Raw genomic sequence first — 72,089 nt, forward strand, 5'->3', positions numbered from 1 at the left:
CTCCCGAAATTTTCCGGTTATGCAATCAGGTGTTGGGGATACAGGGGAAGCATAATATCTCACCCAAAACTAGCAAATCCTACATCAAGTTGTATCCATCCTTCAACACATAACCAAGAAACCTTCGGAAATCATCTACCTCAACCTTCGAAAAGCATCCGTTATATGAGTTATGGCAATACTCCCGAACTCCCACCCCAGTACTGGGTGGCGTCGAGGTTATCTCACCAACAACTGCATAAAAGAGATTTTCGATGTCGGCGAAACTAAACTCAGGTATTCTAGAACTGCAACGATAAAATTGTGACGACAACACCTCGGAGCTCAACTCCCCGGGACACTGCCACGACCCCTAAATGTAAGGAGGCACCAAGAATAATGTTCTCATCACAAATCGATCGGAACGATTCCAAGATACCCGCATGATCCTAATTTTTTTAGTGAAATTGAGAAGAGAAGAGTCAAAACTCTATGTCATGATGCCTTACTAGAGCGATGAAGGGACTGAGGAGTAAAAAGAATTCCTAACTCTCCGATATATAATTCCTAAATGACTCAAAACATTTTTCTAGACTCAACAACGCCAGCTATTCGATCAAGCAGGGGGTTCCTAAAGTCGGGGAAGGCTCTGATTACCAATTTGTTACGCCCTCGATGCGGCTATATCTCCCACGTGTCGAAGCACGACTTAGAGGCATAACCACATTGAAAGCAATGTCGCAAGTGAGGTAATCTTCACACAACCCATGTAATGCAATAAGGGAAAGAGATACATAGTTGGCTTACAATCGCCACTTCGCACAATTATAGGAATAAAGCATTACATCATCCAGATACAATCAAGGTCCGACTACAGAACCAAAATAAAAGAAGACTACCCCAAATGCTACACAGATCCCCGATCGACACCAACTGGGCTCCACTACTGATCAACTAGTACGAAACAACATAAAGGACAAGATCTTCAATGAGCTCCTCCTTGAGCTTGGTTGCATCATCTGCACGGTATCATCGGCACCTGCAAACTGGTTTTGGAAGTATTTGTGATTCACGGGGACTCAGCAATCTCACACCCTCACGATCAAGACTATTTAAGCTTATAGGAAGGGTAAAAGGTATGAGGTGGAGCTGCAGCAAGCGACTAGCATATATGGTGGCTAAACATACGCAAATGAGAGCGAGAAGAGAAGGCAAAGCACGTTCGAGAAATATATGATCAAGAAGTGATCCTAGAACAACCTACGTCAAGCATAACTCCAACACCGTGTTCACTTCCCGGACTCCACCGAGAAGAGTCCATCACGGTTACACACGCGGTTGATGTATTTTAATTAAGGTCAACTTCAGGTTTTCTACAACCAGACATTAACAAATTCCCATCTGCCCATAACCGTGGGCACGTCTTCCGAAAGTTCAAATCCCTGCAGGGGTGTCCCAACTTAGCGCATCACAAGCTCTCACGGTCAACAAAGGATATTCCTTCTCCCAAGACAATCCGATCAGACTTGGCATCCAGGTTACAAGACATCCTCGACAATGCTAAAATAAGTCCAGCAACACCGCCCGAATGTGCCGACAAATCCTGATAGGAGCTGCACATATCTCGTTCTCAGGGCACAATCAGATGAGACATCCTATGAGTAAAACCAACCCTCAAGTTGCCCCGAGGTGGCCCCGCAGTCTACTCGGTTGGACCAACACTCAAAGGAGCACTGGCCCAGGGGGGTTTAAATATAAGATGACCCTTGAGTCTGCAGAACCCAAGGGAAAGAAAAGGCTAGGTGGTGAATGGTAAAACCAATGTTGGGCATTGCTGGAGGAGTTTTATTCAAGGCGAACTGTCAAGGGGTTCCCATTATAACCCAACCGCGTAAGGAACGCAAAATCCGGGAACATAACACCGATATGACGGAAACTAGGGTGACAAGAGTGGAACAAAACACCAGGCATAAGGCCGAGCCTTCCACCCTTTACCAAGTATATAGATGCATTAATTAAATAAGAGATATTGTGATATCCCAAAAAAATATCCATGTTCCAAACATGGAACAAGCTCCAATCTTCACCTGCAACTAACAACGCTATAAGAGGGGCTGAGCAAAGCGGTAACATAGCCAAACAATGGTTTGCTAGGACAAGGTGGGTTAGAGGCTTGGTTTAACAATATGGGGGCATGATAAGCAAGTGGTAGGTATCGCAGCATAGGCATAGCAAAAGAGCGAGCAACTAGCAAGCAAAGATAGAAGTGATTTCGAGGGTATGGTCATCTTTCCTGAAATCCCGCAAGGAAGAAGAACGGGTCCATGAAGAAGACAAACAGACGTAGTCGAAACGAATCCTCACAACACGACATTACCGGAATACCAGGAAGAAGTACACCAGAAAGAAAGCAAACAACATAGTAAACAACCATCACATAAAACATGGCATGATGCACAATCCAGTATGATGCTTGTCCGGTTTAACGAAGCGTGACATGGCAAAATGCAACAAAGAACACTACAAATTAAGTGGAGCTCAATATGCAACGGAGATGCATATTGAAGAAAATGCCACATGACTTATTTAGTTCTCTCCCATTTATATACCCAACAAGATTAAATGTTGTTAGCATGGCAAGAGGTGAAGCATAATGAAACTACCTATCTAGGCAAGTTTAAATGAGGCCGGAACAACAAAACAACAAGTCTAGAAATTCCACATGTGCATATTTTAGGTTTGGTACTGATCTGCCCTAAACACAATTTTAGAGTTGTTAAACATGTAAAGTGATGCCACCATGTTAAATTAGGCATTTTTCTACCCGATTTACATATAAAGTTTATTTAAAACCGAGCTACGGTTATTTAGTTATGAATTAAAGCATTTTAGTAAGTTATTTAAGCAAATTTAAACAAACATCATTTTAAGCATTTTAAACATGGATGAAAATGACATATTATGAAACTAGATGGAAAACTAAGCATATTTCATATATAAATTGTTTTAAACCGATGCACGAATTGTGAGTTATTATATGCATGTTGTTGAGGGACTTTTCTACAAAACATGGTTCTCTAGAATAAAAGACAAATTCGTTCAGGGGAAAAAAATATGTCCACGGGCTGAAACCACCTAGCCCAACAAATATAGGATAGGGGCTGGGCACTGCACACATGGGCCAAGGCCCGGCTGGTGGAGAGGGGGGCGGCAGGGGGCGCAGCTGGGCCTGCTAGCCCTCTCCTCAGTCGACGCTCGCGAGACGAGCTGCTGCTGTTCTCGTTCCTGAAGAAACAGAACAGGAGCAGAGCCATGGCAATGGAGAAGACAACGGCAAGGGTCTTGGCGACAGGGTCGACGGGAACCAGCCGGAACGGGCGGAACTGAGCGCGGGGAGGTGCCTGGGTTCAAATCCGGCAAGGGGGTCGCGGATTGGAGCTCGGGACTGTCGGCGCGCGATGAGCCCCTGCAGGACACGGGCACGAGAAAAGGGTCAGGGAGGAAGAGAGGGAAAGAGAAGAAGGAGCAGGGGCGCACGGCGACCTACGGAGCTCCGACGAGGCGTTCTTCCCAGGTTCGTCCGAAGAGGTGAGGCGCTGGGGTCGTGGGGCTCCGGCAGCATGGAGGCGGACCCGATGGAGCTCGTGCCTGGAGAAGACGGGCGGCGGCCATGCTTGAAGAAGGGATCAGGGACGGGGCTCCCAGGAAAGGATCCGGCCGGTGTAGCTATGTAGGCGTGCCGGCGTCAAGCTGTGGCGAGACGCGGGCATCCTCCTCTGCTCAAAGCAGAGGCCGGAACTCTCGTTGGCGGGGCGCTGGAAGTTTACAATGGCGAGGAGCAGTAGGGATGGGGGTCTGACGACGGGACGGTGACGGCTCAGATCATGTCCAGCAACACAACACGGTGGTAACTCCTGCGAGGCAGAGAGGCGGGCGTCGGGGCTCCAGGTTCAGTATTTGGGACGGGACGGAGGAAGCCGGCGGCGGCTGCTGCTTGCGACACGGCATCCACGGCTGCTCCTGCAGCAAGAAGAGAACGAGGGGGAGAAGCTGTGAGAGAGAGCTACAGAAGGAGAAAGGGAAACGAGAGGGAAGGGCGAAGGCACGCCTGATTCGGTGCTCCGGCGAGATGCTTGCGGAGCCGGAGGAGATAAGGAGGCCGGTGCCTCACGGGCTGTGCTGGGACGAGGAGGCGCGTCCTCGGGCGGTTGCGGAGAGAGCGCAGGCAGAGGAGCTAGGGAGCGACGACCAGGGTCTCGGGCGGAGGATGGTGGTAGGCTGTTGTGATAGGCGGCGTTGAAACCCAGGGAAGTGGTCGGGGGGACTGAATCGGGAGGAGATCCCAAGGGGAAGCGAGAGAGTGGCGGCGGCGGCTGCGGGAAAGGATGGATGGGACGGCTAGGTTTTAGGGTTAGGTAGGCTCAATATATAGCAAGGATTTTTGGTCAGGGGCTAAAAGGACCCTCCAATCGCAATCGGACGATCACGAATAAAATAGCTAGGGAGTCCAACTACGAAAATGGTGACGTTTTGTAGATGTTTGGGGATGTTCCGGATCCAACGGTGACGAAAGTCCGGTTCGGGTCCGGGACAGCTATCGGACGCGCGCGCGAGGAGGGCCGCGGGCTGACGAGAGAGGTTATGTTGGACCTGGCAGTAGGTAGTGGGCTGTGTAGATGGTCTCGAGCTGAGAGAAGAGAAGAGAGGGAGGCCCGGCGACTGTTTCCGGAGACCGAAAACGTCCGACGATAGACCGACTATATTGCCGCTATAATTAATCGTTGGGGCATAAACGAACTCCGAATGCGATGAAACTTGACAGGCGGTCTATCTACACTATAATAAGACCACACGCCAACTTTCATCCCATTCCGACCTTTTCCGACCACTTATAAAATACTATTTCTAACGTGCCGCGGGCGCGTGCAAGTGTGTCTGGGCTCAGAACGGACGACGGAAGGAACTGGGAGAACCCGGGTGAATGCAAGTTTTGAAAACATGATGATGCAATGCACATGATGACATGGCAAGATGCAACACGCAAGCAAAGACATGGCAAAGACAGCGAATAATTGGAAGACACCTTGCGGAATGGTCTCGGGGCGTCACAAAGGGCGAGTGCTAAAAGATATCCGCGGTGGTGAATTCCATGATCGGCGTCCAATCGTATTCGATTGGCAGAGGCGCGGATGGTTCGGAGTCCGGGAAAGAGTCTGGCACCTGGGAGTCACGGGCTGCGCAGAGGGTTAGGCAGGTGTTCGGCTCGATCATCGTTGAGACTGCAGCCCCTGAGGCGGTGTCTATCCACCCGTCCTTGATTGGCGCAGTTGGCTCCAAACTAAGGGTCGGAGCTGCTGCAGGCGCGGCCTCTGGGGTACTGTTCGGCGGCAGAGCTAGGTCATACCCATCGCGATAGTGCGGCGCGCCCGGCTATGGCTTGAATCCGTCGAAGATCAAATCTCCGTGGATGTCCGTTGTGTAGTTCAAACTTCCAAATTTGACCCAATGGCCAGGGGCGTAGCTTTCAATCTGCTCCAGATGGCCAAGCGAATTAGCCCGCAGTGCAAAGCCGCCGAATACGAAGATTTGTCTAGGGAGAAAAGGCTCACCCTGGACCGCATCGCTATTGATGATAGTAGGAGCCATCAAGCCTAACGGCGACGACACAGAGGAACTCTCAATGAAAGCACCAATGTCGGTGTCAAAACCGGCGGATCTCGGGTAGGGGGTCCTGAACTGTGCGTCTAGGCCGGATGGTAACAGGAGGCAGGGGACACGATGTTTTACCCAGGTTCAGGCCCTCTTGATGGAGGTAAAACCCTACGTCCTGCTTGATTAATATTAATGATATGGGTAGTACAAGAGTAGATCTACCATGAGATCAGAGAGGCTAAACCCTAGAAGCTAGCCTATGGTATGATTGTATGTTATAGTCGTTGTCCTACGGACTAAAACCCTTCGGTTTATATAGACACCGGAGAGGGTTAGGGTTACACAAGGTCGGTTACAAAGGAGGAGATATCCATATACGTATTGCCTAGCTTGCCTTCCACGCCAAGTAGAGTCCCATCTGGACACGAGACGAAGTCTTCAATCTTGTATCTTCATAGTCTAATAGTCCGGCCAATGGAGATAGTCCGGCTTTCCGGAGACCCCCTAATCCAGGACTCCCTCATCCTCCTTATCCCATACGCAACAACCCACCTACTCGGGTTTAAGCTTTTCTCACTCTCACAACCCACCATAAGTGAATCATGAACGTATTGCAACACCCTACAGTGAGGATCCCTCCATTTGCGCGAGACGGAGGGCACCGTAGGACAACACCATAAATAAAATATACAATCATACCAACCAAGATCGCGGTTAACCCACAAGACAAAACGGATCTACTCAAACATCATAGGATAGCCAAATATCATTGGGAAATAATATATGGAGTTGAACACCATGTTTAAGTAGAGATTACAGTGGGGAGAAGAGGTGTTACACCGCTTCATAGAGGGGGAGAGTTGGTATCGATGGTAGCAAGATTGTTGATGTAGATCACCGTCCCGATCCTTGCCCCGGCGGCACTCCAGCGCCACCGGGGGAGAGGGGGAGAGAGCCCCCCTCCTTCTTCTTCTGCGTTGGCCTCCCCCTAGATGGGAGGAGAGTTCCCCTCTGGTGCATGGCCTCCATGGTGGCGGAGGGGCGGGAGCCCCTCCAAGATTGGATCTCCCTCTCTATTCTCTTCTGTTTCGCGCTCCCTAGATATGGCCAAAAACCGTTTCTTATATTCCAGGAGATCCGTAACTCCGATTGCGCTGAGATTTTAACACGGTTTTTCCCGGATATAAGCTTCCTTGCGTCCGAAGTAGAGCTCCAACCGACGTACGAGGTGAGCACAACCCACCACCACGTGCCTGGCCCCTGGGGCACGCCCTGGTGTCTTGTGGGCACTATGGGCCCCCATTTGTGATGATTCCAGCTCCCAAAAATCACATATATTCCAAAATAATTCTCTGTAAAATTTTATTGCATTTGGACTTTGTTTGATATGTATTTTCTGCGAAACAAAAACATGCAACAAATGGGAACTGACATTGGGCATTGGATCAATAGGTTAGTCCAAATAAATCATATAAAATGTTGCCAAAAGTATGTGAAAGTTGTATAATATTGGCATGAAACAATCAAAAATTATAGATATGACGGAGACATATCATGCCCCCCCTTTCCATGTATGCATCAAGGGGACAGAAAGAGGGGGTGAGGGAAGGAAGTGGGAATCCTAATCCACACTTTCCTTTCCCTTCCCCCTTTCCTTCTCCTCCTCCTGTAGCCTTGTAGGGCGCACCAGCCCCTTGTGGACTGGTGTATTCCTTCACAAGGCATATATGGCCCATAGGATTGCTGGGGGTACCCGAAACACCTTCCGGTGACCCGATACCCTCCGGAACACTTCCGGTTTCCGAATACCATCGTCCTATATATCAATCTTTGCCTCTCAACCATTTCGAGACTCCTCGTAATGTCCCTATCTCATCCGGGACTCTGAACAACATTCGGTCACCAAATCACATAACTCATATAAAACTAAATTGTCATCGAATTTTAAGCGTGCGGACCCTACGGGTTCGAGAACTATGTAGACATGACCGAGACACCTCTCCGGTCAATAACCAATAGCGGAACCTGGATTCTCATTTTGGCTCCTACATATCCTATGAAGATCTTTATCGGTCGAAAAATAATGACAGCATACGTTATTCCCTTTGTCATCGGTATGTTACTTGCCCGAGATTCGATCGTCGGCATCTTCATACCTAGTTCAATATCATTACTGGCAAGTCTCTTTACTCGTTCCGTAATACATCATCTCGCAACTAACTCATTAGTCACTTTGCTTGCAAGGCTTCTTATGATGTGTATTACCGAAAGGGCCCAGAGATACCTCTCCAATACTCGGAGTGACAAATCCTAATATCAATCTATGCCAACCCAACAAACACCTTTGGAGATACCTCTAGAGCATATTTATAATCACACAGTTACGTTGTGATGTTTGATAGCACACAAGGTATCCCTCCGGTATCCGGGAGTTGCATAATCTCATAGTCAAAGGAATATGTATTTGACATGAAGAAAGCAATAGCAATAAAACTGAACGATCAATATGCTATGCTAACGGATGGGTCTTGTCCATCACATCATTCTCATAATGATGTGATCCCATTCATCAAATGATAACACATGTCTATGGTTAGGAAACTTAACCATCTTTGATTAATGAGCTAGTCTAGTAGAGGCTTACTAGGGACACAGTGTTTTGTCTATGCATCCACACATATATCAAGTTTCCGGTTAATACAATTCTAGCATGAATAATAAACATTTATCATGATATAAGGAAATATAAAATAACAACTTTAATATTGCCTCTAGGGCATATTTCCTTCAGTCTCCTACTGGATTGATACCTTGGTTCTCAAAACTGAGGGAAATACTTACTCTACTTTGCTGCATCACCCTTTCCTCTTCAAGGAAAAAACCAACACAAGCTCAATAAGTAGTAGTGGGTCATGAAGAGAAAATTTTATATGATAGCTATATTGTTGAATATGATTATTATACTACATTTAATTATTATGAGATAGGAAAATATGGTTGTAGAAATTTTTATGTCACTAAATTACCTCTCGGTATGTTGAGACTGCTATTGTTTCTTTCTTCTTCCTTGCATATGCTAGTTTCTGCTTGTGTTCATAATTTGTTTGCTTATAAAATGCCTATGCATAGGAAGTATGTTAGACTTATACTTGTTTTTCATATGATACATGATGCTCTCTTTGTGTTTCAATTATTATCTTTCATGTGAGCATCATCAAAATCTCAAAGCTTAGCTTAATGGCTATAAAGAAAAGCACTTGTTGGGAAACAACCCAATATTTTTATTTTCTGTTTTTATGAGTATATGCAATTATACTTATTTTATGATTGTGTTGTGGTGTTTTAATTAGTGTTTGTGACAAGTAAGACCTTTGGGATGATTTGGAAGATTGTTGATTTGATTCTGTGAAAAAACAGAAACTTTTGCGCTTAGTTCTGGAATTTTGTAAATTCACATAAACATGTTCTTGCTTTGAAGTTTTTATACAAGATTTATATACAAATTTCCCATGTTTTCCTAATTTTTTAGAATTTTTGGAGTTACAAAAGTAATGTCAAAATTCAGATTACTACACACTGTTCTGTTTTTGACAGATTCTATTTTCATTGTGTTGTTCACTTATTTTGATGAATCTATGGGTAGTATCGGTGGGTATGAACCATGGTGAAGTTATAATATAGTAGATATAATGCAAATATAGAATTGGAATGAGTTCACAACAGTACCTAAAGCTGGTGATTTGCTTTATTATACTAACGAATCTCATGAGTTTTCTGTTGAGTTTTGTGTTGTGAAGTTTTCAAGTTTTGGGTGAAGTTTCGATGGACCAGGAATAAGGAATGGCAAGAGCCTAATCTTTTGGATGCCCAAGGCACCCCAAGGTAATATTCAAGTACAACCAAGTATCTAAGCTTGGGGATGCCCCAGATGGCATCCCCTCTTTTTTCTACAATCTATCGGTAAATCACTTGAGGCTATATTGTTATTCATTACATGATATGTGTTTTGCTTGGAGCGTCTTTTATTATATGAGTCTTTGCTTCATTTGCTTTTTAGTTTGCCACAATCATCCTTGCTGGACACACCTTTTGAGATGGACACACATTAATCGTGAATTTGTTAGAATACTCTATGTGCTTCACTTATATTTTTTGAGCTAGGTAGTTGCTCTAGTGCTTCACTTGTATCTTTCTATAGAACGGCGGTGGTTATATTTTAAAGAAATTGATTAACTCTCATGCTTCACTTATATTATTTTGAGAGTCTTATAAATAGTATGGAAATTTGCTTGGGTTACGAATTTAGTCCTAATATGATGGGTATTCAAGAGGGATATAATAAAAACTTTCATGAAGATCATTGAATATATGGGATGTTACACTCCTTGCATTTTTTGAGATATAAAGATGGTGATATTAGCATGCTAGTGGGTAATTGTGGTTTAGTAAGAATATTTGTGTTAAGGTTTGTGATTCCCGAAGCATGCACGTATGGTCTCTCATTATTCGATGATATTGGAGCATGATTTGTTATTGATTGTCTTCCTTATGAGTGGCAGCCAGGGACGAGCGACAATCTTTTCCTACCAATCTACCCCCTAGGAGCATGCATGGTAGTACTTTGCTTCAAGGGATAATAAACTTTTGCAATAAGTATGTGAGTTCTTTATGACTAATGTGATTCCATGGATTATATGCACTCTCACCCTTTCGCATTTTACTAGCCTCCTCGGTATCGTGCATTGCCCTTTCTCACCTTGAGTTGTGGTGCAAACTTCGCCGGTGCATCCAAACCACGTGATATGATACACTCTTTCACACATAAGCCACCTTATATCTTCCTCAAAACAGCCACCATACCTACCCATTATGGCATTTCCATAGCCATTCCGAAATATATTGCCATGCAACTTCCACCATTCCGTTTTATCATGACACATACTATCATTGTCATATTGCTTTGCATGATCATATAGTTGGCATAGTATTTGTGGCTTGGACACCATTCATATTTTTTATACATGTCACGCTAGATCATTGCACATCCCGGTACACTGCCAAAGGCATTCATATAGACTCATATTTTTGTTCTGGTATCGAGTTGTAATTTTTGAGTTGTAAGTAAATAAAAGTGTGATGATCATCATTATTAGAGCATTGTCCCGTGTGAGGAAAGGATGATGGAGACTATGATTCCCCCAGAAGTCGGGATGTGACTCCGGATGAAAATAAAAAAAAAGAGGCCAAAGAACCCATAAAAAAGAGGCCAAAGAGACCAAAAATAAAAAGAAAAAAAATAAAAAAGAGAGAAAAAGAGAGAAGGGACAATGTTGCTATCATTTTCCACACTTGTGCTTCAAAGTAGCACCATGTTCTTCATGATAGAGAGTCTCCTATTTTGTCACTTTCATATATTACTAGTCACTAGTACAACGACATGTTATACAAATGGTTTTTAACCCCTTTCCGCGACGGCATTTGGAACCGTCGCCAAGTGAGTGTGGGCGATAGGGCGGTCCTTCCCATGGGACCCAGAAATTGTCGGGGATAGGCCCTCCTGGGACACAGGCTAGGGCCGTGTGCGATCGGGCGAGGCATCAAAACACAATCGTTTTCATAGGTATGTACATCCCACATGGTAATCTGAGAAAAAAATTTCCATAGGTATGTACATCCCACACGGTGAATCCCAGAAAATCATTTTCATAGGTATGTACATCCCACACGGTGAATCCCAGAAAATCATTTCCGTAGGTATGTACATCCCACATGGTGAATCCTAGAAAAACATTTCCGTAGGTATGTATATCACACACAGTTCTTTGTGTGGAAACGTTTGTGCAAGGTGGCCTAACGCAAACAGTTTGCTGCCGGAAGCCGTGTGTGATTGTTAGTTGATCGAACACATCTGCTTTCGAGAAACCGTGCGGGTTGTTTGAGTTCATCACCCACGGTGTTATCTCAGTAACCGTCTGCAATAGAAAACCCCAATAAGCAGGGTAATTAGCCTATTATTGATAATCCATGTACTAATCAAATTGATATTCCTTATAAAACACGCCAGATATTTCATATCCGTATAAAAGCAACCAGGATTTCATAATCGAATTACATCAGATAGCTTTGGCACTCAGTTACGCCATTACACAACAGCACCAAGTTTCACGTGCAGCATCAAAAACCTTTGGAAAGTAGCATCATACACAGTAAATAGATAGATGAATCTCATCTGGGAAACTGCAGAAGCGGAAGGAAAATATTGAGCCTTCAATGATGTTGAATGTCCTTGCAAATTTAGGCCAGTGGCTATGGATAATTGCCCGCCCAACCTTCGTCCTCTTTAGCAAGACTTAAATATTGTACCGTGGGTGTTGAATGAATACCTTCATCGCCTCTTGACCATGCAGGTGGTTTGAGAGGTAATCATCGGTGAACTGCTTTGAAAAGTACTGAAAATGAAGCTATGCATAAATCGCTGTTGTAAATTTTGAAATGGCGCAAGGGGTAAAAACAAGGTAAAAGAGTTGGTACCATCCTATAGTGGACTGATGTCTTCTTCATTGTGCAAAGAAAGATCTTGTTGTTATTCGTCACAAGTTTCTTCATCCTAACAATCTTTCTGAGTTTCTTGACTTGACTGATATTCATGGACATCTCATTTTGCAAAATGGGTCAAACAGTGGGTCTAAGCCTCTGACAGCAGGACCTACATGTGCAAGACCAAATTGTAAGAAACCTAAATATTAGAATGATTCCTGCAACTGCACAATAATGTGCTATTAGCCAAAGGACCCTGCTTGAACAAACCTCGATGGTAAACCGCAGTGTCTCCCATTGTTTCCCTGCAACACACATAAGGAAGATCTTGATCAGGTTAACTGAGAGTTGTCATATTGTCAGTAGAATATGTATTGAGTACAGCCAAATTCGATTGGTGTCACATGCATAACAATACAAAATTATACCCACAGCAAATGAAAATCAAATTGGAGAACCGAACCAAATAGTTAAATGGACAGCAGACCAAATGAACCGAAATAGTTAATTGAGCACGACATTGCAGAATAGAAACATGTACTAGAATATAAGACAGTTAACAAAACAAAGAATGCTTGAGAACAGTACTACAAAATGTAGCAATTGTTGGACCAAAGTGTTAACTGAACATTACATTTCAGAGGACCAAACTGTTAACTGAACATCAGATTGCGTATTAATATTACAGAGGACAAACCACTAGAAGGCACTGGCGGTGGCCTCGAGAAAACAACACGAACTGTATTTTAAAGTAGACAACCACGTGGCGGTGTCGATGGTGGCCTCAAAGACGAGGTGCTCCTCCAAGATCTGGCGGTCGACACGCATGGCAGCCATAGCGTCCTCATGCACGCGTGCGGCCGCATGCTACTGAGCTCCATGTTATACTGCGTGCAAAATGGTTGTGGGCGGCGCTTAATTGGAGGAGGGGGCAGTGATTTCGGTGGAAGGTGTCGCGCCATCGGTCGAGGCATGTGGGACGGGAAAGGAGGAGGATGGTGTGGGTGGAGTGTGGATTACCTGACCATATCGACAAGGCCGCACAGCAAGAAGAAGGGTCGGCGGCGAGGAGGCCACGCAGCAAGAAGAAGGGTCGCCGACGAGGAGGCGACGCTGCAGGAAGAAGGGTCGCCGGCGAGGAGGCGGCGCTGCAAAAAGAAGGTAGCCGGCGAGGAGGCGGCGCTGCAAGAAGAAGGGTCGCCGGCGAGGAGGCGGCGCTGCAAGAAGAAGGGTAGCCGGCGAGGAGGCAGCACTGCAAGAAGAAGGGTAGCCGGCGAGGAGGCAGCGCTGCAAGAAGAAGGGTCGCCGGCGAGGAGGCTGAGCTGCCCGTAAGCAGTAGTGAAGGTTTGAACTTGGAAAGCAAGGAGGAACAGTGGAAATGTGGCTTTTGGTAGGAGGGAGTGGGTGGGGAGATAGATATTTTCCACGGTGGCAAAAAAATTCGCTCGGTGCCGCGAGAAACTAGCGCGCAAGTGTGGTTCAAGCGGGGGCGATGGACTGTAGACGACGAATCTTCCTGCGTAAGCCAGACAAGACGGTGCGCCAAGATATTTTATATCGCATCCCACACGATTCTTTCTAGTAAATTGTTTGTGGTATACCTGGTTTTTTTCATTATGTTCTGAAAGACAAAATGGTGTTATGGAGGGAAAGGAGGGTGTTTGAGTTGCTAGGACATTTACGTACAGTGAACATGCAACTAGTACATGAGTGCCGTGTTTAAATTTGGAATTATTCCGGATTCGTTTGGCATTTTATGCATTAATTGAGTTTCTGGGCATTTAATGTGCATAATTCAAATTTGAACTACAAGCACATGCTCCAATGCACCAAAGTTTGTTGAAAAATCACATGTGTGTCTATGGCTAAATTTATAGGTCACATGGAAGAAATGAGAATGAAATTCAAACATCCGGGCATCATGGCTCGGCCGGAAAGATTGAGAACCTTGGTTTTTTAATTCCTGTAAATCCAAAATACGCCTGAAAATCATGAAATTTGGCATGGTGTCATGACATGGCACCAACATGTTGCGATAAATTTTTTGGCCAAATTGGGACAAGCTTTGGTGTAAGCTTCTTGCAAACTGGAGCTTCCCTCAAGGCTCGTGGTTCTGAGAGGGAACATGTCACCTCTGTGTGTGAAACGATATACGCACACTGCCTTCTCCCGCCTTAATTTTTCTACACGGGTAGATTAGACCAAATAGAAGCATCATGCTAAATTTTGGAATTATTCCGGGTTCGTTTGGCCTTTTTTATACATTAACTGAGTTTCTGCACATTTAATGTGCATAATTCAAATTTGAACTACAAGCACATGCACCAGTGCACCAAAGTTGGTTGAAAAATCACATGTGTGTCCTTGGATAAATTTCTAGGTCCCATGCAAGAAATGGGAATTAAATTCAAACATCTTGGCGTCGTGGCTCGGCGGGAAAGATTGAGAAACTTGATTTTTTTAATTCCTATAAATCCAAACCACGCCTGAAAATCATGAAACTTGGCATGGTGTCATGACATTGCACCAACATGTTGCGGTAATTTTTTTGGCCGGATTGGGACAAGATTTGGTGTAAGCTTCTTGCAAACCAGAGCTTCCTTCAAGAAGGCTCATGGTTCCGAGAGGGAACGTGTCACCTCCGTGTGCAAAACGACATACGTACACTGCCTTCCCCCACCTTAATTTTTTTACACAGACAGATTAGACCAAATAGAAGTATCGTGCTAAATTTTGGAATTATTCCGGGTTCGTTTGGCCTTTTTTATACGTTAATTGAGTTTCTACACATTTAATGTGCATAATTCAAATTTGAACTACAAGCACATGCTCTAGGGCACCAAAGTTGGTTGAAAAATCACATGTGTGTCCTTGGGTGAATTTCTAGGGCCCATGCAAGAAATGGGAATGAAATTCAAACATCTTGGCGTCGTGGCTCGGCCAAAACTTGGTTTTTTAATTCCTGTAAATCCAAAACATGCCTGAAAATCATGAAACTTGGCATGGTGTCATGAAATGGCACCAACATGCCGCGGTAAAAAATTTGGCCGAGTTGGGACAAGCTTTGGTGTAAGCTTCTTGCAAACCGGAGCTTCCCTCAAGAAGGCTCGTGGTTCCAAGAGGGAACGTGTCACCTCCGTGTGCAAAACGAGATAGGTACACTGCCTTCTCCCGCCTTAATTTTTTGACAGACAGATTAGACCAAATAGAAGTATCGCGCTAAATTTTGGAATTATTCCGGGTTCGTTTGGCCTTTTTTATACATTAACTAAGTTTCTGCACATTTAATGTGCATAATTCAAATTTGAACTACAAGCACATGCTCCAGTGCACCAAAGTTGGTTGAAAAATCACATGTGTGTCCTTGGGTAAATTTTTAGGTCCCATGCAAGAAATGGGAATGAAATTTAAACATCTGGGCGTCGTGGCTCGGGCGGAAAGATTGATAAACTTGGTTTTTTAATTCCTGTAAATCAAAAATACGCATGAAAATCATGAAACTTGGCATGGTGTCATGACATGGCACCAACATGCTACAGTAAAAATTTTGGCCGAATTGGGACAAGCTTTGGTGTAAGCTTCTTGCAAACCGGAGCTTCCCTCAAGAAGGCTCGTGGTTTTGAGAGGGATCATATCACCTCCGTGTGTGAAACGAGATACGTACACTACCTTCTCCCGCCTTAATTTTTTTACACAGGAATATTAGACCAAATAGAAGTATCGTGCTAAATTTTGGAATTATTCCGGGTTCGTTTGGCCTTTTTTATACATTAATTGAGTTTATGTGCATTTAATGTGCATAATTCAAATTTGAACTACAAGCACATGCTCCCGTGCACCAAAATTGGTTGAAAAATCACATGTGTGTCCTTGGGTGAATTTATAGGTCCCATGCAAGAAATGGGAATGAAATTCAAACATCTGGCCGTCGTGGCTCGGTCGGAAAGATTGAAAAACTTGGTTTTTTAATTCCTGTAGATCCAAAACACACCTGAAAATCATGAAACTTGGCATGGTGTCATGACATGGCACCAACATGCTGCGGTAATTTTTTGGCCGAATTGGGACAAGCTTTGGTGTAAGCTTCTTGCAAATCGAAGCTTTCCTCAAGAAGGCTCATGGTTCCGAGAGGGAACGTGTCACCTCCGTGTGCGAAACGACATACGTACACTGCCTTCTCCCGCCTTAATTATTTTAGACAGGCAGATTAGACCAAATAGAAGTATCGTGCTAAATTTTGGAATTATTCCGGATTCGTTTGGCCTTTTTTATACATTTATTGAGTTTCTGCACATTTAATGTGCATAATTCAAATTTGAACTACAATCACAGGCTCCAGTGCACCAAAGTTGTTTGAAAAATCGCATGTGTGTCCTTGGGTGAATTTCTAGGTCCCACACAAGAAATGAGAAGGAAATTCAAACATCTGGGCATCGTGGCTCGGCCGGAAAGATTGAGAAACTTGGTTTTTTAATTCCTGTAAATCCAAAACATGCCTGAAAATCATGAAACTTGGCATGTTGTCATGACATGGCACCAACATGTTGTGGTAATTTTTCTGTCCGATTTGCGAAGGCACACACATTAACAATCAACAAAGTCGTTTTGGAACAAGCACTGTCACGTTAGAAATCGGAAACACAAGCATTATTGAAAACGTGGGCGTTCTACTTACCAATTACGTGCCGCCACACGTCCCCTTTTTTATTGGCTAGGAGGTGATGTGCGGGGTAGCTATTTGAGTATGGGAGGCGTGCGATTAGACCCCTGCGCGTGCTCATCTGGAGGAGAGACCTTTGACCGCTACCTGCCACGCACCTCCCTCCCAACGTCTCCATTAATGGCTCCCGGGCCCCTGTTCTATGGTGTGGCTATATGTCTCACTGGACTTAGATTTAAGAGAGAGAAAAGAAAATTTGAAAAGAAAGTTTTCCACGGATCTTGATGTAAGATCTAATGGACCTATATAGCATTGACTGCGATTTTCAGCAAGCATGATGAATATAAGGACGATGACAGTGGATAATAATTGTCTTACATATTTAGGAACATAATTAAAAAAAGCCACATGCGGCAACACCCGAAATACACAAGGGCAAAAGAAGAAGGAAGACAACGATCTGGCACGCTGATCTCTACGTTGCTGCAGGCCGCGGGAACTAGTCTCGGCGGTGAGCAGCGATGAGCTCTTTCTTGTCCTCAAGATGCTGCTTGAGAGCATCCACGGATTCCTCCACTAGCCTTATGCACTCGATGATGCTACCTCTTGAGCATGCATTGGTTTTCCCTTGAAGAGGAAAGGGTGATGCAGCAAAATAGTGTAAGCATTTCCCTCAGTTTTTGAGAACCAAGGTATCAATCCAGTAGGAGACTACACGCAAGTCCCTCGTACCTGCACAAACAAACAAGAACCTCGCAACCAACGCGATCAAGGGGTTGTCAATCCCTTCACGGTCACTTACGAAAGTGAGATCTGATAGAGATAATAAGATAAATATTTTTGGTATTTTTTGTATAGATTGGAAAAAAAAGATTGAAAAATAAATGGCGATAGAAATAGCTTGTTGATGGGAGAATAAAATAATAGAGAATAGACCCGGGGGCCATAGGTTTCACTAGTGGCTTCTCTCAAGATAGCAAATTCTATGGTGGATGAACAAATTACTATCGAGCAATTGATACAAAAGAGCATAGTTATGAGAATATCTAGGCATAATCATGTATATAGGCATCACGTCCGCGACAAGTAGACCGAAACAATTCTGCATCTACTACTATTACTCCACACATCGACCGCTATCCAGCATGCATCTAGAGTATTAAGTTCATAAGAACAGAGTAACGCATTAGGCAAGATGACATGATGTAGAGGGATAAACTCAAGCAATATGATATAAATCCCATCTTTTTATCCTCGATGGCAACAATACAATACTTGCCTTGCTGCCCCTGCTGTCACTGGGAAAGGACACCGCAAGATTGAACCCAAAGCTAAGCACTTCTCCCATTGCAAAAAAGATCAATCTAGTAGGCCAAACCAAACTGATAATTCGAAGAGACTTGCAAAGATATTAAATCATGCATAAAAGATTTCAAAGAAGAATCAAATATTGTTCATAGATAATCTTGATCATAAACCCACAATTCATTGGATCTCGACAAACACACCGCAAAAAGAATTACATTGAATAGACCTCCAAGAGAATCGAGGAGAACTTTGTATTCAGATCCAAAGAGAGAGAAGAAGCCATCTAGCTAATAAGCATGGACCCGAAGGTCTGTGGTAAACTACTCACACATCATCAAAGAGGCTATGGTGTTGATGTAGAAGCCCTCCGTGATCGATTCCCCCTTCGGCGGAGCGCCGGAAAAGGCCCCAAGATGGTATCTCACGGGTACAGAAGGTTGTGGCGGTGGAAATATTGTTTCGTGGTGCTCCTGGATGTTTTCGGGGTATATGGGTATATATAGGAGGAAGAAGTACGTCGGTGGAGCTGTGAGGGGCCCACGAGGGTGGGGGCGTGCCTGGCCCCCCTGGGCACGCCCTCCTACCTCGTGGCCTCCTTGCTTCTTTCTTAATGTCCACTCCAAGTCTCCTGGATCACGTTTGTTCCAAAAATAACTCTCCTGAAGGTTTCATTCCGTTTGATATTCCTTTTCTGTGAAACACTGAAATAGGCAAAAAAAACAACAATTTGCACTGGGCCTTTGGTTAGTAGGTTAGTCCCAAAAATAATATAAAAAGGTATATTAAAGCCCATTAAACATCCAAAACAGATAATATAATATCATGGAACAATCAAAAATTATAGATACGTTGGAGACGTATCAAGCATCCCCAAGCTTAATTCCTGCTCGTCCTCGAGTAGGTAAATGATAAAAACAGAATTTTTGATGTGGAATGCTACCTAGCATAATTTTCAATGTAATTTTATTTATTGTGGCTTGCATGTTCAGATCTGAAAGATTCAAGACGAAAGTTTAATATGGACATAAAAATAATAATACTTCAAGCATACTAACAAAGCAATCTTGTCTTCTCAAAATAACATGGCCAAAGAAAGTTATCCCTACAAAATCATATAGTCTGGCTATGATCTATCTTCATCACACAAACTATTTAATCATGCACAACCCCGATGACAAGCCAAGCAATTGTTACATACTTTTGATGTTCTCAAACTTTTCCAATCTTCAGGCAATACATGAGCGTGAGCCATGGATATAGCACTATAGGTGGAATAGAATGGTGGTTGTGGAGAAGACAAAAAGGAGAAGATAGTCTCACATCAACTAGGCATATCAACGGGCTATGGAGATGCCCATCAATAGATATCAATGTGAGTGAGTAGTGATTGCCATGCAACGGATGCACTAGAGCTATAAGTGTATGAAAGCTCAACAAAAGAAACTATGTGGGTGTGCATCCAACTCGCTTGCTCACGAAGACATAGGGCATTTTGAGGAAGCCCATCATTGGAATATACAAGCCAAGTTCTATAATGTAAAATTCCCACTAGTATATGGAAGTGACAACATAGGAGACTCTCTATCATGAAGATCATGGTGCTACTTTGAAGCACAAGTGTGGTAAAAGGATAGTAACATTGTCCCTTCTCTCTTTTTCTCTCCCGTCTCTCTTTTTCTCTCATTTTTTTATTTGGGCCTTTTTCTCTCTCTTTTTTATGGCCTCTTTTTTTCTTTTTATCCGGAGTCTCATCCCGACTTGTGGGGGAATCATAGTCTCCATCATCCTTTCCTCACATGGTACAATGCTCTAATAATGATGATCGTCACACTTTTATTTACTTACAACTCAAAAATTACAACTTGATACTAGAATAAAATATGACTCTATGTGAATGCCTCCGGTGGTGTACTGGGATGTGCAATGAATCAAGAGTGACATGTATGAAAGAATTGTAGAGGTGGCTTTGCCACAAATATGATGTCAACTACATGATCATGCAAGCAATATGACAATGATGAAGCGTGTCATAACAAACGGAACGGCGGTAAGTTGGATGGCAATATATCTCGGAATGGCTATGGAAATGCCATAATAGGTAGGTATGGTGGCTGTTTTGAGGAAGGTTTATGGTGGGTTTATGGTACCGGCGAAAGTTGTGCGGCACTAGAGAGGCTAGCAATGGTGGAAGGGTGAGAGTGCGTATAATCCATGGACTCAACATTAGTCATAAAGAACTCACATACTTATTGCAAAAATATATTAGTTATCGAAACAAAGTACTACGCGCATGCTCCTAGGGGGATAGATTGGTAGGAAAAGACCATCGCTCGTCCCCGACCGCCACTCATAAGGAAGACAATCAATAAATAAATCATGCTCCGACTTCATCACATAATGGTTCACCATACGTGCATGCTACGTGAATCACAAACTTTAGAACAAGTATTTCTCAAATTCACAACTACTCAACTAGCATGACTCTAATATCACCATCTTCATATCTCAAAGCAATCATCAAGTATCAAACTTCTCATAGTATTCAATGCACCTTTTATGATAGTTTTTATCATACCCATCTTGGATGCCTATTATATTAGGAATAATTTTATAGCCAAAGCAAATTACCATGCTGTTCTAAAGGACTCTCAAAATGATATAAGTGAAGCATGAAAGATCAATAATTTATATAAAATAGAACCACCACCGTGCTCTTAAAGATATATAAGTGAAGCACTAGAGCAAAATTTTCTAGCTCAAAAGATATAAGTGAAGCACATAGAGTATTCTAATAAATTCCGATTCATATGTGTCAGGTGTGTACAGCAAGGATGATTGTGTTAAACTAAAAGTCAAAGACTCAAATCATACAAGACGCTCCAAGCAAAACACATATCATGTGGTGAATAAAAATATAGCATCAAGTAAAGTTACCGATGGACGAAGACGAAAGAGGGGATGCCTTTCGGGGCATCCCCATTATTAGGCTTTTGGTTGTCCTTGAATTTTACCTAGGGGTTCCTTGGGAATCCCCAAGCTTAGGCCCTTGCCACTCCTTATTCCAAAATCCATCAAATCTTTACCCAAAACTTGAAAACTTTACAACAGAAAATCTCATGAGCACCGTCAGTATAAGAAAACAAACCACCACTTCAAGGTACTGTAATGAACTCATTCTTTATTTATATTGGTGTTAAACCTACTGTATTCCAACTTTTCTATGGTTCATACCCCCGATACTAGCCATAGATTCAACAAAATAAGCAAACAACACACGAAAAACAGAATCTGTCAAAAACAAAACAGTCTGTAGTAATCTATAGGTTTCGAATACTTCTGTAACCCCAAAAATTCTGAAATAAATTGGTCGACGTGAGGACTTTGTCTATTAATCATCTACAAAATGAATCAACCTAATCGCACTTTCCAGTAAAAAATGGCAGCAAATCTCGTGAGCGCTAAAGTTTCTGTTTTTTACAGCAAGATCGCAAAGACTTCCCCCAAGTCTTCCCAAAGGTTCTACTTGGCACAAACACTAATTAAAAACATAAAACCACATATAATCAGAAGCTAGATGAATTATTTATTACTAAACAGGAACAAAAAACAAGAAACGAAAATAAAATTGGGTTGCCTCCCAACAAGCGCTATCGTTTAACGCCCCTAGCTAGACATAAAAACAAGAATAGATCTAAGTATTGTCATCTTTGGGAGGCAATTCTTCAATAGAACACTTATAACCCTTAGGAGTTTCCTTATTTTTATTAATGATCAAACTCCTAGGTAAGAAATCAAGAAATTCATTTGTAGCAAAAGGTTCCTTAATGATAGCGAAAAAGTTGGGATGAACACTTATTGCTTTGAGATCCGCATTTTCCTTACTAGAAGATTCACCCTTTTTATTTTTAGGCACATACATAAACTTGGCAACTCTAATAGTAGGAGGATTTGGAGTATTTTTCACGGAAGAAAAGTCAGACCCTAAGTTGGTAATAATATCCTCAAGTTTATCAATTCTTGTGGAATCTTGATCTATCTTTTCATTAACTATGGGTTCTTTTTCTTTAAAAAAATTCAGAGTAACTCCTACCTTAGATCCATATTGGGTAATCTGGTTGTGGATCTTTTATCCAAATTCTCAATCAACTCTACGGTGGCAAATTTATTTTCAATAATTTCAAGCCTTTGCATCACATGTTCCAAAGTTAAAATAGTTCCATTAACCAAGAGAGGTGGTGGCCCAAACAAATCTATCATAGAATTATAAGAATCAAAAGTATGGCTACCCAAGAAATTCCCTTCGGTAATGGTATCAAGAATATATCTATTCCAAGGGGTGATGCCTACATAAAAATTGCAAAGAAGAACGGAAGTGGATTGCTTCCTAGTGGATCTATTCTGAGCATTGCAAATTCTATACCGAGCATCTTTTAATTTTCTCCCTCCCTTTGTTTAAAATTGAGAACTTCATGATCGGAGTACTAACAATGATAGAAGGACTAGCCATGATAACAAAACCAACGATCTAACACACGGACACACAGGAATCAAGAAGCAAGAAAAAGGGCGAATGGAAAAGAGGGCGAATAAAAAGACAAGGGTGAAGTGGGGGAGAGGAAAACGAGAGGCAAATGGAAAATAATGTAATGCGATGGATAAGAGTTTGTGATGGGTACTTGGTATGTCTTGACTTGTGCGTAGATCTCCCCGGCAACGGCGCCAGAAATCCTTCTTGCTACCTCTTGAGCATGCGTTGGTTTTCCCTTGAAGAGGAAAGGGTGATGCAACAAAGTAGTGTAAGTATTTCCCTCAGTTTTTGAGAACCAAGGTATCAATCGAGTAGGAGACTACACGCAAGTCCCTCGTACCTGCACAAACAAACAAGAACCTCGCAACCAACGCGATAAAGGGGTTGTCAATCCCTTCATGGTCACTTACGAAAGTGAGATCTGATAGAGATAATAATATAAATATTTTTGGTATTTTTGTTGTATAGATTGGAAAATAAAGATTGCAAAATAAACGGCGACAAAAATAGCTTGTTGATGAGAGAATAATATAATGGAGAATAGACCCAGGGGCCATAGGTTTCACTGGTGGCTTCTCTCAAGATAGCAAATTCTATGGTGGGTGAACAAATTACTGTCGAGCAATTGATAGAAAAGCGCATAGTTATGAGAATATCTAGGCATGATCATGTATATAGGCATCACATCCGGGACAAGTAGACCGAAACGATTCTACATCTACTACACATCTACCGCTATCCAGCATGCATCTAGAGTATTAAGTTCATAAGAACAGAGTAACGCATTAAGCAAGATGACATGATGTAGAGGGAACTCAAGCAATATGATATAAAACCCATCTTTTTATCCTCGATGGCAACAATACAATACATGCCTTGCTGCCCCTGCTGTCACTGGGAAAGGACACCGCAAGATTGAACCCAAAGCTAAGCACTTCTCCCATTGCAAGAAAGATAAATCTAGTAGGCCAAACCAAACTTATAATTCAAAGAGACTTGAAAAGATATTAAATCATGCATAAAAGATTTAAGAGAAGAACCAAATATTGTTCATAGATAATCTTGATCATAAACCCACAATTCATCTGACCTCGACAAACACACTGCAAAAAGAATTACATCGAATAGATCTCCAAGAGAATCGAGGGGAACTTTTTATTGAGATCCAAAGAGAGAGAAGAAGCCATCTAGATAATAAGTATGGACCCGAAGGTCTGTGGTAAACTACTCACACATCATCGGAGAGACTATGGTGTTGATGTAGAAGCCCTCCGTGATCGATTCCCCCTCCGGCGGAGCGCCGAAAAAGGCCCCAAGATGGGATCTCATGGGTACAGTAGGTTGCGGCGGTGGAAATAGGGTTTCATGGTGCTCCTGGATGTTTTCGGGGTATATGGGTATATATAGGAGGAAGAAGTACGTCGGTGGAGCTGCGAGGGGCCCACGAGGGTGGGCGCGCCCTCCTGCCTCGTGGCCTCCTTGCTTCTTTCTTGACATCCACTCCAAGTCTCCTGGATCATGTTTATTCTAAAAATAACTCTCCCAAAGGTTTCATTCCATTTGGATTCCGTTTGATATTCCTTTACTGCGAAACACTGAAATGGGCAAAAAAACAATTTGCACTGGGCCTTTAGTAGGTTAGTCCCAAAAATAATATAAAAAGGTATATTAAAGCCCATTAAACATCCAAAACAGATAATATAATAGCATGGAACAATCAAAAATTATAGATACGTCAGAGACGTATCAGATGCGCAGCATGGCATTCTCGTCCATAAGTTTCTCGACGATGACGTTGGTCCTCGTCAACAAGGCAGTGGTCTCCTCCTGCTGCTCCGCACTTCCGACGATCTTGGCCCTCAGTAGGTCGCGCTCGGCCCGGAGCTTCGCATTTCTCTTATTTAGTTGCCGGATGACGCCGACAAAAGAGGCTTTCATGTCGTCCTGCAACCTCATTGATACATCTCCAACGTATCTATAATTTTTGATTGTTCCATGCTATTATATTATCTGTTTTGGATGTTTAATGGGCTTTAATATACCTTTTTATATTATTTTTGGGACTAACCTACTAACCAAAGGCCTAGTGCAAATTGTTGTTTTTTGCCTATTTCAGTGTTTCGAAGAAAAGGAATATCAAACGGAATTCAAACGGAATGTAACCTTTGGGAGAGTTATTTTTGGAACAAACGTGATCCAGGAGACTTGGAGTGGACGTCAAGAAATAAGATAGGAGGCCACAAGGCAGGGAGGCGTGCCTACGGGGTAGGCGCGCCGCCACCCTCGTGGGCCCCTCACAGCTCCACCGATATACTTCTTCCTCCTATATATACCCAAATACCACGAAAACATCCAGGAGCACCACGAAACCCTATTTTCATCACCGCAACCTTCTGTACCCATGAGATCCCATCTTGGGGCCTTTTCCGGCGCTCTGCCGGAGGGCTTCTACATCAACAACATAGCCTCTCCGATGATGTGTGAGTTGTTTACCACAGACCTTCGGGTCCATACTTATTAGCTAGATGGCTTCTTCTCTCTCTTTAGATCTCAATACAAAGTTCTCCTTGATTCTCTTGGAGATCTATTCGATGTAATTATTTTTTCGGTGTGTTTGTCGAGATCTGATGAATTGTGGGTTTATGATCAAGACTATCTATGAACAATATTTGATTCTTCTCTGAAATCTTTTGTGAATGATTTAAATATCTTTGCAGTCTCTTCGAATTATCTGTTTGGTTTGGCCTACTAGACTGATATTTCTTGCAATGAGAGAAGTGCTTAGCTTTGGGTTCAATCTTGCGGTGTCCTTTCCTAGTGACAGCAGGGGCAGCAAGGCATGTATTGTATTGTTGCCATCAAGGATAAAAAGATGGCGTTTATATCATATTGCTTGATTTTATCCCTCTACACCATGTCATCTTGCCTAATGTATTACTCTGTTCTTATGAACTTAATACTCTAGATACATGCTGGATAGCGGTCGATGTGTGGAGTAATAGTAGTAGATGCAGAATCGTTTCGGTCTACTTGTCGCGGACGTGATGCTTATATACATGATCATGCCTAGATATTCTCATAACTATGCGCTTTTCTATCAATTGCTCGACAGTAATTTGTTCACCCACCGTAGAATTTGCTATCTTGAGAGAAGCCACTAGTGAAACCTATGGCCCCCGGGTCTACTTCCATCATATTATTTTCCTATAACTTGCTATATCTATTTTGCAATCTTTATTTTCCAATCTATACAACAAAATACCAAAAATATTTATCTTATTATCTCTATTAGATCTCACTTTCGTAAGTGACCGTGAAGGGATTGACAACCCCTTTATTGCGTTGGTTGCGAGGTTCTTGTTTGTTTGTGCAGGTACGAGGGACTTGCGTGTAGTCTCCTACTAGATTGATACCTTGGTTCTCAAAAACTAAGGGAAATACTTACACTACTGTGTTGCATCACCCTTTCCTCTTCAAGGGAAAACCAACGCAAGCTCTAGAGGTAGCAAGAAGGATTTCTGGCACTGTTGCCGGGGAGGTTGCACCAAGTCAAGTCAAGATTTGATCTCCCGCCAACATGTGATTTCTGGCGCCGTTGCCGGGGAGATCTACACACAAGTCAAGACATGCCAAGTACCCATCACAAACTCTTATCCCTCGCATTACATTATTTGCCATTTGCCTCTCGTTTTCCTCTCCCCCACTTCACCCTTGCCATTTTATTCACCTTCTTTTCCGTCCACCTCTTTTCAGCCCGTCTCTTTTTGCTTGCTTCTTGTTTGCTTGTGTGTTGGATTGATTGTTTATCACGATGGCTCAAGATAATACTAAATTGTGTGACTTCTCCAATACCAACAATAATGATTTTATTAGCACTCCGATTGCTCCTCTTACCGATGCTGAATGTTGTGAAATTAATACAGCTTCGCTGAATCTTGTCATGAAAGATCCATTTTCTAGCCTTCCTAGTGAAGATGCCGCTACCCATCTAAACAGCTTTGTTGATTTATGTGATATGCAAAAGAAGAAAGATGTGGATAATGATATTGTTAAATTGAAGCTATTTTTGTTTTTGCTTAGAGATCGTGCTAAAACTTGGTTTTCGTCTTTGCCTAAAAATAGTATTGATTCATGGAATAAGTGCAAAGATGCTTTTATCTCTAAGTATTTTCCTCCCGCTAAGATCATCTCTCTTAGAAACGATATCATGAATTTTAAGCAACTTGATCATGAGCATTGATGACCCACAAGTATAGGGGATCTATCATAGTCCTCTCGATAAGTAAGAGTGTCGAACCCAACGAGGAGCGGAAGGAAATGATAAGCAGTTTTCAGCAAGGTATTCTCTGCAAGCACTGAAATTATAGGTAACAGATAGTTTTGTGGTAAGATAATTTGTAACGAGCAACAAGTAACAAAAGTAAATAAAGTGCAGCAAGGTGGCCCAATCCTTTTTGTAGCAAAGTACAAGCCTGGACAAACTCTTATATGAAGTAAAGCGCTCCCGAGGACACATGGGAATTATCGGCAAGCTAGTTTTCATCACGTTCATATGATTCGTGTTCAGTACTTTGATAATTTGATATGTGGGTGGACCGGTGCTTGGGTGCTATCCTTACTTGGACAAGCATCCCACTTATGATTAACCCCCATTGCAAGCATCCGCAACTACAACAGAAGTATTAAGGTAAACCGAACCATAGCATGAAACATAATGATCCAAATCAGCCCCTTACGAAGCAACGCATAAACTAGGGTTTAAGCTTCTGTCACTCTAGCAACCCATCATCTACTTATTACTTCCCAATTCCTTCCTCTAGGCCCAAATAATGGTGAAGTGTCATGTAGTCGACGTTAACATAACATCACTAGAGGAGAGACAACATACATCTCATCAAAATATCGAACGAATACCAAATTCACATGACTACTAATAGCAAGATGATGACCCACAAGTATAGGGGATCTATCATAGTCCTTTCGATAAGTAAGAGTGTCGAACCCAACGAGGAGCAGAAGGAAATGATAAACGGTTTCCAGCAAGGTATTCTCTGCAAGTACTGAAATAAGTGGTAACAAATAGTTTTGTGATAGGATAATTTGTAACGAGCAACAAGTAACAAAAGTAAATAAAGTGTAGCAAGGTGGCCAAATCCTTTTTGTAGAAAAGGACAAGCCTCGACAAACTCTTATATAGAGAAAAGCGCTCCCGAGGACACATGGGAATATCATCAAGCTAGTTTTCATCACGCTCATATGATTCGCGTTTGGTACTTTGATAATTTGGTATGTGGGTGGACCGGTGCTTGGGTACTGTCCTTACTTGGACAAGCATCCCACTTATGATTAACCTCTATTGCAAGCATCTACAACTACAACAAAAGTATTAAGGTAAACCTAACCATAGCATGAAACATATGGATCCAAATCAGCCCCTTACGAAGCAACGCATAAACTAGGGCTTAAACTTCTATCACTCTAGCAACCCATCATCTACTTATTACTTCCCAATGCCTTCCTCTAGGCCCAAATAATGGTGAAGTGTCATGTAGTTGACGTTCACATAACACCACTATAGGAGAGACAGCATACATCTCATCAAAATATCAAACGAATACCAAATTCACATGACTACTAATAGCAAGACTTCTCCCATGTCCTCGGGAACAAACATAACTACTCACAAAGCATAAACATGTTCATAATCAGAGGGGTATTAATATGCATATAGGATCTGAACATATGATCTTCCACCAATTAAACCAACTAGCATCAACTACAAGGAGTAATTAACACTACTAGCAACCCACTAGCACCAATCCCGGACTTGGAGACAAGAATTGGATACAAGAGATGAACTAGGGTTTTGAGAGGAGATGGTGCTGATGAAGATGTTGATGGAGATTGCCCTCTCCCAATGAGAGGAGCATTGGTGATGACGATGGCGATGATTTCCCCCTCCAGGAGGGAAGTTTCCCCAACAGAACAGCTCCGCGAGAGCCCTAGATTGGTTCCGCCAAGGTTCCGCCTCGTGGCGGCGGAGTTTCGTCCGAGAAGATGGCTTGTTATTTTTTTCCAATCGAAAGACTTCATATAGCAGAAGATGGCCACCAAAGGGCCACCAGGGGGCCCACGAGGTAGGGGGGCGCGCCCAGGGGGTAGGGCGCGCCCCCCACCCTCATGGGCAAGGTATGGCCCCCCTGGTGAACTTCTTCCGCTGAGTATTTTTTGTATATTCTGAAAACATCTTCCGTGAAGTTTCAGGACTTTTGGAGCTGTGCAGAATAGGTCTCTAATATTTGCTCCTTTTCCAGCCCAGAATCCCAGCTGCCGGCATTCTCCCTCTTTATGTAAACCTTGTAAAATAAGAGAGAATAGGCATAAGTATTGTGACATAATGTGTAATAACAGCCTATAATGCAATAAATATCGATATAAAAGCATGATGCAAAATGGACGTATCAACTCCCCTAAGCTTAGACCTCGCTTGTCCTCAAGCGAAAGCCAAAATCAAAAAATATGTCCACATGTTTAGAGATAGAGGTGTCGATAAAAATAAAAAACGGACATGAGGGAATCAAGATCATTCTTAGAACATCAACTTATATAATTCTTGTCATATGATTTCTTATGCTAGAGTAATAATTCAATCACAATTTCAAGTATGAATCGTAAACTTCATTGAAAACTAACAAACTATAATCTCAGTCATTGGAGTAATTGCAATTTATCATAACATAGGAAAGAGTCAATAAATAAGAGCTTTTCAGCAAGTCCACATACTCAACTATCATATAGTCTTTCACAATTGCTGACACTCACGCAACACTTATGGGTATGGAGTTTTAATCGGACACAGAGAAAGATAGGGGCTTATAGTTTTGCCTCCCAACGATTTACCTCAAGGGTGATGTCAACAATAATAGTTCATGAAAACTCACATCCAATTAGCCATATATACTGTGCTTGCCAAAGGATAAAATGTAAAAAGGAAGGGTGAAGATCACCATGACTCTTATGCAAGGTGGGAGATAAAAGTAAAATATAGGCCCTTCGCAGAGGGAAGCAGAGGTTGTCATGTGCTTTTATGGTTGGATGCACAAAATCTTAGTGTGAAAGAATGGCACTTTATATTGCCACTTGTGATATGGACCTTTATTATGCAGTCTGTCGCTTTTATTTCTTCCATATCACATGATCGTATAAAGCTTATTTTCTCCCACACTAATAAGTCATACATATTTAGAGAGCAATTTTTATTGCTTGCACCGATGACAACTTACTTCGAGGATATTACTCAATCCATAGGTAGGTATAGTGGACTCTCATGGCAAGACTGGTTTTAAGACTATTTGGAAGACAAGTAGTATCTCTACTTGGTGCGATGAATTTGGCTAGCATGAGGGAGAAAGGCAAGCTCAACCATGTTGGATGATCCATGACAATATAATTTATCTCAGATGTAAGAAAACATAACCCATTACGTTGTCTTCCTTGTCCAACGTCAACTCTTTAGCATGTCATATTTTAATGAGTGCTCACAATCATAAAAGATGTCCAGGATAGTATATTTATATGTGAAGACCTCTCTTTCTTTATTACTTCCTATTAATTGCAACGATGACCAAAACTATGTTTCTCAACCCTCAACAACTTTTATTCATCATACTTTTTTTCTATGTGAGCTCATTACTCTCCATAAGACTCACATGATCTCTTTATTTCTTTTTATTCCTTTCTCTTTTATTTTATTCCCTTAGGATCATGGCAAAATAATCAAGCCCTTGACTCAACACTAATCTTTATTATATAGCTCACGGACTTGACTACATAGAGGAATTATAAAGCAAAACTCAAAACTAGATCATGCCATAAACTTTATTATACTAGATCAAGATAATACCAAAAGGATCGAACTAAGGAAAACGGTAAAAATAGAAGTGATGGTGATACGATACCGGGGCACTCCCCCAAGCTTGGCAGTTGCCAAGGGGAGTGCCCATACCCATGTGATTATGTTTCTCTTTTGGGGGATGGTGATGTGATATTCTTGGCGATGATGCCCCTCAGGATACGATTCTCCTCCTCGAGCTTATTGACTTGCTGCTTGAGGTCCATTATTTCCTTTCGGAGTTTTCTTGTAACAGCCAAAGCTCCCTCCACCCAAGGGTGCTGCATAGCTGCGGGAGAACCAGTGACACTCTTTTTCATATTCTCATAAGAAAGAAATCTAACATTGGAAGGGATAACCGAATTTGGAATAGCCGAGCTTTGAAGTTCTCCCATTGTGAATCCAGCTCGGAAGCGGGAAGTGACTTCTTGATCCTCTTCCATGGCATCTATCCTCTTCAATTCAACCTCCATCTCTTCCTCTGTTACCAGCCCAAAGTGGTCAACATTGTTGTTTGTCATTGATCTCAGTGCCGGATGAGACACCCGGCTCTCCCTGACTGACTCTTGCGAAGTCATCTTGCTCTAATCTGCAACAGAAACAGCTCGAAACACAAACAGAAGATAATTGTGTGGTACGGGAGTCGAAACCCCCGGGAGATTATATAATGAATTTTTACCGACCAAAATACGTGTCGTGTAAGAAAACGGAGTCCGGAAAGTGCACGAGGTGCCCATGAGGTAGGGGGCCCGCCCTCCACCCTCGTGGAGCCCTCGTGTCCTTCCCAGACTGCTTCTTATTTTTCTAGTTTTCTAAATATTCCAAAACGGAGAAATATTGCCTTAAAACTGTTTTGGAGTCGGTTTACTTACCGTACCACATACCTATTCCTTTTTGGAGTCTGAAACGTTCCGGAAAGTGTCTCTTATGTATTCCTCCGGGGTTACAGTCTCAATAACATTGGTTTCAACATTTATGGGATTACCTGAGATATAATGTTTGATTCTTTGACCATTCACCACCTTCGGATTTGTGCCTTCGAAGTTGTTGATTTTTATAGCACCGGAACGATAGACCTCCTCGATAACGTAAGGACCTTCCCATTTAGAGAGAAGTTTTCCTGCAAAAAATCTTAAACGAGAGTTGTATAGCAATACATAATCACCTACATTAAACTCACGCTTTTATATCCTTTTATCATGCCATCTTTTAACTTTTTCCTTAAACAACTTGGCATTTTCATAGGCTTGGGTTCTCCATTCATCGAGTGAGCTAATATCAAATAACCTCTTCTCACCGGCAATTTTAAAATCATAATTGAGCTCTTTAATAGCCCAATATGCCTTGTGTTCTAGTTCGAGAGGTAAGTGACATGCTTTTCCATAAACCATTTTATACGGAGACATACCCATAGGATTTTTATATGCAGTTCTATAGGCCCATAATGCATCATCAAGTTTCTTGGAGCAATTCTTTCTAGATCTATTAACAGTCTTTTGCAAAATTAATTTGAGCTCTCCATTACTCAATTCTACTTGACCACTAGACTGTGGGTGATAAGGAGATGCAATTCTATGATTAACATCATATTTAACAAGCATTTTACGGAAAGCACCATGAATAAAATGTGAACCACCATCAGTCATTAAATATCTAGGGACTCCAAATCTTGGAAAAATAACTTCTTTAAGCATTTTAATATAAGTGTTATGATCAGCACTACTAGTTGGAATAGCTTCTACCCACTTAGTAACGTAATCAACAGCAACTAAAATATGTGTATATCCATTAGAGGAAGGAAAGGGTCCCATATAGTCAAAGCCCCAAACATCAAATGGTTCAATAACAAGTGAATAATTCATAGGCATTTCTTGACGTCTACTAATATTACCAATTCTTTGACATTCATCACAAGATAAGACAAACTTACGGGCATCTTTGAAGAGAGTAGGCCAATAAAACCAGATTGCAATACCTTATGTGCAGTTCTATCTCCAGCATGGTGTCCTCCATAAGCTTCAGAGTGACACTTGCGTAGGATTCGTTCCTGTTCATGCTCAAGTACACAACGTCTAATAACACCATCTACTCCTTCTTTATAAAGATGTGGGTCATCCCAAAAGTAATGCCTAAAATCATAGAAGAACTTTTTCTTTTGCTGGTATGTGAAACTAGGTGGTATAAACTTAGCAACAATGTAATTAGCATAATCAGCATACCATGGAGCAGTATGAGAAGCATTTATGATATTTAATTGCTCATCAGGAAAGCTATCATCAATAGGAAGTGGGTCATCAAGCACATTTTCTAACCAAGACAAGTTGTCTGCAGGTTCTCAGCTCCCTTTCTATCAACAATATGTAAGTCAAATTCTTGTAGCAAGAGAACCCATCTAATAAATCTAGGTTTAGCATCTTTCTTTTCCATAAGATATTTAATAGCAGCATGATCAGTGTGAATAGTTACTTTAGAATCAACAATATAAGGTCTGAACTTATCACAAGCAAATACAACTGCTAAGAATTCTTTTTCAGTAATAGCATAATTTCTTTGAGCATTGTCTAGGGTTTTACGAGCATATTGAATAACATTTAATTTCTTATCAACTCTTCGCCCTAGAACGGCACCTAGAGCATAATCACTAGCATCACACATAATTTCAAAGGGTAAATTCCAATCAGGTGGCTGAACAATAGGTGGAGAGATCAATGCTTTCTTAAGAATTTCAAATGCTTCTACACAATCATCATCAAAGACAAATGGTATATCTTTTTGTAATAAATTAGTCAGAGGCCAAGAAATTTTTGAGAAGTCCATAATGAACCTCCTATAAAATCCGGCGTGACCAAGGAAACTTCTTATACCTTTGATGTCCTTGGGGCATGTCATCTTTTCAATAGCATTAACCTTGGCTTTATCAACCTCAATACCTCTTTTAGAAACTTTGTGCCCCAAGACAATACCTTCATTAACCAAAAAGTGGCACTTTTCCCAATTCAAGACAAGATTAGTTTCTTCACATCTCTGCAAAACTCGATCAAGGTTGCTCAAGCAATCATCAAAAGAAGATCCATAGACGGAGAAATCGTCCATGAAAACCTCACAAATCTTTTCACAAAAGTCAGAGAATATAGCCATCATGCATCTTTGAAAGGTAGCAGGTGCATTACATAGACCAAAAGGCATACGTCTATAAGCAAAAGTACCAAAAGGGCAAGTAAAAGTAGTCTTTGACTGATCTTTGGCTGACACAGGTATTTGAGAGAAACCAAAATAACCATCTAGAAAGCAAAAATGTGTATGTTTGGATAATATTTCTAGCATTTGATCGATAAAAGGTAATGGGTAATGATCCTTTTTAGTAGCCTTATTTAATTTGTGGAAATCAATTACCATCCTATAACCTGTAATAATTCTTTGAGGAATCAATTCATCTTTATCATTAGGAACGACAGTAATACCTCCCTTCTTAGGGACACAATGGACAGGACTTACCCACTGACTATCAGCAACGGGATAGATTATACATGCCTCAAGGAGCTTTAGTATTTTCTTTCTTACCACTTCTTTCATTTTAGGATTCAGCCGTCGTTGATGATCACGAACTGGTTTAGCATCTTCTTCCAAATTAATTTTATGTTGACATAGAGTGGGACTAATGCCCTTAAGATCATCAAGAGTATACCCAATAGCAGCACGGTGCTTCTTCAGAGTTTTCAATAATCTCTCCTCCTCATGCTCTGAAAGGTTAGCACTAATAATAACAGGATATATCTTTTTCTCATCAAGATAAACATATTTAAGAGTATCAGATAATGGTTTAAGCTCAAACACGGGATCGCCCTTGGGTGGAGGAGGATCCCCTAGGATTTCAACAGGCAAATTGTTTTTCAGAATAGGTTCCTATTTAAAGAATACTTCGTCTATTTCCCTTCTTTCATTCATAAACATATCATTTTCATGGTCTAGCAAATATTGATCTAAAGGATCACTAGGAGGTACGGCAATAGAAGCAAGACCAATAATTTCATCCTTACTAGGTAATTCTTCTTCACGGTGTTGTCTACTAAATTTAGAGAAATTAAATTCATGAGTCATATCATCTAAACCAATAGTAACAACATCCCTTTTGCAATCTATGGTAGCGTTAACAGTGTTTAAGAAGGGTCTACCAAATATAATAGGACAAAAGCTATCTTGTGGGGAACCAAGAACAAGAAAATCAGCAGGATATTTAGTTTGCTCACACAAGACTTCAACATCTCTAACAATTCCCATTGGTGAAATAGTATCTCTATTTGCAAGTTTAATTGTGACATCAATATCTTCTATCTCAGCAGGTGCAATATCATGCATAATTTCTTTGTATAAGGAATAAGGTATTGTGCTAGCACTAGCACCCATATCACATAAGCCATGATAACAATGATCTCCTATTTTAACAGAAATAACAGGCATGCCTACCACCAGTCTGTTTTTATCTTTAGCACAAGGTTTAGCAATTCTAGCAGTCTCATCAAGGCAATGAATAACATGCCCATCAATATTATCAGACAAGAGATCTTTAACAATAGCAATATCAGGTTCAACTTTAATTTGCTCATGAGGTGTATATTTTTAATATTGTTTTTACGAACCACAGTTGAAGCTTTAGCATGATCCTTTATCCTAACAGGAAAAGGTGGTTTCTCAACATAAGAAGTAGGAACAATAGGATCATTATAAGTGACAATCTTTTCTTCAACTTTAATAGGTGCAGCTACTTTTACTTCTATGGGAGGATGATATTTAAACCACTTCTCCTTGGGGATATCAACATAAGTAGCAAAAGATTCACAGAAAGAAGCTACTATCTCATAGTCAAGTCCATATTTAGTGCTAAATTTACGGAAAACATCGGTATCCATAAAAGATTTAACACAATCAAACCTAGGTGTCATACCTGACTGCTTACCTTTGTCGAGGTCCCAATCTTCAGAGTTGCGTTTAGTTCTTTCCAATAAATCCCATTTGAATTCAATAGTCTTCATCATAAAAGAGCCAGCACAAGAAGTATCAAGCATGGTGCGATTGTTATCGGAAAGCAGAGCATAAAAATTTTGAATAATCATTTTTCTTGAGAGCTCATGATTGGGGCATGAATATAACATTGATTTAAGCCTCCCCCAAGCTTGAGCGATGCTTTCTCCTTCGCGAGGCCAAAAATTATATATATATAATTGCGATCACGATGAACAAGATGCATAGGATAAAACTTCTGATGAAATTTCAATTTCAATCATTTGTAGTTCCATGACCCCATATCATCACATAGCCTATACCATGTCAATGCATCTCCCTTAAAAGATAAAGGCAAGACCTTCTTCTTGATAACATCATCGGGCATACCTGCAAGCTTCAATAATCCACAAACTTCATCCACATATATTAGGTGCTCATCAGGATGTAATGTTCCATCTCCTGCAAAAGGATTAGCTAGCAGTTTTTCTATCATAACCGAAGGAATTTCAATGGAGACATTTTCATTTTCAGTAGGTTCAGTAGGTTGAGGAGCAACTCTTTGCTCTACTGGTCGGGGTGAAGATACCCCGAACAAGCCCCACAGAGGATTACTTTCCATAGTAACAAGTGACAGTAAATTTCAGCACACTATATAAATTTTTCCTTACCAAATTCCACCTACCAAAGGCGCTTCACTCCCCGGCAACGGCGCCATAAAAGAGTCTTGATGACCCACAAGTATAGGGGATCTATCATAGTCCTTTCGATAAGTAAGAGTGTTGAACCCAACAAGGAGCAGAAGGAAATGATAAGTGGTTTTCAGCAAGGTATTCTCTGCAAGCACTGAAATTATAGGTAATAGATAGTTTTGTGGTAAGATAATTTGTAACGAGCAACAAGTAACAAAAGTAAATAAAGTGCAGCAAGGTGGCCCAATCCTTTTTGTAGCAAAGGACAAGTCTGGACAAACTCTTATATGAAGTAAAGCGCTCCCGAAGACACATGGGAATTATTGTCAAGCTAGTCTTCATCACGTTCATATGATTCGCATTCGGTACTTTGACAATCTGATATGTGTGTGGACTGGTACTTGGGTGTTGTCCTTACTTGGACAAGCATCCCACTTATGATTAACCCCCATTGCAAGCATCCACAACTACAACAGAAGTATTAAGGTAAACCTAACCATAGCATGAAACATATGGATCCAAATCAGCCCCTTACGAAGCAACACATAAATTAGGCTTTAAGCTTCTGTCACTCTAGCTACCCATCATCTACTTATTACTTCCCAATGCCATCCTCTAGGCCCAAATAATGGTGAAGTGTCATGTAGTCGACGTTCAGATAACACCACTAGAGGAGAGACAACATACATCTCATCAAAATATCGAACGAATACCAAATTCACATGACTACTAATAGCAAGACTTCTCCCGTGTCCTCAGGAACAAACATAACTACTCACAAAGCATAAACATGTTCATAATCAGAGGGGTATTAATATGCATATAGGATCTGAACATATGATCTTCCACCAATTAAAACAACTAGCATCAACTACAAGGAGTAATTAACACTACTAGCAACCCACAAGCACCAATCCCGGACTTGGAGACAAGAATTGGATACAAGAGATGAACTAAGGTTTTGAGAGGAGATGGTGTTGATGAAGATATTGATGGAGATTTCCCTCTCCCGATGAGAGGAGCGTTGGTGATGACGATGGCGATGATTTCCCCCTTCGGGAGGGAAGTTTCCCCGGCAGAACAGCTCCGCCAGAGCCCTAGATTGGTTCTGCCAAGGTTCCGCCTCGTGGCGACGGAGTTTCGTCCGAGAAGATGGCTTGTTATTTTTTCCCATCGAAAGACTTCATATAGAAGAAGATGGCCACCAGAGGGCCACCAGGGGGCCCACGAGGTAGGGGGCGCGCCCAGGGGGTAGGGCGCGCCCCCCACCCTCGTGGGCAGGGTGTGGCCCCCCTGGTGAACCTCTTCCTCTGAGTATTTTTTATATATTCTGAAAACGTCTTCCGTGAAGTTTTAGGACTTTTGGAGCTGTGCGGAATAGGTCTCCAATATTTGCTCCTTTTCCAGCCCAGAATCCCAGCTGCCAGCATTCTCCCTCTTTATGTAAACCTTGTAAAATAAGAGAGAATAGGCATATGTATTGTGACATAATGTGTAATAACAGCCCATAATGCAATAAATATCGATATAAAAGCATGATGCAAAATGGATGTATCACAAGACTTCTCCCATGTCCTCAGGAACAAACGTAACTACTCACAAAGCATATTCATGTTCATAATCAGATGGGTATTAATATGCATATAGGATCTGAACATATGATCTTCCACCAAATAAACCGGCTAGCATCAACTACAAGGAGTAATCAACACTACTAGCAACCTACAGGTACCAATACCAGACTTAGAGACAAGAATTGGATACAAGAGATGAACTAGGGTTTGAGAGGAGATGGTGCTTGTGAAGATGTTGATGGAGATTGACCCCCTCCCGATGAGAGGATCATTAGTGATGACGATGGTGATGATTTCCCCCTCTCGGAGGGAAGTTTCCCCGGCAGAACAACTCCGCCGGAGACCTAGATTGGTTCCATGAAGGTTCCGCCTCATGGCGGCGGAGTCTCGTCCTAAAAGCTTGCTTATCATTTTTCCTCAACGAAAGACCCCATATAGAAGAAGATGGGCATTGGAGGACCACCAGGGGGCCACGAGGTAGGGGGCGCGCCCAGGGGGTAGGGCGCGCCCCCCACCCTCGTGGCTGGTGAGTGGCCCCCCTCTGGTACTTCTTGCACTCAGTATTTTTTATATATTCTGAAAATAACTTCCATGAAGTTTCAGGACTTTTGGAGCTGTGCAGAATAGGTCTCTAATATTTGCTCCTTTTCCAGCCCAGAATCCCAGCTGTCGACATTCTCCCTCTTTATGTAAACCTTGTAAAATAAGAGAGAATAGGTATAAGTATTGTGACATAATGTGTAATAACAGCCCATAATGCAATAAATATCGATATAAAAGCATGATGCAAAATGGACGTATCAACTCCCCCAAGCTTAGACCTCGCTTGTCCTCAAGCGAAAGCCGAAATCAAAAAATATGTCCACATGTTTAGAGATAGAGGTGTCGATAAAAATAAAATACGGACATGAGGGCATCATGATCATTCTTAGAACGGAAGCTTATATAATTATTGTCATATGATCCCTTATGCTAAAGTAACAATTCAATCACAATTTCAAGTGTGAATCATAAACTTCATTGAGAACCAACAAACTCTAATCTCAGTCATTTTGGCAATTGCAATTTATCATAACATAGGAAAGAGTCAATATAAGAGCTTTTCAGCAAGTCTACATACTCAACCATCATATACTCTTTCACAATTTCTAACACTCACGCAATACTTATGGGTATGAAGTTTTAATCGGACACAGAGAAAGATAGGGGCTTATAGTTTTGCCTCCCAACGTTTTACCTCAAGGGTAATGTCAACAATAATTGTTCATGAAAACTCACATCCAATTAGCCATATATACCAGGATCCTTCCAACATATTGTGCTTGCCAAAAGATAAAATGTAAAAAGGAAAGGTGAAGATCACCATGACTCTTATGTAAGGTGGGAGATAAAAGTAAAAGATAGGCCCTTCGCAGAGGGAAGCAGAGGTTGTCATGCGCTTTTATGGTTGGATGCACAAAATCTTAATGCAAAAGAATGTCACTTTATATTGCCACTTGTGATATGGACCTTTATTATGAAGTCCGTCGCTTTTATTTCTTCCACATCACAAGATCATATAAAGCTTATTTTCTCCACACTAATAAATCATACATATTTAGAGAGCAATTTTTTATTGCTTGCACCGATGGCAACTTACTTGAAGGATCTTACTCAATCCATAGGTAGATATGGTGGACTCTCATGGCAAAACTGGGTTTAAGGGTATTTGGAAGCACAAGTAGTATCTCTACTTGGTGCAAAGAATTCGGCTAGAATGAGGGGGAAAGGCAAGCTCAATCATATTGGATGATCCATGACAATATAATTTATCTCAGATGAAAGAAAACATAACCCATTACTTGTCTTCCTTGTCCAACGTCAACTCTTTAGCATGTCATATTTTGATGAGTGCTCACAATCATAAAAGATGTCCAAGATAGTGTATTTATATGTGAAGGCCCCTCTTTCTTTATTACTTCCTATTAATTGCAACGATGACCAAAACTATGTTTGTCAACTCTCAACAACGTTTATTCATCATACTCTTTATATGTGAGCTTATTACTCCCCATAAGATCCATATTATCTCTTTTATTTATTTTATTCTTTCTCTTTTCTTTTATTAACTCAAGATCATGGCAAAATAATCAAACCCTTCACTCAACACTAATCTTTATTATATAGCTCACGGGCTCGATTACATAGAAGGATCATAAAGCAAAACTCAAAACTAGATCATACCAAAAAATTTATTCTACTAGATAAAGATATCGCTAAAAGGATCAAACTAAGAAAAACGGTAAAGATAAAAGTGATGACGATACGATACCGGGGCACTCCCCCAAGCTTGGCAGTTGCCAAGGGGAGTGCCCATACCCATGTGATTATATCTCTTTTGCCGGTGAAGGAGTTGGAGTTGTTGATGATGTAGGCTTGTCGTCCCTCTTCCAAGGCATAGGCTCACCATCATAGAAGGATGATCGAGTCTCCTGAGTCCTCAAATCTGCAGCCAAACTCATCCTTTTGAATCTATATTCATACTCACAGTTTTGATTTTGTAGGTCATAGATCTGGGCTTGGAGGTGCTCAATTTTCTCATGAAGCTTGAAGATGGCCTCCCCAATGTCCTTGACGTCCACCTTGTGGTTGTTGGTGAACTCTGTGATCATAATGTGATTGGAGTCGAGTCCACGCTCCGCCATCTCCTGACACTTGAAAACTTGTTGCTCCAATGCCTCGAGCCTTGCCTCCTGCTTCCGGTCTTCCTTGGTCCCTCAACATCGCGGATGTGCAACAACCCCTCACACATCTCAATGGTTTGAGGGTGTTGTAGCACCTCCGCGAGGTAGGGGTTGATGACCTTCTCGAAGAACTTGTCCTTGGGGGCACTTGAAGACGACATGACGACCTAGATCTGTTAGAAAAACAGTTCGAAACAAAGACAAGAGATATTTGCGTGATACAGGAGTCCAAACCTCTGGGAGATTATATAATGAATTTTTACCGACCAAAATATGTAACATGCAAGAAAATGGATCCCGGAGAGTGCACGAGGTGCCCACGAGGCAGGGGGCGCGCCCTCCACCCTTGTGGAGCCCTCGTGTCCTTCCCGGACTGCTTCTTATTTTTCTAAATATTCCAAAACGGAGAAAAATTGCCATTAGAACTGTTTTGGAGTCGGTTTACTTACCGTACCACATACCTATTCCTTTTTGGAGTCTGGAACATCCCGGACAGTGTCTATGTATTCCTCCGGGGTTACGGTTTCAATAACATTGGTTTCAACATTTATAGGATTACCTAAGATATAATGTTTGATTCTTTGACCGTTCACCACCTTCGGATTTGTGCCTTCGAAGTTGTTGATTTTTATAGCACCGGAACAATAGACCTCCTCGATAACGTAAGGACCTTCCCATTTAGAGAGAAGTTTCCCTGCAAAAAATCTTAAACGAGAGCTGTATAGCAATACATAATCACCTACATTAAACTCGCGCTTTTGTATCCTTTTGTCATGCCATCTTTTAACTTTTTCTTTAAACAATTTGGCATTCTCATAGGCTTGGGTTCTCCATTCATCAAGTGAGATAATGTCAAATAACCTTTTCTCACTATCAAGTTTGAAATCATAATTCAGCTCTTTAATAGCCCAATAAGCCTTATGTTCTAGTTCGAGAGGTAAGTGACATGCTTTTCCATAAACCATTTTATACGGAGACATACCCATAGGATTTTTATATGCAGTTCTATACGCCCATAATGCATCATCAAGTTTCTTGGACCAATTCTTTCTAGATCTATTAACAGTCTTTTGCAAAATTGATTTGAGTTCTCTATTACTCAATTCTACTTGACCACTAGACTGTGGGTGATAAGGAGATGCAATTCTATGATTAACATCATACTTAGCAAGCATTTTACGGAAAGCATCATGCATAAAATGTGAACCACCATCAGTCATTAAATATCTAGGGACTCCAAACCTTGGAAAAATAATTTCTTTAAGCATCTTAATAGAGGTGTTATGATCAGCACTACTAGTTGGAATAGCTTCTACCCACTTAGTAACGTAATCAACAACAACTAAAATATGTGTATATCCATTAGAGGCAGGAAACGGTCCCATATAATCAAAACCCCAAACATCAAACGGTTCAATAACAAGTGAATAATTCATAGGCATTTCTTGACGTCTACTAATATTACCAATTCTTTGACATTCATCACAAGATAAGAGAAACTTACGGGCATCCTTGAAGAGAGTAGCAATAAAAACTGGATTGCAATACCTTATGTGCAGTTCTATCTCCAGCGTGGTGTCCTCCATAAGCTTCGGAGTGACACTTGCATAGGATCTGTTCCTGTTCATGCTCAGGTACACAATGCCTAATAACACGATCTACTCCTTCTTTATAGAGATGTGGGTCATCCCAAAAGTAATGTCTTAAATCATAGAAAAACTTTTTCTTTTGCTGGTATGTGAAACTAGGTGGTATAAATTTAGCAAAAAATGTAATTAGCATAATCAGCATACCATGGAGCAGTATGAGAAGCATTTATGACATTTAATTGTTCATTAAGAAAGGTATCATCAATAGGTAGTGGGTCATCAAGAACATTTTCTAACCTAGACAAGTTATCTGCAACAGGGTTCTCAGCTCCCTTTCTATCAATAATATGCAAATCAAATTCTTGTAGCAAGAGAACCCATCTAATAAGTCTAGGTTTAGCATCTTTCTTTTCCATAAGATATTTAATAGCAGCATGATCTGTGTGAATAGTTACTTTAGAATAAACAATATAAGGTCTGAACTTATCACAAGGAGATACAACTGCTGAGAATTCTTTTTCAGTAGTAGCATAATTTCTCTAGGCATTGTCTAGAGTTTTACTAGCATATTGGATAACATTCAATTTCTTATCAACTCTTTGCCCTAGAACAACACTTACAACATAATCACTAGCATCACACATAATTTTAAAAGGTAAATTCCAATCAGGTGGCTGAACAATAGGTGCAGAGATCAATGCTTTCTTAAGTATTTCAAATGCTTCTACGCAATCATCATCAAAGACGAATGGTATATCTTTTTGTAATAAATTAGTCAGAGGCCGAGAAATTTTTGAGAAGTCCTTAATGAACCTCCTATAAAAGCCGACATGACCATGGAAACTTCTTATACCTTTGATGTCCTTGGGACACGGCATCTTTTCAATAGCATCAACTTTAGCTTTATCAACTTCAATGCCCCTTTCAGAAATTTTATGCCCCAAGACAATACCTTCATTAACCATAAATTGACACTTCTCCCAATTCAAGACAAGGTTAGTTTCTTCACATCTCTGCAATACTCGATCAAGGTTGCTTAAGCAATCATCAAAAGAGGATCCATAAACAGAGAAATCGTCCATGAAAACCTCACAAATCTTTTCACAAAAGTCATAGAATATAGCCATCATGCATCTTTGAAAGGTATCAGGTGCATTACATAAACCAAAAGGCATAAGTCTATAAGCAAAAGTATCGAAAGGGCAAGTAAAAGTGGTCTTTGATTGATCATCAGCTGACAGGGTATTTGAGAGAAACCGGAATAACCATCTAGAAATCAAAAATGTGTATGTTTGGATAATCTTTCTAGCATTTGATCAATAAAAGGTAAGGGGTAATGATATTTTTTAGTAGCCTTATTTAATTTGCGGGAATCAATTACCATCCTATAACCTGTAATAATTCTTTGCGGAATCAATTCGTCTTTATCATTAGAAACGACAATAATACCTCCCTTCTTAGGAACACAATGGACAGGACTTACCCACTAACTATCAGCAACGGATAAATTATACCTGCCTCAAGGAGCTTTAGTATTTCTTTTCTTACCACTTCTTTCATCTTAGGATTCAACCGTCGTTGATGATCAATAACTGGTTTGGAATCTTTCTCCAAATTTATTTTGTGTTGACATAGAGTGGGACTAATGCCCTTAAGATCATCAAGAGTATATCCAATAGCAGCACAGTGCTTCTTCAGAGTTTTCAATAATTTTTCTTCCTCCTTCTCTGAAAGGTTAGCACTAATAATAACAGGATATATCTTCTTTTCATCAAGATAAGCATATTTAAGAGTATCAGGCAATGGTTTAAGCTCAAACACGGGATCACCCTTAGGTGGAGGAGGATCCCCTAAGATTTCAAGAGGCAAGTTGTGTTTTAGAGTAGGTCCCTGTTTAAAGAACACTTCATCTATTTCCCTTCTTTCATTCATAAACATATCATTTTCATGGTCTAGCAAATATTGTTCTAAAGGATCACTAGGAGGTACGGCAATAGAAGCAAGACCAATAATTTCATCTTTACTAGGCAATTCCTCTTCACGGTGTTGTCTACGAAATTTAGAAAAGTTGAACTCATGAGACATATCACCTAAACCAATAGTAACAACATCCTTTTTGCAGTCTATCCTAGCATTAACAGTGTTTAAGAAGGGTCTACCAAATATAATGGGACAAAAGCTATCTTGTGGGGAACCAAGAACAAGAAAATCAGCAGGATATTTAGTTTTCCCACACAAGACTTCAACATCTCTAACAATCCCAATTGGTGAAATAGTATCTCTATTGGCAAGTTTAATTGTGACATCAATATCTTCTAACTCAGCAGGTTGCAATATCATGCATAATTTCTTTGTATAAGTCAATAGGTATTGCACTAGCACTAGCACCCATATCACACAAGCCATGATAACAATGATCTCCTATTTTAACAGAAATAACAGGCATGCCTACTACAGGTCTATGTTTATCTTTAGCATAGGGTTTAGCAATTCTAGCAGTTTCATCACAGAAATAAATAACATGCCCATCAATATTATCAGCCAAGAGATCTTTAATAATAGCAATATTAGGTTCAAATTTAACTTGCTCATGAGGTGTATAGGTTCTAATATTGATTTTACGAACCACTGTTGAAGCTTTAGCATGATCTTTTATCCTAACAGGAAAAGGTGGTTTCTCAACATAAGCAGTAGGAATAATAAGATCATTATAAGTGATAGTCTTTTCTTCAACTTTAATAGGTGCAACTAATTTTACTTCTATGGGAGGATGATATTTAAACCACTTATCCTTAGGGAGATCAACATGAGTAGCAAAAGATTCACAAAAAGAAGCTACTATTTCAGAGTCGAGTCCATATTTAGTGCTAAATTTACGGAAAACATCAGTATCCATAAAAGATTTAACGCAATCAAACTTAGGTGTCATACCTGACTCCTTACCTTTGTCGGGATCCCAATCTTGAGAGTTGAATTTAATTCTTTCCAATAAATCCCATTTGAATTCAATAGTCTTCATCATAAAAGAGCCAGCACAAGAAGTATCGAGCATGGTGCTATTGTTGTCAGAAAGCCGAGCATAAAGATTTTGAATAATCATTTCTCTTGAGAGCTCATGATTGGGGCATGAATATAACATTGATTTAAGCCTCCCCCAAGCTTGAGTGATGCTTTCTCCTTCGCGAGGCGAAAAATTATATATATAATTACGATCACGATGAACAAGATGCATAGGATAAAGCTTCTGATGAAATTTCAATTTCAATCGTTTGTAGTTCCATGATCCCATATTATCACATAGCCTATACCATGTCATGCATATCCCTTAAAAAATAAAGGCAAGACCTTCTTGATAACATCATCGGGCATACCTGCAAGCTTAAATAATCCACAAACTTCATCCACATATATTAGGTGCTCATCAGGATGTAATGTTCCATCTCCTGCAAAAGGATTAGCTAGCAGTTTTTCTATCATAACCGAAGGAATTTCAATGGAGACATTTTCATTTTCAGTAGGTTCAGTAGGTTGAGGAGCAACTCTTTGCTCTACTGGTCGGGGTGAAGATACCCCGAACAAGCCCCTCAGAGGATTACTTTCCATAGTAACAAGTGACAGTAAATTTTAGCACACTATATAAATTTTTCCTTACCAAATTCCAACTACCAAAGGCGCTTCACTCCCCGACAACGGCGCCATAAAAGAGTCTTGATGACCCACAAGTATAGGGGATCTATCGTAGTCCTTTCTATAAGTAAGAGTGTCGAACCCAACAAGGAGCAAAAGGAAATGATAAACGGTTTTCAGCAAGGTATTCTCTACAAGCACTGAAATTATAGGTAATAGATAGTTTTGTGGTAAGATAATTTGTAACGAGCAACAAGTAACAAAAGTAAATAAAGTGCAGCAAGGTGGCCCAATCCTTTTTGTAGCAAAGGACAAGACTGGACAAACTCTTATATGAAGTAAAGCGCTCCCGAGGACACATGGGAATTATCGTCAAGCTAGTTTTTATCACGTTCATATGATTCGCGTTCGGTACTTTGATAATCTGATATGTGTGTGGACCGGTACTTGGGTGTTGTCCTTACTTGGACAAGCATCCCACTTATGATTAACCCCCATTGCAAGCATCCACAACTACAACAGAAGTATTAAAGTAAACCTAATCATAGCATGAAACATATGGATCCAAATCAGCCCCTTACGAAGCAACGCATAAACTAGGGTTTAAGCTTCTATCACTCTAGCAACCCATCATCTACTTATTACTTCCCAATTCCTTCCTCTAGGCCCACATAATGGTGAAGTGTCATGTAGTCAACGTTCACATAACACCACTAGAGGAGAGACAACATACATCTCATCAAAATATCGAACGAATACCAAATTCACATGACTACTAATAGCAAGACTTCTCCCATGTCCTCGGGAACAAACATAACTACTCACAAAGCATATTCATGTTCATAATCAGAGGGGTATTAATATGCATATAGGATTTGAACATATGATCTTCCACCAAATAAACCGGCTAGCATCAACTACAAGGAGTAATCAACACTACTAGCAACCTACAGGTACCAATACCATACTTAGAGACAAGAATTGGATACAAGAGATGAACTAGGGTTTGAGAGGAGATGGTTCTAGTGAAGATGTTGATGGAGATTGACCCCCTCCCGATGAGAGGATCGTTGGTGATGAAGATGGTGATGATTTCCCCCTCCCGGAGGGAAGTTTCCCCGGCAAAACAACTCCTCCGGAGCCCTAGATTGGTTCCGCCAAGGTTCTGCCTCATGGCGGCAGAGTCTCGTCCCGAAAGCTTGCTTATCATTTTTTCCTCAACGAAAGACCCCATATAGTAGAAGATGGGCATCGGAGGGCCACCAGGGGGCCCACGAGGAAGGGGCGCCCAGGGGTTAGGGGGCGCCCCCCACCCTCGTGGCTGGTGAGTGCCCCCCCTCTGGTACTTCTTGCACTCAGTATTTTTTATACATTCTGAAAATAACTTCCGTGAAGTTTCAGGACTTTTGGAGCTGTGTAGAATAGGTCTCTAATATTTGCTCCTTTTCCAGCCCAGAATCCCAACTGCCGACATTCTCCCTCTATATGTAAACCTTGTAAAATAAGAGAGAATAGGCATAAGTATTGTGACATAATGTGTAATAACAGCCCATAATGCAATAAATATCGATATAAAAGCATGATGCAAAATGGATGTATCAAGCATGTTGCACAAGCTTGGGAGAGGATAAAATTAATTATACGTGATTGCCCTACTCATGGATTAAACTTATGGATGATCATACAAATTTTTTATGCTGGATTGAATTTTGCTTCTAGATATTTTTTTAGATTCGGCCACGGGAGGCACTTTTATGAAAATCACTTTAGGAGAAGCTACTACTTTGATTGAGAATAATAATGAATCTATGGATGTTAATTTTGTTGGTAGGAACAATTTTGGTAACAATGCTTATAGAGGAAACTTTTAATCCTAAGCCATTTCCTAGTAATTCCTCTAATAATTATGGTAATTCCTACAACAACTCTTATGGAAATTTTAATAAGATGCCCTCTGATTTTGAGACTAGTGTTAAAGAATTTATGATTTCGCACAAGAATTTCAATGCTTTGTTTGAAGAAAAATTTCCTAAGATTGATGGGTTGGCTAGGAACGTGGATAGAATTTCTCTTGATGTTGATTCTTTGAAACTTAGATCTATGTGACGCCCGGGAAATTAAGCTACAGAAACCCTCGTGTAATGATGCCACGTCACCTCGATTATTGTTGATAATCTCGTGTTAGCTCGGAACCGAACCAAATTCAAATTTGAATTAAAGTCAAAACAATTAAAGTTTTCAAAAGTCAAAACTAAATTGTCCCTAATGTGTCTAATAATCCATAAAAAATGCTGGTGAAGAAATCATCTCTTAATAAAATACCTAAATGCACTAAATAAACTAAAACAGTAGCAAAAATGATTATTTAAATGCTTTAAAATGATAAACAATTACAAACTAATATAATTAGGTGCCAAGTTAATTGTGGCAGTGGTATAATTCCTATTACCAATTTAGGGATCATTTTGTACTTCACAAAACTAAATTACAATGAGGAATAAAATAAAACAGAAAAGAAAATAAATAAAAAAAGAACAGAAAAAAACAGAAAACAAACACACACAAAAAAGAGAAAGCCCCCCCCCCCCCCCGCTGGGCCAAGTGGCCCAGCTGGCCTTCGCCGCCCGAACGGGCCGGCCCAACTGGCCAAAGGCCCAACCGGCCAACCCCCTCACTCCCCTTAACCCCTCGGTCCACACCCGACCGAACCCTAGCCGCAACCACTCCTCCCCCCCGATCCCCTTTCTCTCCCTCGCGCCGATCCGGATCGGCCCCGCCCGATCCCGGTCCCCCTCGTCCTCCCCTCATCGCCGGCGGCCCCGCCGCCCCGACACCGGTCGCCTCCGCCCCCCCTGCGCCCCTCGCCGCCGTCCGGACCCCCCCCCTCCACACCGTCGCCCCACGCGCGGAGCACCCGCCGCCGCGGGATCGTCCCCGACCTCCCCCGCCTCACCGGACCCCCTCCCCGACGCCGGCGGCCGCCTCCCCGACTCCCTCCTCGCCGGGCGCCAACAAGCCCCACCGTCCCCTCAAGTCCAGGCGCCACCCCACCTCGTCTACGTCGTCGGCGTGGACCAAGTCAAGCCGGAGCGCTCCGGAGCCGGCTCCCTCGATCCATCCCCTCCGACCACGTCACCTGCATCGCCGCTCGATCTGCACGCTCTGGTTGCCCCCCCCCCGACGCGTCTGAGCACGCCAACAGCTCCAGGGTGAGCTCCCGTGGCTACTCCCCCTCTCCCCCTCCTCGATTCACCGCCGTAGGCCGCCATACGCGTCGTCCGGTCTCCGGCCGGTGGGCTCAGTCACCGCGACCGTGACCGCGCCCAGCCCGCGTCACCGTTACCCTGCCGCGTGCGCCCCGACGCCCCTGTATGCACCCATGACCGCGCCCGCCGGTGATGCTCTGCGTGCTGCTGCTCCCCGCCGTGTGCGCGCACGCACGCCACCCGCTGCCGTTTTCGTCCCGCGGCGCGGCCCGTCGACGCGCAGCCTTGGCCCCCTGTGCCGCTGCTGTCGCTCCTCACTGTGGCCGCCGGCACCGAGCGTCGTTCCCTCCCTATCGACCTGGGTGGGTGCCCAGCGCCCGCTCCAGGCGCCCGCTAACACCGAACCCGCTAAGGCCCCCAGGGGCCTATGACAAGTGGGGTCGTCCCCTAAAACATTTAAAAAAAAGAGGGAATAATAAAAAAAAGACTTAAAAAAATATATATAATAATAAATAAAAATGATTAATTAATTAAGTAAATAATTAATTTAATTAATCCTGATAAATTAAACCTAATGACTAATTAACCTAATTAACTACTATTAATTAAACTTAACTAAGATAATTAGTTAACAGAGTATGACGAACGGGACCCACATCAGGGTTGACCAAGTCAACCCTGTTGACTGCTGACGTCAGCATGACATCATGCTGACGTCATAAATTCATTTTCAAATTAAATAATTAATTAATTAAATTCCAGAAATTAATATAATCTTTAGAAAATCATATCTTTTAATCCGTAACTCGGATTAAAATATTTTCAACACGAAAGTTGCTCAGAACGACGAGACGATTCCGGATACGCAGTCCGTTCGTCCGCCACACCCCTCTAACCTATCGAACCCGCAACTTTCCCCCTCCGGCTCCTCTGCCCGAAAACACGAAACACCGGGAATACTTTCCCGGATGTTTTCCCCCCTTCACCGGTATCACCTACTACCGCGTTGGGGCACACCGAACACCGCGTATTGCCTTGTTATATTTTGTGATGCTTGTTTGCTCTGTATTCATTATTTCTTCCCCCTCTTCTCTCCGGTAGACTACGAGACCGACGCTGCTGTTGACCAGTTCGACTACGGAGCTGACGACTCCTCTCTCTTGCCAGAGCAACCAGGCAAGCCCCCCCCCTTGATCACCAGATATCGCCTATTCTACTCTATACTGCTTGCATTAGAGTAGTGTAGCATGTTACTGCTTTCGTTAATCCTATTCTGATGCATAGCCTGACATTGTCGCTACATCTGTTGATACCTTACCTGCAATCCTATATGCTTAGTATAGGATGCTAGTTTATCATCATTGGCCCTACATTCTTGTCAGTCTGCCTTGCTATACTATCGGGCCGTGATCACTTGGGAGGTGATCACGGGTATATACTATACATACATACATACATACTATACAGATGGTGACTAAAGTCGGGTCAGCTCATTGAGTACCCGCAAGTGATTCTGACGAGGGGGCTGAAAGGACAGGTGGCTCCATCCCGGTAGAGGTGGGCCTGGGTTCCCGACGGCCCTCGACTGTTACTTTGTGGCGGAGCGACAGGGCAGGTTGAGACCACCTAGGAGACAGGTGGGCCTGGCCCTGTTCGACGTTCGCGGATACTTAACACGCTTAACGAGATCTTGGTATTTGATCTGAGTCTGGCTACGAGCCTATACGCACTAACCATCTACGTGGGAGTAGTTATGGGTATCCCGACGTCGTGGTATCAGCCGAAGCACTTCAGACGTCAGCGACGGAGCGGCGCGCGCCGGATTGGAACGTAAGCCTGCTCTTGTATTAAGGGGGCTAGTTCTGCTTCCGGCCGCCCTCGCAACGTGCAGGTGTGCTATGGGCGATGGGCCCAGACCCCTGTGCGCTTAGGTTTAGACCGGCGTGCTGGCCTCTCTGTTTTGCCTAGGTGGGGCTGCGACGTGTTGATCTTCCGAGGCCGGGCATGACCCAGGAAAGTGTGTCCGGCCAAATGGGATCGAGCGTGTTGGGCTATGTGGTGCACCCCTGCAGGGAAGTTAATCTATTCGAATAGCCGTGATCTTCGGTAACAGGACGACTTGGAGTTGTACCTTGACCTTATGACAACTAGAACCGGATACTTAATAAAACACACCCTTCCAAGTTCCACAGACAACCCGGTGATCGCTTTTCCGCAGGGCGACGAGGAGAGGATCGCCGGGTAGGATTATGCTATGCGATGCTACTGGAGATGCTGTTTGGAGATGCTACTTCGAGATGCTACTTGGAGGACTTCAGTCTACTCTCTTCTACATGCTGCAAGACGGAGGCTGCCCGAAGCGTAGTCTTCGACAGGATTAGCTATCCCCCTCTTATTCTGGCATTCTGCAGTTCAGTCCACTGATATGGCCTCCTTACACATATACCCATGCATATGTAGTGTAGCTCCTTGCTTGCGAGTACTTTGGATGAGTACTCACGGTTGCTTTCTCCCCCCTTTTTCCCCTTTTCCTTCCTTCCTGGTTGTCGCAACCAGATGCTGGAGTCCCGGAGCCAGACGCCACCGTCGACGACGACCCCTACTACACCGGAGGTGCCTACTACTACGTGCAGCCCGCTGACGACGATCAGGAGTAGTTTAGGAGGATCCCAGGCAGGAGGCCTGCGCCTCTTTCGATCTGTATCCCAGTTTGTGCTAGCCTTCTTAAGGCAAACTTGTTTAACTTATGTCTGTACTCAGATATTGTTGCTTCCGCTGACTCGTCTATGATCGAGCACTTGTATTCGAGCCCTCGAGGCCCCTGGCTTGTATTATGATGCTTGTATGACTTATTTTATTTGTAGAGTTGTGTTGTGATATCTTCCCGTGAGTCCCTGATCTTGATCGTACACATTTGCGTGCATGATTAGTGTATGATTGAATTGGGGGCGTCACAAGTTGGTATCAGAGCCGACTGCCTGTAGGAATCCCCCTTCCAACTCCTTGGCCGAAGTCGAGTCTAGACATTGCAAAACTTTTACTAACATGGCTGTGTGTCTTACGGGCACACGTCGCCATTGGGTGGTAGTAGGATCTTTTACTCCTCGACCTTTACTCTGGGACTCTGATCTCTCCTCTATTCGGGTTAAATGAAGTTTACAAAAAAAATCTAACTTTAGGTCCTCGAAAATACTTTCTCCCGGAGAGGCCCTTCGGTCCAGATGATCACCGACTGCACCAGAAGATTTCGAAGATACTCTCCGATTTTCTCTTGAGACCTTGTGCCCGTTGCCTTTGCAATTCCCTACCACTGAAATATCCCTATGGATAGATACTTACACCTGTCGTGCTTACTTTTATTCTCAGTCGATCTTGTTATTACGAGATACCCTGAGAATATTTTGTGCCTACTGCCTTGCAGTTCTTTGCCACCTGAATACCCCTAAGAATAACTTCTCGCACCTTCCGAGTATCCGCTCATCCCAGTTGTTCAGGTGTTCCACAAAAGTCTTCAAAATACTATTCGATCTTCCGAAAATCCTCTGGAGCCTTTGGCTCTTGAGATTCTTGTTTGCTCGCATTATGGTTAATCCCATAAGTCTCGTAGTCTTAATGACATTCCTTGTCATTATCATTTTGAGTCTGTTGACTCAATATGTTTGCGAATGCACGTAATCATCATTGCTCCATATAAATTAATTTTCCGGCTGAGCTGTCATCCTTTTAACTGGAATTGGTTCTCGACCAATCCAATTGTCTTTGATTGTACCCTAAGGCTATTCAACTTATCCACCCCTAATCAGAGCATTGCTTCTGATCCCTTGATTTGGAAACCATAATTCCTTTGCATTTGACAATTGAGTTAGTCAGTTGTTTCTATAATTTGCTTCCTCTAGTTGAGTACCGATGCTCACGTCAGATCCCTTGTGGACCACCAGATCCATTGTTGGATTTTATCTGACAATGCCCTTCATATTCAATAACCTTGTGAGCCTTTCCTCTGATACATAATGCCTTTGGTAAATTGTATCCTCTACTTTCTCAACCATACTCTGCCTTCGAGCTTGAGTTAATTACTTCTAACGATTCTGGTATATGATTCTAAGATGCCACGATGGGTTGAACCTATGCCTTCCTTAATATGTGTGAACTCGGAAGATTTCACGAGTCATACTCATCTGGTATTTCACCAGGTAAAACTTTCAACACTAATGCCTTTATCAAAGCGAGAAGTGAATGGAAGGTTATGCATTGAGGAAGTGGGAGTCGACCTTGAACTTTGTGTTCATGCCCATGGACGCGATGTATATCCTATCATGGAAGCTTCTTGTAATAATAACTATTTCCTTGATAACTAACATATGGTATCTGTGAATTGATCCTACGCAACCGTGGTTCCGACCATGATTGTTCTTCTTTGATTCCATTTCTCGGACAAGTTAAACAATTGTCTTCTATGGATCAATACCCCAGTCCAACCTTTACTTTAATCTTCTGTCGAGTATTACCCCCCTGGTATCTCGAGATTATCATGGAACTGCATAACTTTTTATGAGTTCATCAAGTACTACCTTCCCACTGATTCCAATTTCTCACGGGCTCTGAGTTATTAAACACTCAAAGACACCGATAACTGAACCAAGTCCGCACTACGGTTCAACAACTCTTCAGTAAGCTTCTATAAGTACGAGTTTGTACCCGATCACGCCATTCCTAGCCTGTTTGGCTATATCATTGTCGTGACGATTCTAACGGTGCTACCTGGTCCTTATTCTCGGAGCACCAATTTTCGACGATGAACTAACCTTACGTCGATTTTCCTTGTCATACCCTTTCACCTTAAACAACAAGCTTGAGTTCGAGTTTGTGTCGTAACTGTGGTTCCAATAACCTCTTGCTTCATCATTCCTTTGACTTGATGTCGTCGCTGATTGACTACATCTGTATGAAATCTCTCGACAATTGTGTCGTGATCATCATCAACCTTATGAGCTTTTCCAGGAATTCAATTGAATTCATGATGGGTAATACCATCCTTGCCCCTCGATGATTCCTGTTCTCATCGACCACTTTATTGCCTTTCGTTCAACACAACTTGTTCGTGTTTTGTGTAAACCTTGAGATCACTGCTACCCAGCAGTTGATCTTCCTTATCTCGGAAGTATTACCATCTCTTTTTGTCAAGAATGTGGCGAGAATTTCGCCACCTCTTAATAATTCTTGATATCATAATACTTCATGCCATCTTCGTTCATTCCTTGGTCCCCGTATTGTTTTCAACCGGAATACCGACAATGGAGCTATGACATGTGAATCCAAAACTTCTAGCAACCCTATTGCTTTGAAGTGAATGGGCGATAGTTCATACTAAGTCCTTCGCTAATTGAATCACCATTCTAACATTGGTCGTGCAACCCAACCCGTACTTCGGGCGCACCCTTCAACCAATGTTTAATTGTGTATGTTTTCCTCGAGCATACTTCCTTATATATCATTTGATCTGACAAATGTTATCTCCTTGTTCACTTAATGGTGGAAATCCATCCGTTTGGAATTCTCGATGAATTGTCGCTGAGCCCATCAGCCACCTCCTCATCCTCTCCTTGGTTTAATGATGAACTATTGTTTCAGGAACCCGCTCCCATAGTTCAATTTCCCGAGAATCTTGCAATGTCATTTCGTCGATATGTGTCGCACCTTTTCTTCTCGGACATCCTGAGTCTGAGGTATCATGACACCAATCGGATCTGAATCTCGGTCAGATATGATGGTTGGAACATATTTGCAAGAGTTATAACATTGGTCCTTATATGACCCGGTAAGGTGATGTCATGCCTAGCACACCTGGCCGGAGGACCTATCATTATAATTTCTTTTGCAAGGATAACCATTCTTCCTGGAGAAAATTGTAAGACTTATTCTATAAGTTGTTCCTGATGGATCCTTTGAGTTTCCAAAGTCTGATCTTCACCTGATGACCATGTCAATGCTATCTCGAAGCATGTCGGTTATACTCTGATTTTCAACAAGAACATTTGAAGCCCAATGCTAAATGTTTCCTGCTCAATTATCCAAACACCGTTGTATGGGTAATGTCATGAAATTCTGTCCCCTCACCTAGAGGATTTTCTATGTTATATCCTATCGTGGATATCATGCTCTGCTTGTCCTTGGGAAGGATATACCCCTGAAATATGTGTTTAAACACATTTTTCCTTTCCATTGTTCTGTTTAACGTAATGATCACATTTTCCTTTCCATTGGTCTGTTCGACCTTTCTTGTGATCTATATAATCTAAGCAGTAATAATTCACTGCTTACGTAAACACATCGATGTACAACTCTGTCAGTGAGACCCCGTTTCTACTGTTGATGACATTCCGGTAGCCACCGATCGACGAGAACTTTGCCTATTGGTCCGCCTCGTGCAACGAGCAGGAAAATGGTTCTCTTCGTCCCTCGCCCTTGGTACCAACGTTGTTGCCGACATAACTGACATGGTACTCTCTGACATGCCTTGCTATCATGATCGTGCAAGATGTCACTACTCCTATAAAAAAAACCACATGGTGGGCCCATAACCCACAGTTCCTTAGGATCGAAACCTGACTGTCCTGTACACCCCCTATTCCCAAAGTTATTCCTCGCGCGTGGCCTCGTAAGTAATTCACGGGCCACCGTCCTAGTGATCTGGTCTGGTATCAGACGCAGTACTTACTCTCGCTACTCTGAACCCCTTTCTCACTCTGGTTCAGACTTCGAGCAACTATCTATCCGCTTGGAACCTCTTATTGTACCTTCATACCTTACTCTCGATGTATTTCATTTGTTCAACTCGAGAGATACTCTTATGATCATTCTTGGGATACCCCCGCCCAGATGATTTTCCTTTATAACATTCAATTGTTGTAAAGCTGCCCCTTACCTATTCGTAAGTACGATGGAGTTCCCGAAGGAAGGACGACAACCTCATCATGATGTATTGATGCATAGGAATGAAGACATCAACGCTATGGATCTACCACTTCAAGAAGAGCAACCAAGACTGAGTAGATTCGTTAGGATTTCGTAACCAGACCTTTCCTCCTTACTCCCCTCTTAAATCTCGGGACGAGATTTCTTGTAGTGGAGGAGAATTGTGACGCCCGGGAAATTAAGCTACAGCAACCCTCGTGTAATGATGCCACGTCACCTCGATTATTGTTGATAATCTCGTGTTAGCTCGGAACCGAACCAAATTCAAATTTGAATTAAAGTCAAAACAATTAAAGTTTTCAAAAGTCAAAACTAAATTGTCCCTAATGTGTCTAATAATCCATAAAAAATGCTGGTGAAGAAATCATCTCTTAATAAAATACCTAAATGCACTAAATAAACTAAAACAGTAGCAAAAATGATTATTTAAATGCTTTAAAATGATAAACAATTACAAACTAATATAATTAGGTGCCAAGTTAATTGTGGCAGTGGTATAATTCCTATTACCAATTTAGGGATCATTTTGTACTTCACAAAACTAAATTACAATGAGGAATAAAATAAAACAGAAAAGAAAATAAATAAAAAAAGAACAGAAAAAAACAGAAAACAAACACACAAAAAAAAGAGAAAGCCCCCCCCCCCCCGCTGGGCCAAGTGGCCCAGCTGGCCTTCGCCGCCCGAACGGGCCGGCCCAACCGGCCAAAGGCCCAACCGGCCAACCCCCTCACTCCCCTTAACCCCTCGGTCCACACCCGACCGAACCCTAGCCGCAACCACTCCTCCCCCCCGATCCCCTTTCTCTCCCTCGCGCCGATCCGGATCGGCCCCGCCCGATCCCGGTCCCCCTCGTCCTCCCCTCATCGCCGGCGGCCCCGCCGCCCCGACACCGGTCGCCTCCGCCCCCCCTGCGCCCCTCGCCGCCGTCCGGACCCCCCCCCCTCCACACCGTCGCCCCACGCGCGGAGCACCCGCCGCCGCGGGATCTTCCCCGACCTCCCCCGCCTCACCGGACCCCCTCCCCGACGCCGGCGGCCGCCTCCCCGACTCCCTCCTCGCCGGGCGCCAACAAGCCCCACCGTCCCCTCAAGTCCAGGCGCCACCCCACCTCGTCTACGTCGTCGGCGTGGACCAAGTCAAGCCGGAGCGCTCCGGAGCCGGCTCCCTCGATCCATCCCCTCCGACCACGTCACCTGCATCGCCGCTCGATCTGCACGCTCTGGTTGCCCCCCCCCCCCGACGCGTCTGAGCACGCCAACAGCTCCAGGGTGAGCTCCCGTGGCTACTCCCCCTCTCCCCCTCCTCGATTCACCGCCGTAGGCCGCCATACGCGTCGTCCGGTCTCCGGCCGGTAGGCTCAGTCACCGCGACCGTGACCGCGCCCAGCCCGCGTCACCGTTACCCTGCCGCGTGCGCCCCGACGCCCCTGTATGCACCCATGACCGCGCCCGCCGGTGATGCTCTGCGTTCTGCTGCTCCCCGCCGTGTGCGCGCACGCACGCCACCCGCTGCCGTTTTCGTCCCGCGGCGCGGCCCGTCGACGCGCAGCCTTGGCCCCCTGTGCCGCTGCTGTCGCTCCTCACTGTGGCCGCCGGCACCGAGCGTCGTTCCCTCCCTATCGACCTGGGTGGGTGCCCAGCGCCCGCTCCAGGCGCCCGCTAACACCGAACCCGCTAAGGCCCCCAGGGGCCTATGACAAGTGGGGTCGTCCCCTAAAACATTTAAAAAAAAGAGGGAATAATAAAAAAAAGACTTAAAAAATATATATATAATAATAAATAAAAATGATTAATTAATTAAGTAAATAATTAATTTAATTAATCCTGATAAATTAAACCTAATGACTAATTAACCTAATTAACTACTATTAATTAAACTTAACTAAGATAATTAGTTAACAGAGTATGACGAACGGGACCCACATCAGGGTTGACCAAGTCAACCCTGTTGACTGCTGACGTCAGCATGACATCATGCTGACGTCATAAATTCATTTTCAAATTAAATAATTAATTAATTAAATTCCAGAAATTAATATAATCTTTAGAAAATCATATCTTTTAATCCGTAACTCGGATTAAAATATTTTCAACACGAAAGTTGCTCAGAACGACGAGACGATTCCGGATACGCAGTCCGTTCGTCCGCCACACCCCTCTAACCTATCGAACCCGCAACTTTCCCCCTCCGGCTCCTCTGCCCGAAAACACGAAACACCGGGAATACTTTCCCGGATGTTTTCCCCCCTTCACCGGTATCACCTACTACCGCGTTGGGGCACACCGAACACCGCGTATTGCCTTGTTATATTTTGTGATGCTTGTTTGCTCTGTATTCATTATTTCTTCCCCCTCTTCTCTCCGGTAGACTACGAGACCGACGCTGCTGTTGACCAGTTCGACTACGGAGCTGACGACTCCTCTCTCTTGCCAGAGCAACCAGGCAAGCCCCCCCCCTTGATCACCAGATATCGCCTATTCTACTCTATACTGCTTGCATTAGAGTAGTGTAGCATGTTACTGCTTTCGTTAATCCTATTCTGATGCATAGCCTGACATTGTCGCTACATCTGTTGATACCTTACCTGCAATCCTATATGCTTAGTATAGGATGCTAGTTTATCATCATTGGCCCTACATTCTTGTCAGTCTGCCTTGCTATACTATCGGGCCGTGATCACTTGGGAGGTGATCACGGGTATATACTATACATACATACATACATACTATACAGATGGTGACTAAAGTCGGGTCAGCTCATTGAGTACCCGCAAGTGATTCTGACGAGGGGGCTGAAAGGACAGGTGGCTCCATCCCGGTAGAGGTGGGCCTGGGTTCCCGACGGCCCTCGACTGTTACTTTGTGGCGGAGCGACAGGGCAGGTTGAGACCACCTAGGAGACAGGTGGGCCTGGCCCTGTTCGACGTTCGCGGATACTTAACACGCTTAACGAGATCTTGGTATTTGATCTGAGTCTGGCTACGAGCCTATACGCACTAACCATCTACGTGGGAGTAGTTATGGGTATCCCGACGTCGTGGTATCAGCCGAAGCACTTCAGACGTCAGCGACGGAGCGGCGCGCGCCGGATTGGAACGTAAGCCTGCTCTTGTATTAAGGGGGCTAGTTCTGCTTCCGGCCGCCCTCGCAACGTGCAGGTGTGCTATGGGCGATGGGCCCAGACCCCTGTGCGCTTAGGTTTAGACCGGTGTGCTGGCCTCTCTGTTTTGCCTAGGTGGGGCTGCGACGTGTTGATCTTCCGAGGCCGGGCATGACCCAGGAAAGTGTGTCCGGCCAAATGGGATCGAGCGTGTTGGGCTATGTGGTGCACCCCTGCAGGGAAGTTAATCTATTCGAATAGCCGTGATCTTCGGTAACAGGACGACTTGGAGTTGTACCTTGACCTTATGACAACTAGAACCGGATACTTAATAAAACACACCCTTCCAAGTTCCACAGACAACCCGGTGATCGCTTTTCCGTAGGGCGACGAGGAGAGGATCGCCGGGTAGGATTATGCTATGCGATGCTACTGGAGATGCTGTTTGGAGATGCTACTTCGAGATGCTACTTGGAGGACTTCAGTCTACTCTCTTCTACATGCTGCAAGACGGAGGCTGCCCGAAGCGTAGTCTTCGACAGGATTAGCTATCCCCCTCTTATTCTGGCATTCTGCAGTTCAGTCCACTGATATGGCCTCCTTATACATATACCCATGCATATGTAGTGTAGCTCCTTGCTTGCGAGTACTTTGGATGAGTACTCACGGTTGCTTTCTCCCCCCTTTTTCCCTTTTTCCTTCCTTCCTGGTTGTCGCAACCAGATGCTGGAGTCCCGGAGCCAGACGCCACCGTCGACGACGACCCCTACTACACCAGAGGTGCCTACTACTACGTGCAGCCCGCTGACGACGACCAGGAGTAGTTTAGGAGGATCCCAGGCAGGAGGCATGCGCCTCTTTCGATCTGTATCCCAGTTTGTGCTAGCCTTCTTAAGGCAAACTTGTTTAACTTATGTCTGTACTCAGATATTGTTGCTTCCGCTGACTCGTCTATGATCGAGCACTTGTATTCGAGCCCTCGAGGCCCCTGGCTTGTATTATGATGCTTGTATGACTTATTTTATTTGTAGAGTTGTGTTGTGATATCTTCCCGTGAGTCCCTGATCTTGATCGTACACATTTGCGTGCATGATTAGTGTACGATTGAATCGGGGGCGTCACAATCTATTCCACCTAAGCATGATATCAATGAGTCTCTCAAAGCCATGACAATTTCCATTGATGGGTGCAAAGAAAGAACCGCTAGGATGCGTGCTAAAAAGGATTGCTTTATAAAAGCATGTTCTTCCAGTTTTCACGGTAATAGGGATGAAGATATAAAAGTGATTTATGTGTCTACTATTAAATATTTGTTTTGCAATATGAATGTTGATAATGATGGGACTGGAGATGAGTCAACTTTAGCTAAAAGGCATCCCAATGATTCAGAGTTTTTAGATCTTGATGCAAAAATTAATATAAGTGGGATTGAAGAGGTCAAAACTTTACATATAAATTAACCCACTATTTTGGATTTCAAGGGATTTAATTATGATAATTCCTCTTTGATAGATTGTATTTCCTTGTTGCAATCCGTGCTAACTTCTCCTCATGCTTATGATCAAAATAAAGCTTTTACCAAACATATCGTTGATGCCTTAATGCAATCTTATGAAGAAAAGCTTGAATTAGAATTTATATCCCAAGAAAACTTTATGATGAGTGGGAACCTACTATTAAAATTAAAATTAGAGATTATGAATGCTTTGCTTTATGTGATTTGGGTGCTAGTGTTTCCATGATTCCAAAAACTTTGTGTGATGTGTTAGATTTCCGTGAATTTGATGATTGTTCTTTAAATTTGCATCTTGCGGATTTCCACCATTAAGAAACCTATGGGAAGGATTAATGATGTTCTTATTGTTTAAAATAGGAAATTATGTGCCCGTAGATTTCATTGTTCTTGATATAGATTGCAATCCTTCATATCCTATTATTCTTGGTAGACCTTTCCTTACAACGATTGGTGCAATTATTGATATGAAAGAGGGAAATATTAGATTCCAATTTCCATTAAGGAAAGGCATGGAACACTTTCTTAGAAAGAAAATTAAATTACCTTATGAATCTATTATGAGAGCCACTTATGGATTGCATACCAAAGATGACAATACCTAGATCTATTCTTGTTTTTATGCCTAGCTAGGGGCGTTAAACGATAGCGCTTGTTGGGAGGCAACCCAATTTTATTTTTGTTTCTTGCTTTTTGGTTCTGTTGAGTAATACATAATTCATCTATCTTCTGTTTAGATGTGGTTTTATGCTTTTAGTTAGTGTTTGTGCCAAGTAGAACCTTTGGCAAGACTTGGGGAAATTTATGTGATCTTGCTGTAAAAAACAGAAACTTTAGCGATCACGAGATTTGCTGCCATTTTTTATTGGAGAGTGTGATTAGGTTGATTATTTTTGAAGATGATTAATAGACAAATTCCTCACGTCTACAAATTTATTTCAGAATTTTTGGGGTTACAGAAGTATTCGAAACCTACATATTACTACAGACTATTATGTTTTTGACAGATTCTGTTTTTCGTGTGTTGTTTGCTTATTTTGATGAATCTATGGCTAGTGTCAGGGGGTATAAACCATATAGAACTTCGAATACAGTAGGTTTAACACCAATATAAATAAAGAATGAGTTAATTACAGTACCTTTAAGTGGTGGTTTGTTTTCTTATACTAACGGAGCTCATGAGATTTTCTGTTGAGTTTTGTGTTGTGAAGTTTTAAAGGTTTGGGTAAAGATTTGATGGATTTTGGACTAAGGAGTGGCAAGAGACTAAGCTTGGGGATTCCTGTAACGCCCCATGACCGATGTTCCAGGTGTCGTCCAGTTATTCGCTGTTGTTGCCTTGTCATTGCTTGCGTGTCATGCATTGCATATCATGTCATCATGTGCATTTCATTTGCATACATGTTCGTCTCATGCATCCGAGCATTTTTCCCGTTGTCCATTTTGCAATCTGGCGCTCCGTTCTCCTCCGGTGGTCATTTCTACCTTCTTTCGTGTGTGGGGATTAAACATTTTCGGATTGGACTGAGACTTGCCATGTAGCCTTGGTTTACTATCGGTAGACCGCCTGCCAAGTTTCGTACCATTTGGACTTCGTTTGATTCTCCAACAGTTAACCGAGGGACCGAAAAGGCCTCGTGTGTGTTGCAGCCCAACACCCTTCCATTTTGTCCCAAAACCCACCTAAACCCTCTCCATCATCTAGAGCGTTCGATCACGATCGCGTGGCCGAAAACCGCACCTCATTTGGACTCTCCTAGCTCCCTCTACCTATAAATATGTGCCCCTCCTCGAAATTTCGGATCATTTCGCGGATGAACCCTAGCCATCTCCCTCCTCGCGTCGCCGGACACGTCCATCCCGCACCGGACATGTCCGCCGAACGCGTCACCCCGGCGAATCAGAGTGCGCCACGTCGCCGTGCCGCTCCTCTCCTCCAACCAGGCCACGCCACCTCAGCCTCCCTCTACAGCGTGCCCGCTGCGGCCCATGGAGCCCAGGCGGGGCCTGCCTGGCCCGGACTGCCAGCGCCGCCGCCCCGACGTGCCCGTGCCTCGCGCGCCCCCATCACCGGCGCAGCCGCCCGCCGCCGCCACCGCAAGCTCCGGCCGCCACCTCTGCCTTGCTCCGCCACCGCGCCGCCTTCTCCACCGTCGCCGGCCGCCGTTGCGCCTCGCTGCACCGCCGACCTCGGCCTCCGTGCGCGCGCCACCGCGGAGCATCTCGCCGGCGCCGGCGCCGAGCCCTTCGCTAGCGCCCTGCTCTTCCGGTCCGGCCCGACCCTCCTCCGGCTTCCTCCCCGTCCTCGAACTTCGGCGAACTTCCTCCTCCGGCCAACCTCGATCCGCGTGCCGCCAGATCTGGATCTGAAAATATCTCAGGGTTGACTTTCTACTCCCGAAACCCTAATATTTTGCTCCTGTTCATCGCATCGTCACTTTGCAACCGTAGCTCCGATTCATGCATATAGCATATCAAAATGTTCGTCTCAGAGAGTACATCATTTCATCTCATTGCATTATTTTCATTTGAGTTCATCTTGATGCCCGAAATGCTGTTAGAAGAGTGCTATTTGAGTTAGTTGTCAGATCTGCTGCTCCAATTAGATACTTGTCATTTTTGCCATGATTATTGTGTGCATGATATGCCCAGGTGCTCTACATGTGTTTTGTTATATGCTTTGCCATCTACCCAGGGGTGCAACCCATGTATTTTTGTGATGTGTGTGGTGACTAGCACGAGCTTGCAAAGTGGTGCATTCGTTAATGCTGATTTCAGGGACTTAGCATTTCCACTAAGTCCTTGATCTGTTCATCTCATATTGTCATATGTTCATGTTGTTTCCTAGTGATCCGTGCCTCTTTTGAGGAGGATCAGTAAGGATGATTTGTTAATCTTGTAGTGCTCTATACATCCATTCCTTTGTTTGCAAATATGGAGCACCCTAGGTTGAGTCAATCGAGCTCTACTTTTGTCATTTCGTGAATCTGGGCAGATTGTCTACTTGTTAGCGATTTTGCCGATGATGTTGTAGTTGATCCGTGCATGCTATGCTATTGTTCTTGCCATGTCTAGCTTGTATTTTGTGTATTCTTGATGGGTGTATGATTAGATTATCATGACTTGCTCTGTAGTGAGTGCATCGAGCTCGTAAACATGCCTACTTGATATCTGTTTCAGCATGCTCCAGTTTTCACTAAGTCTGTGATCTGATTCTGTTTTTGCCATGTTCACATGCTTGCAATTGTATTTTCTGATCCCTTTTGGCTCAAGGTCACTAAGGGACTTTTGTTAAGCTCTTTGAGTAGCTCCATGCCATGCTTTACTTTGCCATGTTCAGGTCCTGTAGCATATAGTTTTCATGCTCCAAAGTGTGCTATCTGATCTGAAATTCCAGACAAGTGTTAATTTCACTAAGTCTGAAATCTGTTTACCAAATGCAGTTTTGCCATGCTTGTTTGAACCTGTTAATGGATGAATTGGCCGTAGCTCAGTGTTAGTCTTTTGTTAAGCTTCATGAATGGATTCCTGCCATGTATTTTGATGCCATGTTTGAGTGTTGTAGCATGTTCATCTTGTTGCATTTAGATGGCTACTTGCTGTAAATCGCAGAACGTGGTCATATTTGAATTGCTTGCCATTTCCAAACCGTAACTCCGATTCCGGCGTTCTTTATATCGTTTTCAAGCAATTTCATCTCATCTTTATAGTGGAACACTTGGATTTCCAAGTTGAGGCCAGGTTCATGCATTCCTTGTCACATCTTGCATATGCATCCCGCATCGCATCCCGCATAGCATATCATCCTTGCATCATATTGTTCGAGCTTTGCACGTGGTTGATTGTGTCATTGTTGCTTGTTTGTCTTGTTTGGGTAGAGCCGAGAGACGATTTCGCTAACAAGGAGCCCGTTGAGTTTGCTTTCGAGGATCCAGTCAACTCTGACAACTTTGCAGGCAAGATGATCATACCCTCGAAATCACTACTATCTTTGCTTTGCTAGATGCTCGCTCTTTTGCTATGCCTATGCTACGATGCCTACCACTTTCTTATCATGCCTCCCAAATTGCCATGTCAAACCTCTAACCCACCATGTCCTATCAAACCGTTGATTGGCTATGTTACCGCTTTGCTCAGCCCCTCTTATAGCGTTGCTAGTTGCAGGTGAAGATTGGAGACCGTTCCTTGTTTGGAACATTATTTACTTGTTGGGATATCATTATATTGCCATGTTATCTTAATGCATCTATATACTTGGTAAAGGGTGGAAGACTCGGCCTCTCGCCTAGTGTTTTGTTCCACTCTTGCCGCCCTAGTTTCCGTCATATCGGTGTTATGTTCCCGGATTTTGCGTTCCTTACGCGGTTGGGTTATAATGGGAACCCCTTGACAGTCCGCCTTGAATAAAACTCCTCCAGCAATGCCCAACCTTGGTTTTACCATTTGCCACCTAGCCTTTTCCCTTGGGTTTCGCGAACTCAAGGGTCATCTTATTTTAAACCCCTGGGCCAGTGCTCCTCTGAGCGTTGGTCCAACCTAGAGCACCGTGCGGGGCCGTCCCTTGGCAACTTGGGTTATGTTGGCTCCCGTACGCTTAGCTTATCCGGTGTGCCCTGAGAACGAGATATGTGCAGCTCTTATCGGGATTTGTCGGCACAGCGGGTGGTGTTGCTGGACTTGTTTTACCATTGTCGGAGTTGTCTTGAAGAACCGAGGTATCGAGTCTGATCGGAACGTCTCGGGAGGAGGTCTATTCCTTCGTTGACCGTGAGAGCTTGTCATGGGCTAAGTTGGGACTCCCCTGCAGGGATTTGAACTTTTGAAAGTCGTGCCCGCGGTTATGGGCAGATGGGAATTTGTTAATGTCCGGTTGTAGATAACTTGAACCTTAACTTAATTAAAATGAATCAACAGTGTGAGTTACCGTGATGGTCTCTTCTCCGCAGAGTCCGGGAAGTGAACACGGTGTTGGAGTAATGCTTGCGCAGGTTGTTCTCTAGATACTCGTTCGCGCTTTGCCTCTTCCCGCTCTCTTTTGCGAACAGGATAGCCACCATATATGCTAGTCGCTTGCTGCAGCTCCACATATTTTACCTTGCCTTACCTATAAGCTTAAATAGTCTTCATCGCGAGGGTGCGAGATTGCTGAGTCCCTGTGGCTCACAGATTACTTCCAAACCAGATGCAGGGCCTGATGATTCCGCTCCAGGTGACGTGCTTGAGCTCAAGTGGGAGTTCGACGAGGACTCTCAACGATACTACGTGTCTTTCCCTGATGATCAGTAGTGGTGCCCAGTTGGGGGTGATCGGGACCGTGTCGCATGTTGGGTTATCTTTTATTTTGGCGCCGTAGTCGGGCCATGAGTGTTTGGATGTTGTAATGCTATTTATGTACTTTGATTGACGTGGCGAGTGTAAGCCAACTATGTATCTTCCCCTTTTATTATTTATATTACATGGGATGTTGTGAAGATTGCCTAACTTGCGACATTGCTTTCAATGCGGTTATGCCTCTAAGTCGTGCCTCGACACGTGGGAGATATAGCCTCATCGAGGGCGTTACAATTCCCAAGGCACCCCAAGGTAATATTCAAGGACAACCAAAAGCCTAAGCTTGGGTATGCCCCGGAAGGCATCCCCTCTATCGTCTTCGTCCATCGGTAACTTTACTTGATGCTATATTTTTATTCACCACATGATATGTGTTTTGCTTGGAACGTCTTCTATGATTTGAGTCTTTGCTTTTTAGTTTCCCACAATCATCCTTGCTGTACACACCTTTTGGAGAGACACGCATGAATCGTAATTTATTAGAATACTCTATGTGCTTCACTTATATCTTTTGAGCTAGATAATTTTGCTATAGTGCTTCACTTATATATCTTTAAGAGCATGGTGGTGGTTCTATTTTATATAAATTATTGATCTTTCATGCTTCACTTATATCATTTTGAGAGTCCTTTAGAACAGCATGGTAATTTTGCTTTGGCTATAAAATTAGTCCTAATATAATAGGCATCCAAGATGGGTATAATAAAAACTATCATAAAAGGTGCATTGAATACTATGAGAAGTTTGATACTTGATGATTGTTTTGAGATATGAAGATGGTGATATTAGAGTCATGCTAGTTGAGTAGTTGTGAATTTGAGAAATACTTGTTCTAAAGTTTGTGATTCCCGTAGCATGCACGTATGGTGAACCGTTATGTGAAGAAGTCGGAGCATGATTATTTATTGATTGTCTTCCTTATGAGTGGCGGTCGAGGACGAGCGATGGTCTTTTCCTACCAATCTATCCCCCTAGGAGCATGCGCGTAGTACTTTGTTTCGATAACTAATAGATTTTTGCAATAAGTATGTGAGTTCTTTATGACTAAGGTTGAGTCCATGGATTATACGCACTCTCGCCCTTCCACCATAGCTAGCCTCTCTAGTACCCCGCAACTTTCGCCGGTACCATAAACCCACCATATACCCTCCTCAAAACAGCCACCATACCTACCTATTATGGAATTCCATAGCCATTCCAAGATATAGTGCCATGCAACTTACCACCATTCCGTTTGTTATTATGACATGCTTCATCATTGTCATATTGCTTTGCATGATCATGTAGTTGACATCATATTTGTGGCAAAGCCACCATTCATAATTCTTTCATACATGTCACTCATGAGTCATTGCACATCCCGGTACACCACCGGAGGCATTCACATAGTCATATTTTGTTCTAAGTATCGATTTGTAATTTTTCGAGTTGTAAGTAAATAAAAGTGTGATGATCATCATTATTAGAGTATTGTCCCATGTGAGGAAAGGATGATGGAGACTATGATTCCCCCAAAAGTCGGGATGAGACTTCGGACGAAAAGAAAAAAAAGGAAAAAAAGCCATAAAAAGAGAAGGCCCAAAAAATGAGAGAAAAAGAGAGAAGGGACAATGTTCCTATCGTTTTACCACACTTGTGCTTCAAACTAGCACCATGATCTTCATGATAAAAGAGTCTCCTATGTTGTCACTTTCATATACTAGTGGGAATTTTACATTATAGAACTTGTCTTGTATATTCCAATGATGGGCTTCCTCAAAATGCCCTAGGTCTTCGTGAGCAAGCAAGTTGGATGCACATCCACCTAGTTCTTTTGTTGAGCTTTCATACACTTATAGATCTAGTCCATCCGTTGCATGGCAATACCTACTCACTCACATTGATATCTATTGATGGGCATCTCCATAGCCTGTTGATACGCCTAGTTGATGTGAGACTATCTTCTCCTTTTTTTCTTCTCCACAACCACCATTCTATTCCACCTATAGTGCTATGTCCATGGCTCATGCTCATGTATTGCGTGAAGAATGAAAAGGTTTGAGAACATCAAAAGTATGAAACAATTGCTTGGCTTGTCATCGGGGTTGTGCATGATTAAAATATTTTGTGTGGTCAAGATGGAGCATAGCTAGACTATATGATTTTGTAGGGATAACTCTCTTTGGCCATGTTATTTTGAGAAGACATGATTGCTTTGTTAGTATGCTTGAAGTATTATTATTTTTATGTCAATATTAAACTTTTGTCTTGAATCTTTCAGATTTGAACATTCATGTCACAATAAATAAAATTACATTGATAATTATGCTAGGTAGCATTCCACATCAAAAATTCTGTTTTTATCATTTACCTACTCGAGGACGAGCATGAATTAAGCTTGGGGATGCTTGATACGTCTCCAACGTATCTATAACGTTTGATTGTTTCATGCTATTATATTATCTGTTTTGGATGTTTAATGGGCTTTAATATACCTTTTTATATTATTTTCGGGACTAACCTACTAACCAAAGGCCTAGTGCAAATTGCTGTTTTTTGCCTATTTCAGTGTTTCGCGGAAAAGGAATATCAAACGGAATCCAAACAGAATGAAACCTTCGGGAGAGTTATTTTTGGAACAAACGTGATCCAGGAGACTTGGAGTGGACGTCAAGAAAGAAGCGAGGAGGCCATGAGGTAGGGAGGCGTGCCCAGGGGTAGGCGCGCCCCCACCCTCGTGGGCCCCTCGCCGCTCGACCGACGTACTTCTTCCTCCTATATATACCCATATACCCCGAAAACATCCAGGAGCACCACGAAACCCTATTTCCACTGCAGCAACCTTCTGTACCCGTGAGATCCCATCTTGGGACCTTTTTCGGCGCTCTGTCGGAGGGGGAATCAATCACGGAGGGCTTCTACATCAACACCATAGCCTCTCCGATGATGTGTGAGTAGTTTACCATAGACCTTCGGGTCCATAGTTATTAGCTAGATGGCTTCTTCTCTCTCTTTGGATCTCAATACAAAGTTCTCCTCGATTCTCTTGGAGATCTATTAGATGTAATTCTTTTTGCGGTGTGTTTGTCGAGATTCGATGAATTGTGGGTTTATGATCAAGATTATCTATGAACAATATTTGATTCTTCTCTGAAATCTTTGATGCATGATTTAAATATCTTTGCAAGTCTCTTCGAATTATCAGTTTGGTTTGGTCTACTAGATTAATCTTTGTTGCAATGGGAGAAGTGCTTAGCTTTTGGTGCAATCTTGCGGTGTCCTTTCCCAGTGATAGGAGGGGCAGCAAGGCACGTATTTTTCCATAGAGAATAAAAAGATGGGGTTTATATCATATTGCTTGAGTTTATCCCTCTACATCATGTCATCTTGCCTAATGTGTTACTCTGTTCTTATGAACTAATTACTCTATATGCATGCTGGATAGCGGTCGATGTGTGGAGTAATAGTAGTAGATGCAGAATCGTTTCGGTCTACATGTCGCGAATGTGATGCCTATATGCATGATCATGCCTAGATATTCTCGTAACTATGTGCTTTTCTATCAATTGCTCGACAGTAATTTGTTCATCCATCGTAGAATTTGCTATCTTGAGAGAAGCCACTAGTGAAACCTATGGCCCCCGGGTCTATCTTCCATCATATTATTTTCCTATCAACTTGCTATATCTATTTTGCAATCTTTATTTTCCAATATCTACAACAAAAATACCAAAAGTATTTATCTTATTATTTTTATCAGATCTCACTTTCATAAGTGGCCGTGAAGGGATTGACAACCCCTTTATCGCGTTGGTTGCGAGGTCCTTGTTTGTTTGTGCAGGTACGAGGGACTTGCGTGTATTCTCCTACTGGATTGATACCTTGGTTCTCAAAAACTGAGGGAAATACTTACCCTACTGTGCTGCATCACCCTTTCCTCTTCAAGGGAAAACCAACGCAAGCTTAAGAGGTAGCACTCGCCCAGCCGGAGATCTGATCCATCTGGCTATGGACGATCGCATGCATGCGCATGTAAGAGTCCTCGCCTACCCGCGAGACATTTTCCCAGGCTGCCGTGGCATGGGAGGACATCTCTACTGCATTCGCGGTGCGGCGGGACATCTCTTCTGCTTCCGCTGCGCGGCCGGACCAGTCTGCCGCATCGATGGTGTGGCGGGACCTGCGTGCTGCTTCGGTGGCCCGGTGGGACCTCTGTGCTGCTACGGCCGCGCGGCGGGACATGCCGACTACGTTCGCGGCGAGGTGGGACATCTCTCATGCTTCCGCTTCCATGCTCGCGTCTCGCTGGTGGCAATCACTTGACCCAGAACTCACGCTGGCCATGCTAGACGCAAAGGGAACAACGATGAATGACTTTATTTTTGTGGGTGAGGAGTTGAGGATGAATGTGCAGTCATCTTGGAGTAGTAGTATTTATAACCGAGTAGTAATACGCTCCTAAGTGGGAAACCGTTTAGGTTTTGATCGGTGCGAACAGGTTTGCAATTTGGAATGTGACGGGACGCACGCTCAAAATTTACTGACAGTTATAAGTGCGGCACTATTCCCGGAAGGCGTAACGTGGGCACGTATGCATTCTTGGATGCGTACGTGGCATTTGCACCATATTGTGCACTGCAATAGGCAATGTCAGCACACGTCTTGTTCCAACAACCATGCGCGCTCGTTATTACCATCGTGCACGCTTCTTTTAATTAGAATGTGTGTGCCCGTCTAGCGCACACACGTTGATCTATCTAATTGTTTCAGTTTGTTGTGGCTAATCGCAAACAGTTCATCCATGTGAAGTGCATGCCATCAATCGCAGACACTTTGATCTGGCTGACCCATTTTTGTTCTGTTGCCTAATCGCAAACAGTTAATCCTTCTAAAGCGTATGCCCTCAATCGCACACACCATGATCTGGCTGACCATTTCTTTTGTGTTGCCTAATCACAAAAAGTTCATCCGAGTGAACCGTATGTTGTATATCGCACACGCCTTCATCAGGCTGCCTGTTTCTTTTGTTCCGCCTCATCGCAAACAGTTCATTGGACTGAACTGTATTCCCTGCATCGCACACGCAACTAAAATCTGAACCGTGTTTGATGGCTCCGCCATCGGAAATGTTTTGGACCTGTTTTGACGGTTCTTTTACACCACCGTTTGCGATTATTGCATCGCACACAGTTTCGTCGAAGGGTCTCCGATCGTAGTGTCGCGTTAGCAGCATCCTGTAGTAGTGAGTGGGAATTTTTCATTGTATAACTTGGCTTGTATAATCGAATGATGGGCTTGCCCAATTGCCCTAGGTCTTCATGAGCAAGCAAGTTGTATGCACACCCACTTAGTTTTCTTTTGAGCTTTCATACACTTATAGCTCTAGTGCATCTGTTCATGGCAATCCCTTCTCCTTGCATTGCCATCTATTGATGGGCATCTCCATAGCCTGTTGATGAACCTCCAACATCATATTCTATTCCACCCATAGTGCTATATCCATGGCTCACGCTCATGTATTGCATCAGAGTTGAAAAAGCTGGAGCGCGTTAAAAGTGTGAACCAATTGCTTGGCTTGTCATCAGGGTTGTGCATGATAAAGACTTTGTGTTAAGAAGATAGAGCATGACAAGTCTATATAATTTTGTAGGGATAACTTTCTTTACCCATGATATTATGAAAAAACATGATTGCTTTTTGGTATGCTTGAAGTGTTATTGTTTTTATACCAATGTTAAACTTTTGTTTTGAATCTTACGAATCTGAATATTCATGCCACATAAAGAAAATATTACATGATAAACATGTTAGCACTATTGCAGGATGCTGCTAACGTGACACTACGATCAGAGACCCTTTGACGAAACTATGTGTGATGCATTAATCACAAACGATGATGTAAAAACCGTCAAAAAAGATGCAAAACATTTGCGATGAAGGATACATCAAACACGGTTACGATTTTAGTTGCAATGCGGGGCATATGGTTCAGTTCAACGAATTGTTTGTGATGAGGCAGAACAAAAGAAATGGGCAGCCAGATGGAGGTGTGTGCGATATACGACATACAGTTCACTCGGATAAACTATTTGTGATGATGCGGAACAACAGAAACGGGCAGCCAGATGAAGGTGTGTGTGATATACGGCATACAGTTCACTCAGATGAACTGTTTGTGATTAGGCAACACAAAAGAAACGGTCATCCAGATCAAGGTATGTGTGA

The sequence above is a fragment of the Triticum aestivum genome, chromosome 4A (genome assembly GCF_018294505.1).
Source record: "Triticum aestivum cultivar Chinese Spring chromosome 4A, IWGSC CS RefSeq v2.1, whole genome shotgun sequence".
Lineage (NCBI taxonomy): Eukaryota > Viridiplantae > Streptophyta > Magnoliopsida > Poales > Poaceae > Triticum > Triticum aestivum.